The sequence below is a fragment of the Panthera pardus genome, unplaced genomic scaffold (assembly GCF_024362965.1).
Source record: "Panthera pardus isolate Hobbes unplaced genomic scaffold, ASM2436296v1 HiC_scaffold_24, whole genome shotgun sequence".
Classification (NCBI taxonomy): Eukaryota; Metazoa; Chordata; class Mammalia; order Carnivora; family Felidae; genus Panthera; species Panthera pardus.
In genome coordinates this window covers 69,146,981-69,219,069 of record NW_026526810.1, presented here as the reverse complement: position 1 = coordinate 69,219,069, position 72,089 = coordinate 69,146,981, and the positions used below count along the sequence as shown (strand labels likewise).

The window sequence follows — 72,089 nt, the reverse complement described above, 5'->3', positions numbered from 1 at the left end:
TTATTATCATGTGTAGATTAAGCAAGAAATATATTGATTGCAATATAAAAATATTCAATATACTTGGTTCCTTACTATAAAAATAAAAATAAATGCAATTTAAGTATACTTGAAGAAATAAATCAAATATATTTAAAGACAGGCACCAGTTTCTGTAATGAAGGTAGTTATTAGCTTCAAAGCAAAAGTGACTAGCTCAAACAGTAAATGTATGAAGTAGATGCACTGCAGATTTGCTTCTTTTCATTAGCTTGTAACATTAGCCTGAATTCTATACTCATATGTGGTGTGTATTTTTCTATATTACAACAATTATCAGTTGATGATTGCCACATAAAAAGTATTTTTTGGTGTTTTTACCTCTACTTATCACACTTCTTTGTACTTACTGAATTTAAAATCATGACATCGTTTCTTTGGGAAATCTTTAATTGTAATTCATAACTTTGAATAAGTTCTATGCACCCTATGAAAATTTCAGTATGAGAAATTAAGTTGGTGAGAGTTTACTTTGGATGTTATCATTTTTAATAATTTACAGGTAACACTTTTTGATTTTGCTAAACGGTATGAGACAAAAAGCCTAAAATATTTAAAAAGCTTTAACTCTTTTCTTTTGGACCTTATACAAACCGTATAAAATCAGGGGGCAGGAGGGGAAGGATTCTCAGGGAAGCAAAACTAAATTCAAGATTTAAACGTTTCTATGTTGAAATTTAGTCCACAGTGATATACATATACTGACTTCTCATTGAGATGAATATCAATAAATTGACTGACCTGAGAGATATTGATTTTAGCAAACCCAAGGTCTGCATTTATGTCAGACAATTCTTCATATTTCCTAGGATACAAAGTCAATAGACGAATTGTTATATTTATATTCTGAATAATTTTCCAAGTCTGCAGGAAACTTAGGTTTTTCACTCTGTTATGGAGAAGTACTGACCAATTTACATCTATATTTTGTGAAATTCTTACTAGAAATATCCAAATGGAGTATCACTCATATATGTTGCTCTAATATTTCACTCACTTTAATAACATTATCATTCCAATTCAGTGCTATTGTTCCATTTAATAGATTTCTTTTTATATGTCACCATCATAGTCAGACTACTTTGACATGAAGCCAGCACATATGATCATTGAAGTTAGCCCAGAAAAAACTTAAATTTAGCTATAGAGTGAAATATTTTGTTGTGATTCTTTGGCAGTAATACAGATGTTTTTGTGAGTTGCTTATAAATTAAGTGAAAAAATGTTCTGGTATCCTATACATGAGGATAACATTCCTTTCTGATAGGGGATATTGTATTGTCCTTGCTATGACTTCACTTTCATGGCTTTGGTCTAATCTAAAGGGACTTACAGCAGCACTAGGTATATACTCAAGGTTTAAACAGGCATCAGGGCATCTGCTTTAAGACAAATTTGGAGTCCTAGTGACGATAGCCTGAATTTCTGAACCAGGAATTCATTACCACCAATGATAGAGTTAGTACAGATAATTAACCTAACACATATTTTGAACAGTGCCTCAAAGTATTAGAATCCTTTTGTTTCCACACTGAGCCTTGATTCGAAGGAAGTTAGTTAACAGGTATAATTCTTTCTCAGCCTCTTGGGAGAATATAGTGATATAACTGCAGATACACAAAGCTATTATAAATAAAATACAGTAAAACCTTGAATTGCAAGTAACTCATTCTGCAAGTATTCTGCACAAGCAAACATTTCTAATAAATTTTAACTTGATAAATGAGCAATGTCTTGCATTACGACTAGTATATGATGCCAAATGCGTCACATGATCACAACCAAGCCAATGGTTTCTCCCTCTCCCTCTCCCCCTCCCCCTCCCTCTCTCTGCAGGATTGTGGGTGACTGTCAACACATTTTTGCAAAATCTTCAAAAGGATGCAAAAGCAAGTGACATTGGATAGGTTCTTTGTTGAAGTTAGATGAAAAAGACCAAGCAAGATTCCATTGAGCAGGAGATAGCAATGATTCCACTAGTAATAGTGAAAGTTGTCCTACACAATAACGCTCTTCTCTCTCGTCTCCCTCACGACAGTCACGAAGGTTTTCACAGGTAAGGGCAGGTTAATTTGTTTTTCTTTATATTTTGTATTTTCTTTATTATAATATTGTATTATATTACAATATTGTAATCATTTTTATATGAATATTTTTGGGTTGTAGAATCATCTGAGTTTCCATTATTTCTTATGGAGAAATTTGCTTTGATATACAAGTGCTTTGGATTACAAGCATGTTTCCAGAATGAATTATGCTCACAAACCAAAGATTTAATGTATATCTTTCTTGAGTATTTTTACCAGATGGCCTATATTAGTTTTCCAGGGCTGCCCTAACAAATATCGCAGGCTTAAACAACAGAAATCTATTTCCTCATGATTCTGGAGGTAGAAGTCTGAGATCAAGGTATCAGCAGGATTGGTTTCTTCTAAGGTGCCTCTCTCCTTGACTTGAGAGGACCAAGATCTTTTTCCAATATCTTCACATGCTCTTCCCTCTGTGTACCTGTCAGTATCCTAATCTCTTCTTCTTATAAGTATTATGTCATATTGGATTAGGGCCCATCTCAATGACTTCATTTAACCTTAATTACCTCTTTAAAGACTCTATCTCCAAAATACAGTCACATTCTGAAGTACTGAAGATTAGGACCTCAATATATGAATTTTGAAGAGACATAATTCAGCCTGTAACAGGAGTTAAGGGAAATAATTGTATTTTTTAATTAACAGGGAAATATTATGGATATAATACAAAGTTTGCATAATTAGGAGATACACAAGTGATTCTGGAAAACATTTGTTTGTATTGCACTTCCTTAGGCCATTTTTCTGGAACTTGAGGGTATAGTGTTCTGTGCTCTGAGGATGTTTCAATGGAAATATTAAGCACTGGTATGATAAAATAATGAGGTTTAAAATAAAACACACCTTATTCAAACACTGAGTTCACTACTTGCACATATTATATTATGGCAAATTATTTGTGATAACTAAGCCTCATTTTTTCCTCTTATAAATAAGAATATCTAGTTCATAGAAGCAGTATGATTAAAGGAGACAATATATAAGAAATAATGAATACTGCTGAGTACTCATATAAACATTGGATTTCCCTTCAAGAGTACTTCTATGTCTTGGTTCAAAAATAAAATCTTGAAATATGACCTTGACCTAAAGATATTGAAAGTTGTATTTGATAAGATAGTAAAAATTGTAGGCATACAGTAACAATATTTATTAAAGATGCTTTCCTCAAGCCTATTTTACTATAAAAATGTTAAATATTATACAAAGATGTCCAAATATGAAAATGAATACACTGAGACTGATGTATGACAACCTCTATATCATTTTAGGGAACTTCAGATATTCCTTACTTTTTCCTTTAAGTTTTAAATTCCAGTTAGTTTACATACAGTGTAATATTAGTTTCATGCGTACAATATAATGATTCAACATTTCCATAAATCACCTGGTGCTAATCACAGCAAGTGCACACCTTTAATCCGTCCCCCACCACAACTGCCTCCCCTCTGGTAACCATCAGTTTGTTCTCTATACATAACAGTGTCTCTTGGTTTGCCTCCTTCTGTTGTATTTTTTCCCCTTTGCTTGTTTGTTTTGCATCTTAAATTCCACGTGTGAGTGAAATCATGTGGTATTGGTCTTTGTCTGACTTATTTCGCTTAACATATACTCTCTAGCTCTATCCACATAGTTGCAAATGGCACTATTTCATTCTTTTTTATAGCTGAGTAATATCCCATTGCATACATATACCATTCCTTCTGTATCCAGTCGTCTATTCAGGGACACTTGAGATGCTCCCATAGTTTGACTATTGTAAATAATGCAGCAATAAACATAGGGATGCATGTATCCCTTTGAACCAGTGTTTTTCATATTTTGGGGGGGCAGGGGTAATATGCAGTAGTGTGATTCCTGAATCATAGGGTAGTTTTATTTTCAATGTTCTGAGAAACCTCCATGTTGCTGTCTAGTTTTCCCAGCACCATTTGTTGAAGAGACTGGCTTTTTCCCAATAGATATTCTTTCCTGCTTTTTTGAAGATTAACTGACCATACAGTTGTGGGTAGATCTTCTTTACTTTTAATGTTTATTCACATATATACAGATATGTATATACATATATACATTTCATTGATATATGTATACACACACATATACAAATATACATTTAATATCTATATCAAGATGCAAGTTTAGAAGTCCTATAATAAATTATTATATATTTTATTATATGCAGCTATTTCCTAATAATAAATAGAAGCTTTAGAAGGGCTGACATTAATTAATCAATGAGTTAGTATTTGGGAAGCCCTTAGAAGAGTTACTGGCATCTAGTAATCAATGAATGTTTGTTATTAGCAGTACTATTATGTATCAGTCACCTTGCTAAGCAATTTACTATTACCAATTTACTAATAGCACAAAATGCATTATTTCATTTTATTCTGTCAATATCCCTATGAGATAAGTGCTATTATTATCCGCGTTTTATAGGTGAGGATGTTGCAATTCAGATAGGCAAACTCACCAGTAAATGAAAGAGCTATATTCAAAAGAAGATATTTTCAACTTTAGAGTCCAAACTCTTAACAGCCATACTACAATTCCTCTCCCACATTTTATCATAGGTGGGGACAGTGTCAGTAAACATTCCCTTATTTGGTTTCAAGCCATTTCAACTTTTTTTCAGTTTATTTATTTATTTTGAGAGAGATAGAGAGTGCACATGAAAGAGGGAGGAACAGAGAGAGAGGCAGAGAGAATTCCAAGTAGGCTCTGACACTTAACCAACTGAGCCACCAAGGCACCCCAAATAGTATCTTTTTTTTTTAATTTTAGAGAGAGACAGAGTGAGCTAGGAAGAGGGGGAAAGGGTAACAAATACAACCTCAAGCAGGCTCTGTACCCAGTGCAAAGCCGGACATGGGGCTCCATCCCATGACCCTGGGATCATGACCTAAGCCAAAACAGACACTCAACCAACTGAGCCACCCAGGCACCCCACACCATTTCAACTTTCATTCATGCTTTCTCCCTCCCATTTCACTTAGTCAGTGGTCATTTTTATTCCAAAAGGTCCAAGGTTTCCAGAATATATTAAATAGGGCCAGCATAAACCAAGGAGATCCTGTACCTGTTTCTCCTTTCCTTTCTTTCTCTTTTGTTTTAGATTTAAAAAGAATTCTGTATTTCTGGAAGGTATGTCACAATATTTGCAAGTGGAACCAACAAATCTAATTGCCTTCACTTATCAAAATGGTATGACTCTGATTAAAAAGAAAAGACAAGGATCAAACAATGAAAAAGATGGCTATGACAGAACTGCACCACTGAAGACACAATACAGATAAGTAATGACTTGTACTATTTTTCTAGTTCCCAATCCAATATGCTTTCTACAGTAATAAGATGCTTCATATATCTGAATAACTAATTGTATAGATCAAGTATGTTTTTTGATAAGCCCCTTGTTTCTGAAAAATTATTTGCAAAATGTGTAATTATTGTTTGTAAACCAATATGCTGTCTGGAGTTCTGAATTCTGACTACCACTTTTCAGTCTTTGTTCCTCTCTCTTTTTTTCCTGGTTACTTATACTGCCTGCTTTATTTCACTATGCACGAATCTTTTTGAATCTCAAATTTAAAGAGCACAAAATTATTCCCTGAAACTTAATGTTGAGAAGACATTAATGAAAAATAGGATGTACGTTTAATATAAATTATCACTCCTCACCCTACATCCTCCCTGGTAAATTCCCATGAGGAAGCTGTCATGCGACATTTAGACATATTTTTGTTTAATCTACTCACCTAACCTTTAGAGAACTTAATTAAGTACTTCTAAAAATAATAGCATATACTTCATAGAAATTGAATTTTCCATTAAAAGTTACCAAAACAAATGGATAAGAGCTTGCATAGTTGTAAAGAAAGACAAAGTGAAGATGTCAGCTAAAGGGAGATAAAAGATGGAAAGAAAATTACTGTGTCATCAAAAAGATAATGAAGCTTAAAAGAAATAAAGATGAGACATTTTGTAGGACATAAAAAACAGTTTGTCTAGAGCCAATAAAAAAAGAAACTTTGGTGAAGGAAATGTCACTAATTAGATATTGTTAAAGCTGAAATGAACATTTTATATTATGCTTTTATAGACTAACAAATTTTTAAAAAGTTACTTAAACGAGCAATATCTGGTTTTTCCACAGATCAGGGTACAGATTGTATGACATTATCTCTACAGGAATACAACCTAATCATGTGGCGCTATGACACCATGAGGCAATGTGAAAATGCATTTTGGAAAGCACCTTGAACTTGTGTGCTACATACAGAAGGAAGCAAGCATTTTGGAATCCCTGAAAAGGATGAAAAGGCAGAAGCTAGCATATATATATCTTTGAAAGTATTCTTTAAAGAAACAAACAAACCAAAAAGCAATTCTGTCCCAACCACTATAGCCTAAGATTAGTCTCATTATTAGCAGAAGTTAAAATTTATCATTGTCACTTAGAAATAAACCTACAATTTTATGGTCAATTAATCTTCGACAAAGAAAGAATGAATATACTTTGGGAAAAAGCCTCTTCAACAAATGGTGCTGGGAAAACTAGACAGCAACATGCCAAAGAATGAAACTGGACCACTTTCTTCCACCATACACAAAAATAAACTCAAAATGGGTTAAAGACCTAAATGTGAGTCCATAAAAATTCTTGACGAGAGCACAGAAAGCAATCTCTCTGACATCAGCCATAGCAACATTTTTCTAGATATGTCTCCTGAGGCAAGAGAAACAAAAGCAAAAAAAAACTTGGGACTACATCAAAAGAAAGTAAAAAGCTTCTGCCCAGCAAAGGAAATAGTCAACAAAACTAAAAGACATCTTACTGAATGGGAGAAGATATTTGCAAATGACATATCCGATAAAGGGTTAGTATCCAAAACATATAAAGAACTGATACAAGTCAACACCCAAAAAACAAACAATCCAATTAAAAGTGGGCAGAAGACATGAATAGACATTTCTCTAAAGAAGACATCCAGATGGCCAACAGACACATGAAAAGATGCTCAACATCACTCATCCTCAGGGAAATGCAAATCAACGCTACAATGAACTATCACTTCACGCCTATCAGAATGGCTAAAATCAACAACACAAGAAGCAACAAGTGTTGGCAAGGATGTGAAGAAAGGGGAACCCTGTTGCATTGTTGCTGGGAATGCAAATTGGTGCAGTCACTGTGGAAAATAGTATGGAGGTTTCTCAGAACATTGAAAATAAAACTACCCTATGATTCAGGAATCACACTACTGCATATTACCCCTGCCCCCCCAAAATATGAAAAACACTGGTTCAAAGGGATACATGCATCCCTATGTTTATTGCTGCATTATTTACAATAGTCAAACTATGGGAGCATCTCAAGTGTCCCTGAATAGACGACTGGATACAGAAGGAATGGTATATGTATACAATGGGATATTACTCAGCTATAAAAAAGAATGAAATAGTGCCATTTGCAATGACATGCATAGAACTAAAGATTATTAGGCTAAGTGAAATAAGTCAGTCAAAGAAAGACAAATACCATATGATTTCCTTCATATGCGGAATTAAAAAAAAAAAAAAAAAAACATAACAAATGACCAAAGGAAAAAAGAGACAAACCAAGAAACACACTATAGAGAACAAACTGATGGGTTACCAGAAGAAGGTGAGTGGAGGGATAAGGGAAACAGGGGATGGAGATTAAAGAGTGTACTTATCATGATGAAAAATAAAATGATAAAAAAATAATTGTCATAACTATATCACTTTGTATTTTCACAATATAATCTTATATTCTTAAGACAGTGTAATGGTGAGATGTCATTTCTCATAATAAGACTGACAAAGATGAAAATATTACCAATACCTAATGCAGGCAAGGATGTGGGGAAACAGAGCTGCTGGTAATGCAAAACATGATACCTTTGTGGAGAAAAAAATGACAGTAGGAGTGAAATGTTAAATACATATATCCTTTGATCCAACAACCATATTCCTAGGAGTTCATTCTAAAAAGAGAATATAATAAGGCATAAAAATATATTCATAGTAGTGCTGTTTGCAATAGCAAAAACAAAACAAAACAAAATAAAAAAACAAAAATGAACCAAAATGTCTCATTAGTGAAACAGAGTTCATGAAATGGGATGTCAGTATCCTTTAATTGTGGAGATGCCTTACTCATTGACATGTCTCTAGGAGATATTTTTAAGAAAAAAAAATGTATATATTTATCACACGATGGTATTCACATATGTATTTGCAAATGTGTGTGAATTTTTTTCTTTCTTCTTTTATTATACCTTTTTATACTACTTGCATTTTATACCAATGAGCATATATTTACCTTTCTAAACAGATCATGTAAAAATAAAGAGAAATGAGATATTGTATTGTATATGTGGAATCAAGAAGCAGAGACGGAAAGACCTGCTCCAAGTCTCACAGTTAGTTAACAACAGAACTAGTATTAAAGCTCAGGTTACTATGCTACCTCAACCTGTATCCAAGGAATGATAGAAAGGTTTGGGTTTGTTCCCCATTAACGTGGATAATATACAAGATTACACTGAACAATAGCACTCTTGCATTTGAAAACAGCTAAGGAAAAAAGAGGCAAAAAAGAGGGTAAAATAAGCATAACATAAATCCTAGAGATTGTCATTTATCCAACTTCGCATTTTTTTAAGATGATGAGTACACTCTTCATCTCTTTAAGATGATGAGATCACTCTTTGTGCCTATTTTGCTAGCAAAACCTTATATTGCTGACAGCCAGCAAAGGAACCTCAAATAGTGTAGTATATAATTTTTCAATAAAAAGAACAACATAAAACACCAGAAGTTATTTATTTCTGGAAGAGATCTTAGTTTTATCATGTCTTAACTTCTCAATTTAAAGATTAAGAAACTGAGGCTGAAGCCTGATTTGTTCAAGCTCCCAATAAAATAGAGTACCTTGTAAAATTACAATGATAATTGAAATGGCATTCAAAGGAGTATAGAACACGTTACGCCTACCAATTGTGCATCTCATTCAAAGACAAACATTTATTAAGCACCTGAAGCTGGAATTTCAGCCTGCTAATGTTTACTGGTGTTACTTTTTCTTTTGTTAGACAGTCCCTTTTTTTTTTTTTTTTTTTTTTTTTTATTTTTGGGACAGAGAGAGACAGAGCATGAACGAGGGAGGGGCAGAGAGAGAGGGAGACACAGAATCGGAAACAGGCTCCAGGCTCCGAGCCATCAGCCCAGAGCCTGACGCGGGGCTCGAACTCACAGACCGCGAGATCGTGACCTGGCTGAAGTCGGACGCTTAACCGACTGCGCCACCCAGGCGCCCCAGACAGTCCCTTTTTAATCTTTATACCTTCTCTGACTCCATATCAGCATCCCAAAACACAAATGATCTCTCTGCCTGCAGGAAAACCACTCTAAATTCCAAATGCAGATACTTAATTTAAAAAAAAAAAAGTATATTAATGTCATATTCCCTCCAAGACTTTACCTGTGAGAATCTAGATGATTATAGCAAACAAAATGACAATACACACATTAACAAAGTTGAAATTTATAATTAAATAAAACAAAATTGAATTAAACAATATTAAAGTACTAGTAATACTACCAGATATTTAGGCATAATTGGGGCAAGAGGGTGCTAAAAGTAAATTTCAATTTTGCTTTGCTGATGGCTCAGCTACACTAATCTTGCCCAGATGTCACAGGATTTAACTCTGTGATCTAAATGGGCTCAATGAGAGGGACACCTGGGTGGCTCAGTCGGTTAACCTTCTTGGTTTCAGCTCAGCTTCTTGGTTTCAGCTCAGGTCATGACAGTTCGTGAGTTTGAGCCCTGCACCGGCTCTGTACTGATGTGCAGAGCCTGCTTGAGATGCTCTCTCTCCCTCTCTCTTTCCCTCTCTCTGCTCTTCCCCACTCATGCTCGCTCTCTCTCTCGCAAAATAAATATATAAACTTAAAAAAAAATAATAAATGGGCTCAACAAGAGTTGGCTGCCAATACAAGAGGTTTCTCTGACAGGGTTATACCTCACTTAGACATACAGCCCAGGGAATCAGAAAGTCAAGCCAATGTTTACCTAATTAGTCACAGGATGACCTATAGGGGGAGTTGAGAAATAAAATAAATCATTCATGGCTCATCCAGTAGAGTAGAGGAGACTTAAAAGTACTTCACAGCCTACCCAGATCCATACGCCAAGGAACACCTGTGACTTGATCTCCTGATTTCTCTAGAAGGGAGCACTAGGTATTCCTTAACATGGCTAAACGTCTTGGATCATGTCCTAGCTCAGGCTGCTATAAACAAAATGTCATAGACTGAGTGGCTTAAACAACACATACTTATTTCCCACATTTCTGGAAGCTGTTAAGTCCAAGATCAAGGTGCAAGCAGATGCATTTTCTGGTGAGAGACATGTTCCTGGTTTGCAAACAGTTGTCTTTTCGCTGTGTCCTCACATGGCAGAGACACAGCTCTTGTCTCTTCCTCTTCTTCTAAAGACACTAATCCCATCATGAGAGCCCTACACTCATGACTTCATCAGGATCTAATAACCTCCCAAAGACACCCCCCTCTAAATATCATAATACTGGGGACTGGGCTTCAACATGTAAATTTGGGGGCCAAGGGAAGGGCATAAACATTTAGTCTGTAATAGATCACAAGGGCACTCTAAATTGAATATTGCATACTGATCAGAATGGTCTCCTGGGCTACAAAACACTTTTGGCTTGGGGAGAGTTTGGAAAGGAAAGCAGAAGTGTTACCCCCTCAGGCCTGGGAGAACTAACAAAGCCTGGAAGAACTAATAAGGCTATCAGTGCTCGCTTCCAAAGCTAATGTTACCTATGGATGACATAATCACAGTATAATCCAAAGTACAACAAGAAAGCTTCCCAACTATGTTTTACCCACACTAATTCACGAGTAATCATTAGGTTAAAAGTAAACATTCCAGGAAAGGATAAGGGGGTGGTGTGTGGGTGATTATCAAACATTTCAACTTAGGTTAATTATGTTTACTCAGATTTCTTCTTGATAGTTAAACTTCATAGAAAGATTTTTGACGAAAAGGACAGAAGAAAGGAAAGGTAGTTTTGGATCGGCAGCACAGAGGAAGGAAAGCATACAGACAGGGCAATGGGCAGCTGATAACATTAAGAAAGCACGTACGTGAGGAGAGAATTGCAGGTGACCAGAAGGAAACAGAAAAGGAAGAAATAAATATATAAGGAAGAATGTGAACTTTCAGATTCTACTCATAATTAGCCTAGCCCTCTCTTTACATTAAGTGAAGCACAACACTCACTCAACATTTGTGAAGAACCCAGCACCCAGAAACCTTGAGATCCACTATGGTGAAACAAAACCAGGAGTAGAAAAACAAGGGGGAACTGAATTGGAAATCAGAAGACCTTAAGTTAATCTGCTGATTCTGGGAGGTCACATGCCTTCTCTGGGGCCTTGTTTTCAAGATGCACTCTCTCAGGAAGGGTTTCTGAATCTGGGAACTATTTACATTTTTAACCCCATAATTGTTTGTTATGGGGGGCTGTCCTGTGCATTGTAGGATATTTAGAAGCATCCCTGGACTTTTCCCACTAGATACAGTAGTATTCCTCAAGTTAGAACAACCAAAGCTGTTTCCAAATGCTGCCAAATGTCCTGTAAAAAACAAAGCCTCTCCCAGTTGAAAACCACTGCCCTGATACTCATAATTTTCTCATTCTATAATTGTATGTGTTTAATATGCCAAAGTAATATATAGTAAAGCAGTAAAGAGCATAGTGTCTAGAGTCACAGTACCTGGGGTGAAATCTCTCTTTACCACTTGGAAACCACTTCTGGCAACTTATTTAACTCATTTGTAAAATGAGAATGGTAATAGCTACCTCATAGTGTTCATTAGGGGATCAATGTGTATAAAGTACCAAGAACAGCATCCTTCTCATTGCATGCAATTTTATAAGTGCAGCTATTTTAATTATCATAGCCCTAATTCTTCACCTGGAACGCTGGGCTGGTTCTTTGATGACACATAGAGGACTCTTTTGACTTGCTTCCCCAGATAAACGCCACATATCAAATCTGAGCACAAACATGTAATATGTGATGCTATCCTTTGGAGGAAATGATGGATATACTGAAAGCACCATGAGAAGAGGAACAGATTTGTGCATTCAGCTCTGTATCTGTAAGCCCCCAGCATAAGATCTGGTATATAACTGGCACTCAAGAAACAGGCACTAATAGGTAGAGCAACTGATAGAAGAATGATACAGAATACTGATAATTTCAAGCGTATTGCTTGAGATTCCAAAAAGCCAGAAGTGGGCAAAGACTTATTTATATCTGATAGTACCCTTTATGCCAAAAGATAAAGATAAAACATGTCAAAATATCATATCCATGTGCCTGAGAATTTTACAGAATAGCATTACTCATAACAGTAGTTATGAAAACAAGTAACTCTTTAACTGTATTTCTTGCAACACCAAGGAATCAATAAAAAGAATAAAAAATTAGTTTGTCTACATCTGCAGCTTGTGTCCCACTCTCCACTAAAGACACTAGATGCTCAAATTCCAGCGAAGCTGTTCAAATACACCCCCCAAACCTGCCCTCTTCCTCTCTTGCTCTCTGTCCTTGCCAAACAGCTCTACAAAGGAAAATGGAAAAACTGAGAGAAGAAACTTGTGAAATATAATTCTCCAAGCAATAAGGATTTTTATTGTCAATCTAAAAACAGCTGACATTGCCTGAAAGTAGAACCATAAAAATAAAATACAGCACACATTCTCCATTTGCCTACACTTGAAGGAAATGAGAAGTTCTCACAATTGTTGTGGCAGCTAATGTTACCACATTTGGTAGTTTGCAACAAAGGAAAAAAGGGGTGGGAGGGAGAACTCCTGAGCCTTAGGATACCTCCTTGCTTTTCAAACTGAAACAGCTTAATTTAAGAAGCTATATATTGAAAATATATCTTCATGATGAAAATGTAGTTCAGCTTCTTCATAGTTCTTACTTGACAATCATTACCTGCTAGAGGACCAGAGAAGAAACTCTTGCACTAAGACTGAAGTCATTTCCTTTTCTACCTTCAAAATTAAAATTCTTCAGAGCCAAACTTTTTGACTCCCTCTCCTACTGTTTTTTGCAAATATCCCAACCCTTCACCACTCTTACTACTGGAGAAATCCTTCTCAGGGTCTGTGATTCATTAAGTCTTCTCTTTCCTACCCAAACCTATAACCTCTCCTTCTCAATGGACTCTCTGGATTTTGTCCAGTGTTGTGGCTGTTTATAGCAGTAATCTTGCCACTAGTTATTCCACTAGAAGAGGAATCAAGCCTGTTTTTAAAAGGTAAAATTAACTTAAATGTGTGAAAATACAGTCAGATACACTGAATATAAATCCAAAACTGCTCAAATTTTTCTAATCATAGAAAACTTTTTTCCCAATTGTCCCTCCAGCTTCTCTCTGGCTATTGCTCTATTTATGCATCTCTTCAGAGTTAAAATCTTAAAACAGTAGTATGTGCTCTTTGTCAAGCCTCAACTCCAACATGGTTCTACCCATTCTAACATAGCCTCCGATCTCATTCACTAAAGCCAATTCTTGGGAAGGTCAATAACAAATCCCGTATTTCCAAAATCTATATTCCTCATGTGACAAATCCAAAACAATTAACTGATGAGTATTATTAGGCTTTCCTCTCCAACCAAAGGTTTCTAGTTTTGCCTTCTGTTTCTCCTACCTTCCCTCCAAAGAAGGTTCTTTCTGGTCGATGGGTTTCTTTGTGATCTTACAATGGAGGATCAGGAATAAAGAGGCAGGAGTAAAGGAGAAGAGCTAAAGATAGTGGAGGAAATTTGGGAGAACATTTTTTAAAGGGTGCCACAAGAGCAGTTAGAGAAACAGAAAGTGAGAAAGTTAAGAATTAGATTATCAATTTCCTTCATAACATTATACAAAAAAAGAAAACTATGTTGTTTTGAAATTACTTTCCATACTGTTCATGTTCTTTGTATTATGGTATATCTCAGAGAATGGACAATTGTTATACTTACCTTACCTGACTTCTTGTCATTTCACATGGCTAATTAAACTTCTTGAAGGTATCTATCTTCTTCACTCCTACCACTTTTCTTTGACCTCATTTTATATCTCTAGAATCCTTATCAATATTATGCATGAACTTCTCTTCTTTCCTATCCAAAGAAGTCCCTGACTGGAGACTGACTTCAATTCTTTCCCCTTTCCACCAAAGCCATCCCTACCTTGCAATGAGAATATACTTGCTATGGGCTAAACTATGTCCTCACAAAAGTCATATGTTAAGGTCCTAACCCTCAGTACCTGGGGATGTAAATCTATTTGGAGATAAGGCCTTTAAAGAAATGATTAAGTTAAAATGATGTCATCAGTGGGGGGGGGGGGGGCAAGGGGGACGGTCATAATCCAATCTTACTGGTGTCATAAGAAATTTAGACACAGAGAAAGACACCAGTAGAAGGACCATGTTAGGACACAGCAAGAAGCAAACACAGAAGAAAGACCATGTTAGGATACAACAACAAGGGGCCATCTGCAAGCTAAACAGATTGGTCTTAGAATGAAACCAACCCTGCCTACCCCTTGATCTTAAGCTTCTAGACTCCAAAGTGTGAGAAAATAAATTTCTGCTATCTAAGCCACTCAGTTTATGGTATTTTGTTATAGCAATCCTAATGATATAATAAACATTTGTTTTGGTATTAGACCAAATAAAGATTAAGTTCCTACTGAAGTCTGACTCTGAATCTGTATTCCAAAACAGAATCACACAATATTAAAGCTGAAAACTTCTTAGAGATCATTCAGTTGAGTAGTTTTTCATTTTGGGGGTGTAGCAGTTTTTTTGTTTTCTAAGGGTCACTAGTTTCCTTTGTAAAATTTATGCAGCCAGTGTCCCTTCCATGGCATAGTGAACATGAGGACATATACATAACTTTTGCATAAATTTTATTTCATTAGGAACTGATTTTATTCACATAGGCAGAATTTTTTTTAATTATGAATAAATAATTTTCTTTCCCTCTAATTTTCCAGGAAAAAATCAAAAGTCTTTCTAAAGTAAAACACAAATGAATTGCATTATGGAAATAAAAACAGCACTAATCTAATCTGGCTCAACAGCACATTTCAGTAAGAAACCTGAGTTAAAAGATTTAGTTTACTTTAACATAGCAGAATCTTGGACATTAAACAAATTTATAACTTTTCTGTAGTTTGTGAGCAGGAGGTAGTGAAAAAACCTAGCTTGCTATATAAGATGGCACTGCCATTTTATACAGAATTAGAATAACCATTACTCTCTGCCAGTCAAGGATAGGATTATGTGAAGAAACAAAACATTCTCCAAGACCCTTTGAAGAAATTCTAGTCACATCACTTCCTCCAGTCAATAAGGTCACCTTTGGCAAGTACTGCATCACTGATCCTGTCTATTTCAGCAAGAAAATAAAATAAATCCATATTTTGATGTTAAGGTCATCGAAGCAGGGGTAACTTTCAAAGAAGTTTTTCAGTACTTTGATATATTCAAAGATTTCTGCCAATGGACAAAATGATAAGACTGTCAGTCTCAACTCCAGGCTCTAGAAGCACTTTGCCTGGAATTGGAAAGTTTGTATATTTGCCAACTCCTGTCCACCTCTCACAGAATGAAAACTCTGCCAAAAGAGCTTCTTTCTTTTCATTATCATTCACAGGCAATGGAAGCACCTTAAATCAGAAGATTTGCCTTTCTATTGGTCCAAATTATTGCCTGTGAGCCAATCCACAAATACATTTCTCTCTGTCAAGCTTTTCTGTGATTAGGGCTTTCTTATTCTCTCAAATAAATACAACTTTTGTTTAAATTTTAGTCAAGTGGCACCTCGGTGGCTCAATCCAGTCAGTTAAGCATCTAACTCTTGATGTCTGCTCAGGTCATGATCTCATGGTTGGTGCGGTTGAACCCCATGTGGGGCTCTGTGCTGACAGTGCAGAGCCTGCTTGGGATTGATTCTCTTTCTCCCTCTCTCTGTCCCTTCCCTCATGTGAGCACCTGGGCAATTGCGTGCTCCCTCTCTCTCAAAACAAATAAATAAATGTTAAAAAAAGATAATAAAGTTCAAACACTTAAAATGGTGGCAAACTTCTTGGTACTCAAAAACTTTACATTATGCTTGAATTTGTGACAGGATTTCTTGAAAAGACAATGATGTAAAAATCTGACTTTGATATAAATAAATAAGTAAATAAATAATCTGGCTTTGAAGAACCTGGTGTTATTGTTCATAACAGCAAACAAGATTCTTTTCAAGAGTGCTGGCTGGATCTTTTACACCAGTAAATCTTCATGTGAAAAGCAATGAAATGTCAAAATGATGTGCCTTCTCCAAAGGAGGAAATTTAGATGGTAGCCAAGGTTGTTGATGCTTCATTTGGGATACAATAAGCTAAGTTGTTGTTTTCTGCCCCTAGCCAAAGTCTTTCTCATTGAAGAAAACTCTCACCATTTTGAAAGTATCTATGCCATTGGCATTTCTAAAGTGACTCAAAAATTAGAACACTCTTTTTGATAGCTTTAGTATAGACATAAATCAAGAACACCAAGGTTTGGTAGCACAGAATAATAATAGTAGTGTCATCTAGTTTTATACAGAAAGGAAAATGACATAGTTGTGAATTCCTCCTACTTCATGGTATTAGAAGAAATGTCAGCAAGTTTGATGTGTGTGATGTCCTTTGTTAAGGATACTCTTTCAATTTTCTTCTGTGGTTTCAATCAGAAATGAACTCAACAATTTCCAGAGAAGAAGACCATGCCAAGTGTCTCCAATTTTATGTGGCTTCTTGTTCTTAGCAATGTCATAAGTGAAATCTTATCCAAAGAAAACTATGTAAAGCCACAAACCTCACCTCAGTGTCAAAGAATCATCAGGAAAGAGACAGCATTGTGCTCATTAACAATCTCTTCTCAACAACCAAGCAGTATTGGCCATTTTTCTCTCTCTGGCTCCGATTCCTGCAGTGATCAGTATAACAGTGTTGATTATGTCTATCCAATTCATTTTGCTATTGCCCACACTATATATGATGTCTGCCATTATGTGTCAAGGTGTCTCCTAATCTCAAGAAAATAGTATCTGCACCAGTTGGATTTTTCTCATTGCAGAAGCCTTTGGCATGGCCTGCAAGCCCCAAAAGCAATCCAGAGCAGACTTGGGCTTTCTGCTCAGGGGAATAAATCCTTACAGCCTTGCTCTAAATTACACATATGCTCTCAATATGCTCTCAATACTGGCCAGAAACTTATTGTACTCATTATTTATTTTACTCTCATAACTCCTATTGAGGTATAATCCTACATAGAAACACAGGAACCCTATGTTCTTCTGGCTGTGATGTCAGAGCATTACATTTTCACTAAACATGACAAGAGTTCTTCTATCTTGTTCTATATTTTTTATGTTTATTTATCTATTTTGAGAGACACACAGAGAGAGAGAGAGAGAGAGAGAGAGAGAGAGAGAGAATGAATGAATCCCAAGCAGGCACTGCATTGTAAGGGCACAGCCGGACACAGGGCTTGATCCCACAACCGCGGGAGTGGATATCAAGAGACAGACACTCAACCGGCTGAGCCACGCAGGTGCCCCTTGCTCTATACATTAAACTTTGCTTTAGGTTGTGCACTGCTAAATAAAACTTTGAAAACAATGTGTAACAGCAATTTTTTTTTTTTTAGCTAGCTGAACTGTAAATGAGTAGCTAGTTGAATAGCTAGAAGGTAGAAGCTACACTAATAGCTAGAATCTACTACTATAAAAACCATCTATGCTCTTAGTTACTGGTATCCATTTATATGCATTAACAAGCACAGAATATTTTTATTTTGTAGCTAGAAAAGGATGGAGAAACTTTCACTGGAATCAGGGCATTAGAACAGTGGAGGACAGAGAGGAGATGACTGGCCTACTCTCTGGGATTCTTTCAGAACTTCTACAGACAGAGAAAATGAGGCAGAATCTGACAATATCTCAGGTTCTGGCTGGGCACAAGTAGTGCTGCTTTGGACCCGGGTGTCAGGGTGGGGCACAGAGTAGGCAAAGAAACCAGTCCCCATAAGTATTAGTCAGGGTTCTCCAGAAATACAGAAACAATAGGGAATATTAAGAAAAAAATATATATATACACATACACTTGTGTTTACATATAAGTATATATTAAATTATATATAAAATGAAATAAAATCTTACATGCACACATATATACACATACATGTGTGTAAATATATTTTTTTATTCTATATCATTATATATTGAATTATATAGAGAGAATATATAATAATGAAATGTATTATAAGGAATTGATTCACAGGATTATAAAAGGCTGAGAAGTCCCATTCTGCCATCTGGCTGGAGAGCCAGGAAGGCTGGTGGTGTAGTTCAAAGGCCTCAGAGCCAGACAGCCAATGGTGCAGATTCCAGTCTGAGTGTGAAGACCTGAGAACCAGAAGCACCAAGAACAGGAGAAGATCCATGTCTCAGCTCAAGTAGTTAGGCATTCAAGTAGTAAACTCAACCTTTCTCTGCCTTTTTATTCTATCCAGGCCTTCAGTGAATTTCATGATGTCCACTCACATTAGGGAGGGCAATCTGCTTTATTCTAAATCCACCAATTCAAATGCTAATCTCTTCTAGAAACACCCTCACAGATATACGCAGAAATAATGCTTAAGCAGGTATCTGAGCATCTCCTGGTCCAGTCAGGTTGACACATAAAATTAACCATCACACCATACTTCACAGGGAACTGTGAATTAGGTGTCTTGAGAATTAAAAGTTTGGAGTCAACTGAAACAGTAACTTTGACCTTTATACCTGTGCCCTGATGCTCTAATGGTGGGAATTGATGGCAGTGAAACCTCTGTAAGTAGCTTTGTAGAAAGCAGAAAAGCGAGAACTGAGGTAGAAGAAGCAGAGAATAAGGCCACTGTGTCATGATAGATTCATCTTATAGCTAATTTAGGGCCCATGAGATACTGCTCCTAAAGGAGTCTCAGAAATAAATAGAAGACATTTTGAGGACGCTCTTTGCAGGCAGTCAATACAACGGGGTTGCATCCCATTACACTTTGGGTATAAAAAGAAAGCTCTGTCTTTCCTTATAGTCACAAGCTATTTGGCCTAGAATATTTGTATTATGTATATAGTACAATATAAGCTGCATAAAGAATCAGAGAGTCCTGGGCATAAACATAATTGAGGTGATTTAGAGAACAAGTAGGATAGGATAGCCATATTCTTTACTCAAAAACAATTTAAATTTGAACTTTTTTTCGATGAAGGCAAGAATGATAACATAAACATACCATGAATCAGTGATAATGAGTAGCACAATTCATTGCCCCTGAAGATGAAATAAAGAAAAATAATCAAAAGAGGACTCGAAGGCTAGCTACTAGAGTAACTGGGGTGTCATTGTTTCCTTACGTATTATAGAGTTATTCCTTCAAACAAACGTAAGCACTGCCTTCACGACAGACATGAGTTGCAAACAGGTATAACAAATAAAATTTATAATTATTTTAAGAACTCATGGTATAGGGGTGCCTGGGTGGCTCAGTCGGTTAAGCGTCTGACTTCACCTCAGGTCATGATCTTGCGGTCCGTGAGTTCGAGCCCCGCGTCGGGCTCTGGGCTGATGGCTCAGAGCCTGGAGCCTGCTTCCGATTCTGTGTCTCCCTCTCTCTCTGCCCCTCCCCCATTCATGCTCTGTCTCTGTCTCAAAAATAAATAAAAACATTAAAAAAAAATTTTAAAAGAACTCATGGTATAAACTTTGGACTTAAACTGAAAACAGTATACATTTTCCAAAGTATTGAAACTAAAATTTTCAGTACTATTTATTGTTTGATCCTGTTTTCTTCTATCTTTTTCTACATAACATCCTCAAAATGTGTTCTGTTTGCCCAGAAATTTTTCAGTTGCTTTGCCCCTTAAACAGTATTAGTGGCAGTCTGCACATTATTTTTTGAACAGTGTACTAGGTTTCAGCACATAAAGAGAGAAGTCAACAAGGGAAGACTTGAGGTTCCTCAATACACAACTTCTATCTGCTAGGTTCCAGTAAAGGCAAATTATTCCTCAATAATTCTAATCAAATTACGCTGTTCTCCTACATCCTACAAAGTCTTTGCCCATACACATACACACCACCACAGCCGTCATCATTGCCTCCACATTGTAAGTGGCACAAAGTTTTCTGTAAAGGAGAAAGCTGCACAAATGCTCAGAAAAGGCACTATAGGGCTCCATGTAACTCACAGGTCACTTCAGGAGAATATTCTGGATAAGCCCCAGTAACCTAAAATGGCCCTTGGAGCAACAGCAAGTAGTTTTCAAGAGCCTGTACTTCCTGCCAGTGACTTGAGTCAACTTTTGGAACACCTCCCAAGGGCTGAGAAACCTCTAAGAAAAACCTTCACGGCATTTGCCAGCTTTGTTTATAGTGCATCGATAAGCGCCTGGGTATCAATCTGCTGTGCACTTGAATACATGTGCATTTCCCATACTGCTGGTCATTAAATGTGCCTTCCTTTGGTTACAAGTTTATTGGCCTCCAAGTTACAGCCCTGAATAAATTATTAGATCTAGTAACCTATTATTTAGAACCAATATTTATATCTGCATGTCTTTGTCAAGGTTCTCATACCTGTACAACACTGATATATTTCTAAGACCTAAATATTAAAATTCATGCTCATCTATAACAAATGTACACAGCTACTTTATAACATTATAGCATGGGGCAGGAAGAAAACTTGAGAGTTGGAATAACTTGTCCTTGTGTTGCATCAGATCTAGTATTATCAAAAAAGGTATGGTTTCATATTGTTTTAATAAGTTCTTTGTTATTGAAATTTGAAAAAAAATTAAATGTATAGAAAAGTTGTAAGAATCACCATATATCCTTCATCTAGCAGCCCCATTCAATTTTCATCAACTGTCCCAATAATACCCTCTATGAAATTTCCAGTACGGGATCACACACTGCACCTTGCCATCATGTCTCTTAAGTCTCCTTCAGTTCAGGATGGCTGATGTGGCCCACTTCCCAATCACTCACTTTCTTCATGAGGGTTCCAACCCCTGTGTCAGGCCCTTCAGTCACCTTCTTCCTCTAGACTAGTATTTCATACCTGGCCACTTCTTTGTTCAAGCCCTGACCACTCCTCCCACAACTACAAACATTTGCATTACACTACCTTCCTTTAAAGGGTGTTGACTCTGGATCCGGCTGGCAGTTAAACGAGTGGCAGGACTTCATTTTTTTTTTTTTAACGTTTATTTATTTTTGAGACAGAGAAAGACAGAGAGAGAGGGAGACACAGAATCTGAAACAGGCTCCAGGCTCCGAGCGGTCAGCACAGAGCCCGACGCGGGGCTCGAACTCACAGACTGTGAGATCGTGACCTGAGCCGAAGTCGGCCGCCTAACCGACTGAGCCACCCAGGTGCCCCAAGGACTTCTTGATCATAAAGAGTTTGTTTATCACTTTGTTAAAAAGGGTCTATTTTGAGACCTACCCTATGACCCAGCAATAGCACTGCTAGGAATTTACCCAAGGGATACAGGAGTACCGATGCATAGGGGCACTTGTATCCCAATGTTTATAGCAGCACTCTCAACAATAGCCAAATTGTGGAAAGAGCCTAAATGTCCATCAACTGATGAATGGACAAAGAAATTGTGGTTTATATACACAATGGAATACTACGTGGCAATGAGAAAAAATGAAATATGGCCTTTTGTAGCAACGTGGATGGAACTGGAGAGTGTGATGCTAGGTGAAATAAGCCATACAGAGAAAGACAGATACCATATGGTTTCACTCATGTGGATCCTGAGAAACGTAACAGAAACCCATGGGGGAGGGGAAGGAAAAAAAAAAAAAAAAAAGAGGCTAGAGTGGGAGAGAGCCAAAGCATAAGAGACTGTTAAAAACTGAGAACAAACTGAGGGTTGATGGGGGGTGGGAGGGAGGGCAGGGTGGGTGATGGGTATTGAGGAGGGCACCTTTTGGGATGAGCACTGGGTGTTGTATGGAAACCAATTTGAGAGTAAATTTCATATATTAAAAAATAAAAAAAAAGGAAAAAAAAAAGGGGGTCTATTTTGGTTTCCTTCTTAGTTCTGGAATGTTGTCCCTGCTCTATTTTCTAATGGTTATTCCTAAAACTTGGCCTTTCGGGAGTACCAGCTAAATGGCTGAGATTTTTACCAAGATCCATCTCCACTCTGCCTGGCCATGAACACAACCATCCCCAGCACTGCATAACCTCTGGTACTGCCCTTCAGCTATCAGCCCTGCAGAAGATGTTCTTGCCTAGGTAGCACAGTCTTTTCCTGCACAGGGGCAGCAATGTCCTCTTAGAGACCCCCAGGTAAACTTCTGGAGCTCCCCTCCATAAAGCTCTTCCTCGCCTAACAAATTCCAGCTACCTGAGCAGTCTCAACTCTGATCTCTACCTGTTCAGCTCAGTGACACTGTGGCTCTGCTCAGGATCCCTGTCTCTGCTCTTTAATAATGAAAGTACCTCAGACAGAAAGACACAGTAAACCTGGAGTGTACCTCATAGGTTTCCCTGTTTTCAAAGACTGGTACTGCCTGTAGTCCAATCCCAGAAAACGGAGCATCAGGGATCGTGTCCAGTGTTGTAGCTGTTTATAGCAGTAACCTTGCCACTAGTTATTCCACTAGAAGAGGAATCAAGCCTGTTTTTAAAGGTAAAATTAATTTAATGTGTGAAAATACAGTCGGATACACTGAATATAAATTAAATTGAAGTGTACAAATTTAGAATTTTTAAAGGTCTTAGAAAACAAAATGGATGAGAAAATGCTTTTTAAGATATTAAGTGAATTTGAATGACTTTACATTATAGCAATACTTTATTTAGCATAGCTATATAGTTATGATTCTTCATAGCACTGATCACCAAGGATGGCAGAATTTACTCTTATGCAAATACTGCTTAGCCTCTTTACTTCACTTTATTTACACAGCACTTTCTTTTTTAAAATTTTTTATTTTATTATTTTTGAAAGAGAGAGAGGAGAGAGAGAGAGCATGAAAGCAGGGGAGAGGGGCAAAGGAAGAGAGAGAGAAGAAGAGAGAGAATCCTAAGCAGGCTCCACACTCAGCATGGAGCCCAATGCAAGGCTCGATCTCAAGAACCATGAGATCATGACCTGAGCCAAAATCAAGTCACATGGATGCTCAACAGACTGAGTCACCTAGGCTCCCCTATTCTCATAGCACTTTCTAATCTCTTTGTTTACTCCACAAAGGTCTCTTTTAATGTTATTACATCCTATTATCTGAAGACACATTGACTATTTTGAAAAGAATAAGCATTCATAGGTTACAGCATGGGTTGTATTGAAATGCCAGTTTGACCATAAGTCTATCAGGTGAGTTCTCCAATTGATGTACGTAATATACCAGCCCTAGAAAACTCCACCAATAGAACAACTCTAAAAAATATAGAGACATAAGATCATCAACCAACGCATCCCTAATTATACCTTGACTGATTTGAATAAATGATGTTGTGGATGCAATTCCATAGGGACAATGCCAAGTTGACACTGACAGCATAGATTCATTTAGTGCCACCATTTCCTGGAATGCATTCACACTTTTTTTTTTTTCTTTCTTTCTTTTTTTCTTTTTTTTTTTTTTTTTTTTTTTGAGAGAAAGAGAGAAAGAGAGAGAGAGAGAGAGACTATGAGCTGGGGAGGAGCAGACAGAGAGGGAGACATGATCCCAAGATGGCTCCGTGCTTTTAGGGCAGAGCCTTGATGCAGGGCTGAAATCCAAAAAATGTGAGATCATGACCTGAGCTGAAATCAAGAGTCAGATGCTTACCCAACTGAGCCACCCAGGATACCTGCATTCATACTTCTAAGTTTGTTATAACTGGATTATTATTAATGTGTATGTTACTTAAAAAAAATCATCATTAAAGTCTGTTAGATTTTTCAAGTGTACCTAACAAAGGTAGTACAACTCATGGAAATGAATCACAATATTAAATTGTTATATAACCTATATTCATGTATGTAGCTGCTTTTATTTTTTTTTATTATTTTTTAATGTTTATTTTTGAGAGAGACAGCGCAAACAGGGGAGGCACAGAGAGAGAGGGAGACAGAGAATCTGAAGCAGGCTCCAGGCTCCAAGCTGTCAGCACAGAGCCCAATGTGGGACTCGATCCCTCCAACCATGAGATCATAACCTGAGCTAAAGTCAGATGCTTAACCAACTGAGCCACCCCGGGGCCCCTATACCTGGTTTTTAAACATCAATTTAATCATATGCCAAGGTTGAAATGGATGCACTTGAGGCCTACCACTAGAAGAGAATGCCAAGGACTGGATGGGTGAGGACTGAGAGATTACCCTAATTTGGCGAGTGGTGAGACATGTTATGTCTTCTTGCATATGTACCCCCTATGATTTTTTCCCAGTGCAAGAAGAAATCTACATCTACAGCTCTGATTTTTCACACGCTATGACAACAGAAAGCATTATAGCAGAAATCTCACTTTTCTCATGTAGCCATAAAGGATTCCCAAATAATTATAAGTTTTGGTAAGATGCAAGGGACCCAGGCCGTTGTTTTTGTTTTGTTTTGTTTTGTTTCCAAGAGAGACAGATATCAGTGAAAACTGAACAATTTTCACTGAAACCTAGTTTGGCACACAGTCTGTCACTCAGCAGAATAGAATGTAAGCAACATGCAAAGCAGTCTCCTCAGAGACAATGGAGAACATCTCCAGGAATTCCAGTCAGCAGCAGTCAATGAAAATCTGACTAGGGTAAGGTAACAAAATATGGAATGATTTTTCTCACGTAACTAAGGTACATAAAAGGGTAATCCAGGATTGATTTAGCTGCTCAAGAAAGTGTTTGGTAATAATGATGTTTATAAAAGAATTCCTACCTTATACCATGAGAAATTTTTTTTTTTTTTTTTTTTTAAGTTAAGGGATGTGTTTGCAATTCTGTAATGAATTTAGAGTAGTATTTAAAAATAGGGGCACCTGGGTAGTTCAGTCAGTTAAGCATCCAACTCTTGAATTCGGCTCAGGTCATGATCTCACTGTCGTGAGATGGAGCCCCAAGTAGGGCTCTGCACTGAACTTGCTTGAGGTTCTTTCTCTCTCTTCCTCTGCCCTTCGTCCCCACTTGAGCTCTCTCTAAAACAAACGAAAACAAAAGCAAAACAAAACAAAAAACATGTAATAAAGGTGTTTATAAGAGTTGTACACGAAGAATACTTTGAGAAGTGTATTATTTCAGGGATGGATATGATAGGTCTTCTGTAATGTATTTAGAGAAGTGTTTAAAAACATAATAAAAATGTTCTAAAAAGTGGTAACAGCTTACTACAAAGAGAAAAGTGCTTTTTTTAAGTGAAGGGGTGTGTGTGCTGTTCTGTAATACATTTTGAGAGGTGTTTAAAAACACACTGCAAATTTTTCCTTAAGTGTTCATGGTCCTAGGGTCTACTTCTCAAATCAAAGGGTGACTACTCTACCTCCAAGTATATGTATGTTCTAGGCAGGAACAAAGCAAAAGAATAAAGGGCAAAAGACAAAATAGTGTACTTCAGTACAAAAGAAGAATACTGATTATTAATGATTTAATGACTATTAAAAGAATACTATAGGTTTTTAAAATTATAGCTTTTGTAGATTAGCTATAAAGTCATCTAAGCGAGATAGCCTTAAGAGAGTGGTTCAAAATTTATATATACCCATACTGAACAAAGTAAAACCTTAGACATGTGAGCTAAAGTAACAATGGAATGAATACTTTGTCTTCATAGTTCAATGTCACTATCACAGGAATTAAAGATTAATGAGATTGCTCTGAAGAAAGCATGCCCAAGACTCTAACTAGGCAAGAAGCAACCAACCTTGGCTGGATCCTCTGAGGAAGCTCTTCTGTGCTGCAGAAAATTATTTTTGGAAAGGGTTACTGCAGGTGAAATAGATGAAAAATGCTGTTTCCTGAGTTTATGGAAGCCTATAACTATCAATTTAAATTGATCAATATTTGTAGACCCTATACTGTATGTCACAGACACCAGATTATTTGGTTAATCCTTTCTCTTACTCCACTGAGTGAAAAACAACTAATTCTCTTTGGTCTTTTTTCTGGGTAAACTTAAATTTTAAGTAAATAGGCAGTACATCTTAAGTAGTTAAAATGAAAAAATAACAGTTTGTAACCTGATAGCACGTTATGGCAAAAGTCTATTCTCAAAGAGAATCTAGCAACTAAATCTAAGGGATGCTTGAGAATTCTTAAGAAAAACATCTAGAAATTACATAAAAAAATTATTTTTGGCCAATTAAAATAATGTTAAATCTGGACAGTCAGCACTAGTTACTTGTCTAAACCACATTCTGAGAATAAATAAACAAATAAAAGCACATTCTGAGAAATTTAGATGGGACAGGTGACTAAAATTTAATATAATCTATGCTGCCTTATTTTTTTATTTAATTTTCAAGGGAGTCTGTGGTGAGGAGTATGGACCCTTGATTTATTTATTAACGAGTAATAAACGTTATAACACATTTATGGATGGAGGAAAAAAAAAAGGTGAGAACTGTCTACAGAAAGATAAAACCAATGAGAATCAACTTGATTCTGATCTTTACATAAAAATCTCATTTTGATAGTTAAGTCCTTGAGGAGAGCTCATGGTTGTGAAGCACCAGATATCTCTGAAAGCCAGAATGAAGGGTGAGGCTGAAAACAAAAGGTCTGTTGGATAATCTGCTTATAAATTCAAACTAGCTCCCCTCCTTCTTTCTGAAATTGCTTCTCCTTTACCTACGAGGAATAATATATCGAGTTAACCTCTAAAGAATCTGAACAACACAGCTACAGACCTAGGGACATGACACAAAATTACAGGCCAACATATACTCAAAGCAAAGGACATCCTGCATTCTGAACACAGACCCCACCCTGTGGTCCTAATCTGCTGACAGCCAGACAAACCCTCAGAAAGGAGAAGGGAAGCTTTGTTTCTAAAACAATAATCAACCCAAGCAAAAAGACATATAGATACTAACATTTAGATTCCCCAATGACAGAGACTACTTTCACTCAATAACCTTATGCTTCAGCTTACCTAATAAGAAGTCTCAGCCATATACCCAATTTTCAAACAGCTATTTGGTGCCTCACTATTAAAAGTATCAGCTTAGGATCATTGGATATCCAAAGAAAACCTAAAATATGAAAAACAAACAATAAAAAAGGTAAAAGGAATTTTAAGAAAAAAACAAACTTCAAAAATATGTGCAATTAATGAATCATATCATAAAACATTGACTCAAGAAAATAATATTACAGGGATATGAGAAAAAAATATAAGAGGTCAGCAAAGTAAGAGCTGCTAGAAATTACCACTATCGTAGCAGAAATTTTTTAAATCCAGTAGAAGAGCCAGAAGATAAAGTCAAGCTAATCACATGGATAAGGAAACAAAAAGACAAAAAAAATAGAAAATTAAAAAAAATTATAAGAAAATCAGAAGATCAATTCAGGAGATCCAATCTCCCTTTCATGGGAATTCTACAGAGAAAAAACAAGTAAAACAAAATGAAAAAAATTTTTAAAGAAACAGTACAAGAAAAAGATTTAAAACTGAAAACACTAAGTTTGGGAGTTAAAACATAAACAATGAAAAAAGATGCATAAAGCACAATGATGAAAAATTTCAAAATAAAAAAATAGGAAATACTAAAAGTTTGTAGACATAACAAGGTCACATAAAAGGACTCAGCAGCAGTGATATGGATAACTGAAAACATTGAAGCAATGCTTTAAAAATTCTAAGGCAAAATTATTTCCAATCTATAATTCATTACCTAGCCAAAATACTACACCAAATGGAAAATCAAAATCATCATGTTTAGCCATGCAAGATATAAAAATAGCTACTTACGTACCTACCCATTCCTTTTTTTTTTTTTCTTTTTTACCTTTTCTATTCAGCTCAACTACATTTTTCCATACAAAATTTGTCTGTATTTACATGGTCTCAGAAGCAAAAACTCTCCAATACTCAAGGCTTTGGGGAATACAATACTAAGAGAGATGGACTGAAATAGGTAGGGAAAGAGATAAGAGTTAATGTCAAAATTCCTGGCATTATAATTTCCCCAAACAAGAATTCTAAGATTCAGTAAAGAAATAGAAAAAGGTATAGGGTCCAGGAAAAAAGCAATCCAAACCAGAAATTGGACACAGGGAATCCCACGTATGATGGTAAATGAAAATCCCAGGATAACAGCTGTGCAGGAGGCCCAGAAAGCAACAGTTGAAATTGAAGCAAGAGGTCAGAAGGCTCCAAAAAGTATTTCTCAAAAAGGGGTAGTAGGAGGACTGATGTACTTAGCAGAGTTAGAAGTGTTGTTTTCTCTGTTGGTTTGTACGGAGCTAAATGTGTGGTAGGAAAACAATAAAACAAAGAGATCACTATATGGCAGACTTTAAACGGCCCCCACTCCTGTTTTCTGGTATTCATATCTTTGTGTATGTAAATCCCTCCCCTTGAGTTTGAGGAGGACCTGTAACCTGCTTGTCATCAAAAGAATATGACAAAGATGATGAGATGCCATTACATTATGCTTTGTAAGACTGTCTTGCTAGCAGACTTGCTCTGCCTCTTGTTGGCCTTGAAGAAGTGATAGAAAAAACAGCAGGGTGCCTGGGTGCCTCAGTTGGTTGGGCATCGGACGGACTCTTAATTTCAGCTCAGGTCATGATCTTATATGGTTGTGAGATGGAGTCCCATGTAGGGGAGCCTGCTTGGGATTCTCTCTCTCTCTCTCTCTCTCTCTGTCCCACCCCCCCCTCCAGGGGACAAAAAGTTGTGTAAGAAAATGTATAGAACACTATGTGGCTTAGCCATGAATATTTATGGTCATAATGATATAAACTCTGAATGTTGACTCTATAAAATTTCTGAATTGAGAATGAGAGGGAAAGTACATATTTAGCAGAAGAAAAGTTTATAAGAAAACTAATTCCTCATCTCCATGGTAGTAGTAACAACAAAATCAATTTTTGGATTTCCATACGCTATGCAATTTTCAAGCACCAAGATACATGATTTCATATGCCAATCAGGAGCTTTATCCACCCTTCTCAACTTTCTGGGCATTCTTTCCTCTTGCCCACTTCCCTGACTTTGCATCCACCATCCCTGACACTGTCAGCCACTCCAGTTCGGTTCCTGCAACCTCTGACACCTTCCTTTACTAAAAGGCTGTGCATGAACATGCTCAGTGAAGCCCTCTGAAGAGAACTAATCTAACCTTCCCAGTGAGAATGGAAGGATTTAGACCAAGAACACCAACCCTCCTGGGCTATATGAAAGAGAAATCAAAACTGCTGCTATTTAGAGCTATAGGATAAAGCAGTGGGTTTTCCTTGAGGTGGAGACCTGCAGCATTTCACTCAGGACAGCTCAACATTGTTGAAGCTCCTGAGATTCTCCCCCAAATTTCAGCACATCCCAATTAACTCTGAGGACACCATTGAAGGGGGAGGAGAAGAGAGACCTAAAATCAAAGAAAGTCATAGAAACATAGTGAACAGAGACGCATCCTATAAATATTCATAAATTTCTGTGAAGTGTCTTATCTTCACTGAAAAATTTTATTTCATAAAATAACTTTTTACCAGTTTGATATTTTCAGAACTATATTCATAACTCATGGAATAAAATACTAAGCAACATAAATATTGAAATGCCAAGATTATCGTTGTATTTAAGTAGTGCAATCAATTTATAGCAAGATACCAATAGATGCTACATAAAATTTTATAATAAATAAATAGCCATAAAAACACACTATTTTGTATGGAGGCAAATACCAGGAGGATTTGAATATCACCTCTTTATTCTACAGGATACTGATGTCACATTTCTATATAATATGGACTCTTACCATTTTTAATATGCATTTTGAAGTTATAATAATTAGAATGATCTGATAATGGCCTCAAAGTCAATAAACAGATTGATGTGCCACTATAGAAAATTAAAGATTTTCGCAAATAAAGTTTGTGATCAAGCAGACTTTTCAAAAGAACTAAGAAAGAACTGGTTACATGACTGGCATACCTGGGTAGATAATATTGGACACAATCACAGGCCTCATGTGTAAAACTAAGAAAAGCTACCCTTGGTGTGGAAAACAAAATCACATGTTTTTAGTAAACAGTGAGTAGTGTTTTGTTGATCTTCAAATTTGCTATTACATAATTAGTGAAGAAAGCCTACTCACAGCACTAACATAAACTCACATATCCCTCACAAAGTAGTCTCTCTCTCCTTGGGGGGAAAAAAAAAAAACTTCTCTAAACTTCTAGAAGTGAGGCTTTGACTCAGAGGTCTGAGTTGAAGTCCCATCTCTGCAAACCAATTTTGGAATTTAGGGTAAACAATATAACCCTAAACCTCTGCTTCTTTTAAAAAATGGGGTGAATAACTGCTGATAAAAACAAGTTATCTCATTTAATTTCACGGCAACCCTATGTAGACCTGCCTTGAAGACAATAAAGCACCTAAATGAGTAATTGGTGTTACAGTGATTACTGCTTAAAGGGACAAATTCACATAGAACTCTTAGTAGAAAAAAGTATATTCCCAAGATTTGGGGGGAAATATATATGTAAGTTCCTACTAAGAGTCAGTGTTCCTGATGAGAATAGATTGCATTTTTATAGTTCTATTTTGGAAATAACACATTACAAGAATAAATTATTTTACTTCTAAGAAACACTTGAATTCAATAATAAGAAAATGAGCAACCCAATTAAAAATAGGCAAAAGATCTGAACAGACACTTCACCAAAAAAGATACACAGATGGTAAATAAGCAAATGAAAAGATGTTCAACATCATATGTCATTAGAAAACTGCAAATCAAAACAAGAATGAGAAATTACAATTTAAAAATAGGCAATTAAAAAATAGGCAAAAGATCTGAACAGACATTTCACCAAAAAAGATACACAGATGGAAAATAAGCATATGAAAAGATGCTCAACATCATATGCCATTAGTAAATTACAAATTAAAACAACAATGAGATATTACACACCTGTTAGAATGGGAAAAATACATAAAACACAATACCAAGCGCTGGCAAGGTGTGGAGTATCAGGAACCCTCACTGCTAGTAGCAATGCAAAATGGCATAGCTACTTTGAAAGACAAATAGTTTCTTACAAAACTAAACATGCTCTTACCATATGATCAGCAATCATGTTCTTTGCTGTGTCCTAAAAAAAGTTGAAAATTTGTGTCCAAAAAAAAAATGTGCACACAAATGTTTTATAGCAGCTTTATTCTTAATTGTGAAAACCTAGAAACAAATCATTCACCTTCAGGAGATGAATGAATAAATAAGCGGTGATATATCCTGACAATGGAATTTTATTCAGTTCTAAAAAAGAAGTGAGCTATCAAGGCATGAAAAGATATAGAGGAAATTTAAATGTGTATTATTAAATTAAAGAAGCCAACTGAAAAGGCTACATACGATCCAACTATATAGCATTCTGGAAAAAGGCAAAACTATGAAGCCAGTAAAAGAGATCAGCAGTTGCCAAGGACTGGGGGTAAGGAGGGATAAACGGATGGAGCACAAAGGATTTTTAGAGCAATGAAACTACATGAATCGTACTATACTGAAGAATACATTTGTCCAAACCCATAGAACATGCAACACCAAGAGTGAACTCTAATGGACTTTGGAGAATAGTGATATGTCAATGTAGGTTCTTCAATTGTAACGAATATACCATGCTGGAGCAGGATTTTGACCGTAAGGGAAGCTGGGCTTATATGGGGGCACAGAATACATGGGAAATCTCTGTACCTTCTGCTCAATTTTGCTGTGAACCCAACACTGCTTTAAAAATAAAATCCATTTGTTAAAAAGCACTTATTTCCAAATAATATATTTAACTGCTAGAAGCACAGAAGCACATTTAAGTAACTAAAATTGAGGTGCAACATAGGGTAGACAGTTTAGGGTTTTCTAGGGTAGTTAAATAACATGATGTTTAGAATCCTAAATATATTTGGTTTTTAATTTACTCCTTGCAAAGTTCAATGTTATAATAAACAAACCCTTAAATAAATTCAAGAGACCACAGAAAGCATTTGAATGAAAATCATTGGTTTAAGGTATTTAGATTAGTTCAATTCCAAAAATTCTATACGGATTACCATAAAGGAGGTAAATCTGGGATACTATCAACACCATCATTTGTTTAAATTCATTTCTGAAAAGCACAGATCTTAAAGTTAGGCCAACCAATTCACTTAGGAGTTTTTAAATTAAATGCCAAAAACTTGGAAAGTTGGTCAAACAGGAATATTTCATACCAGGAATTTTCCACACCAGGAAAAAAAGTCTTGAACAGCGTATTAGCTGGGACACTTTCAATTTTAAATGACAGAGTCCCAACTCAAACTAGTCTGGATTCAGAGTCCAGAGTGCTCACCATTATACCAGAGAACTACCATAACTCAAACTAGTCTAAGGAAAATAAAAGGAGTTGGGAAATTTACTGTTTCCCCTAGGAAACAGAGTAAACCAGATTAGGTTAGGAGTAGGTCTCCCTCTTCCTTCCTCCAGTGTCCCCAATCCTAATGCCTTCTTTCTCCCACTGTTTCCTTCACTCTCCCCATCTTTGTCTTTTCCCTCATTTTTTCTTTTTGAAGATTTGATTCTTCCCAGTAGTGGGAGATGGACATGGCCTGTAGTTGGCACTATGCTTACAAAACCTGTAGTAGCCACTTCAGAGGAAGGAGAGAATATTTATTTCCCAGAGCCACCACATAAAATTCCAATAATATAATCTGACTGACCCAGGCTGCATCATGTGCCCATCTCTAGGTCAAAACTCAATAACTTCACTTGGCATGGAAAGGAAAATGCCCCCCAAATGAGAAAGGCAGAAATGGAAGGAAAAAAAAGTGGGGAGGGAAATTAAGACAACAGATGGATCAATATATTTAATTTGGTTAACTTCTATTAAAATATCTGGGAGAAAAATGTGTTTTAAAATCAAAAGTCCTAGGACAAAAATTATATCTTCATTGGGAAATCCAGAAATAAGTTATTTCTGAAGATACTCTAAAATTGGATAATGAAGATGTAGAGTACATTAGCCAATCAGATGACAATGAGTACTTCAGAAAGCATTTTCTTGCAAACAAAATGTGGCTGACATTCTCCTTTAACTATACCCTCTTGTCAAGATGAATGCCTTTCTTCATTGCCTGTTCAGATTTTTTTTAAACAATTTTTTTTTTCACCATGAAGCTATAATCAGTTTGTGGAACTCTGAATGACTGACTGGTTTACATGACAAATGACTATGGATTAGATTTCAAAGTATTAATAGTATATTTGCATGAAAAATGTTCACAGGAGATACTGGGTGGTTTGGTTGGTTAAGCACCCTGCTCTTCATTTCTGCTCATGTCATGATCTCATGGTTTCATGAGCTCGCGCCCCACATCAAGCTCTGTCCACTGACCTCAAGTAGGCTTCCTGGGATTCTCCCTCTCTCCCTCTCCCCCGTTCACGCTGTCTCTCTCAAATAAACTTAAAAAAAAAAATGTTCTCCACATAAATAAAAAGGTTTTACCTTACTTCTGAGATGAAACCGAAATTAAATTAAATAATTACATCCATTCCATGGATAATTAAGTTTTTTTAAGTTCCGTTTTCCTTGGGGCGCCTGGGTGGCTCAGTCGGTTAAGCGTCCAACTTCGGTTCAGGTCATGATCTCGGGGTTCGTGAGTTCGAGCCACACATTGGGCTCTGTGCTGACAGCTCTGGGCCTGGAGCCTAGTTCAGATTCTATGTCTCCCTCTCTCTCTGCCCCTCCCCCACTCGTGCTCTGTCTCTGTCTCAAAAACAAATATAAACATTAAAAAAAATTTTCAAATTTTGTTTTTCACAAGTGGATATCTTGGAGGTACGGAAGTTTGCCCAAATTAACGTTCCTTGCCTTGTGTGACAATTCAAAACTCAACATTATGGTAAATATATATTAACAAAACCCTCATCTTCTTTAGAATAGCCATTTTCATACCAAGTTCCCTGGAGTTTTTCTTTCACAGAAATGTTGATTCTAACAGGCTTATGATAGTGGCTGCTCTGTTCAATTAGATCTCACTGAATAGGACAAGATAAGTTGTAAAGTAAAATTAACCTTAAAGTCAATGATTTCCCCAAGATTTGAAGAATTCTGCTCCTCATAAATATCTCCAAAATCCTAAATGACAACTCAAGGAAAGCAAGCTTACAGACTTTGTTCCCAGTTCTGTTTCCAACCTCAAATGAAGTGTAAACTCAGATAGCTCAGTGGCATCTCAAGTTCCAACTACATCACCACTACCATAGCTAACAAATACCTTCCAATCTCTTTCCGTCCTGACTTTCCTGCAGTGCATTATCTATTCATGTATTTACACTGTAATGAGATTTGGTAAACAGCTGGCAGTGAGAGAAGATAGATTTTATAAGGCTAATTCTTCCTGTGGTGCCTAAATGGGGTGTTTCTCAATTAGAAGGGGGCTTCCAAATGTGGGGCAAAGACCCTGTGGAAGCCAGTAGCACAGAAGATGAAAGAACTCACCTGATGCAGAACAAAGGAAATAGTTTACTGAATACACCAAAAGAGTGGTGGGCAGGACAGCAGAGAGGCTGTCTGCAACAAGGCAGTGGTGGGGGGAGAGGGGGGTGGCTGCTTTTAAGGAGGAAAACTGAGGAGGTATGGCAATGTATGGAATTTTCCCTTTTTTGGTAACTGTGCCTAGTTTTAAGTCGCCCATTAGTTAGTTAGGGCCTATGGACATTTTGAGGTGGGTCATTCTGATGGGCCTGTTCGTATTCAGCCAGGTGGTTGGTCACTGTGGGCCCTTTCCATATTCCATTGTTCAAGTCTGTGTGCCTGAAAGTAGCCTCTGTATTCCCCTTTGACAGATCAACAATGACAAATCTTTGGCATTTGGGTGGAGGTTTCATCTTCAGAAGCTTCTTCCTCAATGAAAGGCATAGAAATGTCCCTACCTAAATTTGTTGCTCCATCAGGGGTTCTGGGCATTTATAGACCAGAGCATGGTATTATATTAACCTGCTAATAAGTGATTTGAGTGAAATCCCTTGGCAGCCAGGACCATGGGATTTGGGGGAGGGGACCCACTGATGGTATGGATTAGAATCCCTATTTAACCATCATTCATATACAGAATTGTCGGATTCTAGAAGAGACAAATTTAACAAAGAGATTAAAGAGAGGGGGATCAATAATTAAGAGTAGAAGTATCGAGGCCAGGGGTCCTAAGAAGTGAAGCCAAGATATCCATGAACAGATTTCTTTCCAGGAAATCCATCCTTGTGTTGCACAGTCCCAGAAGGAGGAAGCCAAAAGGAGGATAACATGGAAAAGAAAACTTAGCCCCAAAAGTGGGGAGGACTGAATTGTGAGAGTAGGACATCAAGGAGGGAACAGCTCCAGCTAAGTTATGATTTCTGACCAAGTGAATTCAGAGAGGTCATCCTGAACAAAAAGGTGGAGAATGAAGTCTTGGAATTGGGAAGGAGAGCTCTTGAGAGTCTCAGGAGGAACGTATTGAGAGTGTTTTTCTAAGATAATATCATAGAATGATTGAAATGTGAGAGTTGGGAATGACAATGGACTGGATTTCTAGGCCTCTAAGGCCTCTGGGTGTGTATTACCCAGAGTCTAACAGGCATAGATCTCCAACCAGCTCACAGATGTACATGATGTAGGGTTCCTCATCTGGGGTCAGAGTAGTCTTGATTCTGGAAAGATGAATCCACTGGAAGAGGCTGTTAGAATGGTCAAAACAACTTAATAGGGCCAGATCCAGACAGATTCGAAGTTGTCCTGCTCAAGAGTCCTTTTTTTTAATTTTTTTTAATGTTTATTTTTGAGACAGAGAGAGACAGAGCATGAGCAGAGGAGGGGCTGAGAGAAAGGGAGACACAGAATCCTAAGCAGGCTCCAGGCTCTGAGCTGTCAGCACAGAGCTTGACGCAGGGCTTGAACTCAGGAACTGTGAGATCAAGACCTGAGCCAAAGTCGGACGCTTAACAGACTGAGCCACCCAGGCGCCCCTAAAGAGTCTTAAGGTATACCAAATCTTTGAATATAAGTCTTGAAAATGTTACCTGAGAAAGAGGGGTCAGGTTTTGGTCTGTACTGGTTTGGGTGGTCATTAATGGTGAAGACAGTTTTCCCTAGGGATATAACATACTGTGTAACTAGAATGACAAAAAGAAAAAGAAGCCCAACTAGAGTCCTTCTGATAGTTGACAAAATTTTCCTCCAGTCCAATTTAACCAATCATTAAAAGAAAGAGAGGGATAACTTAAGGGTGAATTTGAGGATTCATGTCAGTTAGTAGCCCTGTCACATTTTTGTGGTAATCTAGAGTATACACATAATGCTGTTTTTGTTTTTGAGAGAGAGAGAGTACATGAGAGTGGGGGAGAGGCTGAGGAGGAACGAAGAGAATCTTAAGCAGGCTCTTTTGGATTCTGTCTTCAGCTCTCTCTTCCCCTTCCCCCAACACGTGCGGGTGTGTGCTCACTCACACTCTCTCTCTCTCTCTCTCTCAAAAATAAATAAGCATTAAAAAAAAAAAAAGTTTAAAAAGTAAAAAAAGAATGTAAAGCAGACTCCATGCCCAACTGACAGGCTCAATCTCAAGACTGTTGAGATCAGGACTTGAGCCAAAATCAAGAGTCAGAGATTTAACTGACTGAGCCACCCAGGTGCCCTCATAACAATGGTTTTAATAAAGCATAAGTTCTTCCTTGAGCTGCAGTCAGGATATGAAGGGCCATTTGGTTTTGGAGGACCACCTTTAGAATTTGTGGGTGACTACAAGTTGGGTTTGGTTAAATGTGGCTATTGTCTGCTTTGCTAAAGCCTCTATTTGCAATTTTATATCAACAGAGGTGGTTCCTAGGACAAATATGGCTAAGGGACAAAACCATAAAGAAGCCCTCTTTGTTGTTTAGCCATAACAATATTCTAATTACAAGGAAACACTGGCAAATGGGAGAAGAGTTGTCTGAGGAGATACCAATGGATATTCCCATGTGCTTCACCTAATCCAATCATAGGAAAAATGGGGCCATCCATTATCTCCACAAGTCAATAGTTAGCCCACAATTTTGTCATCCCAGCCATGCAGAATTGGTCAAGGTGCTAGTTGTGATATACAATTGTTGGGGATTCAATCCCATTTTCCAGCTATTCAAATAATCATATGCCCAGGGGGTCCTGTTATTATCCCCATAGAACAACAAGCACAAAGATTGGCTATTGTGGGAATTTCTCTAAAGTTTACCTCAAGTTGTCTAGCTTAGGCAAACAACATTCAAAGAAAATCAGAACTGTAAAGACGTGTTATTGAGTCATAACTTTTCTCTCTAAAATCACCCTTATTTCCAGAGATAGCCAAATCAAGACTAATTCATTTGCAAAACAGGTCCAATTTTAACAAACTTGGCCTAATTATTTACATAAGCTCAGCAAGAATAGTGATTGACCGTACAGATCTTTTAAAATTTGCTTTGCTGGAACTTTTATAAGGAATCTCTGACCTTTTTTAGTAGCCTCAAGGCCAAAAGCCAAGCCACATACTTGCCATCAGACATGCCTGCAATACCAGTAGATTTGGGTGAATTTCTCTTCTTGAGGTACCCAAAATATTCTGAGGTTCCTGCACCTGCCAGGAAGTGACATTCTTTACTCACCTGGTAAAGCTGCTGGGAACTCTGTAAGCAAGGAACCAGGCCAACATTTTCAAGCAGCTTTATGGCTCCATGATTCATAAAGACAACCTCAATTCCTTAAAGCTGTCTAGTCATATCTGAGTCTATGCATGCCTTTCCCAAATACGACATTTCAATCAAAGACTTGGTAACATAAATCAATGTTTACAATGGTGACCTGTTACAAGGAGAACAGATTCTTACTGAACTTATGCAATGACTGAGATTCCCAAGGAAGAAAGAATGCTCACTGCGACTTTTTGAATTTCAGAGGGTTCAGGCAGACAGAAAAGTTAAACGCTTCAATTTGTTTACAAATGAATACGTTATCACATTTAAGTCTTAAATATCTTAAGAGAAAGTTTCCTTAATCTGAAAAAGGAAACTTTAGAGAACCAGCAATGTTTCAAACAAGAGTCACAAAAACTATAATCATTTTTCCCAATTCATTTAGTCCCATGTTACTAATTCTTGTTCAGGTTGAATACAGCTTTTAGTTAGTTCTAGAAATTCTTACCCATTTCAGTTTTATTATCTTCAAGATATCAAATGCCTGTATTTCTCAAAAGCTTTTTTTATCAATCTCCTTGAAGACAAAACTCATTTTGCAAAAGCATCAGAACAATACTATAAATGAACTATAAATGACAAAGAATTCAGAAATGGACATTGTTAACAAACTAATGAGAGTTCATTATGATGCAATTGACATGGAAATTCGGTTATTTCTGCGACACAAAACACTCTAATATTCAGAACAGAGTCAGGACATTATACCAGAAGGTAACATACCAAATAAGCCCAATTAGTCAGAGGTTTTGTTTACCATTTTAAATCTTGGGGAAGTTTGGTAATACCTTAGAAAGTTTAAATGCAATGCCTAGCAGCACCTGGGTGGCTCAGTCGGTTAAGCCTCCAACTTCAGCTCAAGTCATGATCTCGTGGTTCGGTTCGTGGATTCGAGCCCCGTGTCGGGCTCTGTGCTGACAGCTTGGAGCCTGGAGCCTGCTTTGGATTCTGTGTCTCCCTCTCTCTCTACCCCTTGCCCACTCTCTCTCTCTCTCTCTCAAAAATAAACATTAAAAAAAATTTTAATGCACATGCCTAAATAGAATTATGGGTCATCAAACACTTGATAAAGACAAAACATAGAAACTGGTTTTTCTAGGCAAAGAAAAACCAATATCGTTTACATTTTCTTACCAAGAGCAGACCAACCATCTAAAAACTTTGTGTTTATAAAGGAGAAGAGCAGAATTTTGAGCTCTGAGAAACCTTAATCTCCGGTGAAAACTAATAGTAACTAATTGTGAACTGTTACACCAGTATTCTTTAAATGGCAAATGTGTGAAATCTATTAAGCACAAAGTATGTTTTCCAACAGACCCAAATATCCTTAGTTTCTTTGCAGTAAGTCAAAAGCAGATAAACCATATATTAGTAATCAATGCTGTAGTATTTTATCTTATTTGGAAAATGATATCCAATGAATTCAATCCCATTTATCATCTAAGCAAAACTTTAAAGTTTCAGGTTACCAAAGGCTTTGAAAACTATCTTAACAATTACCTATAAGAACTTTGAGACAGACAAAATTAACCATCATTTTAACTCATCATTTTGGGGACAAATTGCAACAGAGATAACACAAGCTTATTTGACCTTTAGCAACCCTTGGTAGAATGAAAGTCTCAATTAGTTAAAAGACCACATGACGTTCCACCTGGGTCCACTTAAAGTCAATTTGTTTCCCACCTCAGGTTTTACCTGGGGCACAGGTGAGGAAATCTAAAGTGAGCAGTGTAAGTCCAAGAGGGTGGTCTTCACTCCTGGACAGAGAGGGGAGGAGGTGGCCCCACGATGATATAGAACCAGTTATGCCGGCTGCACACAAAGTGGTGTAGAAATGGGAGGAAGGGAAGGCAGAAGAGGCAGAGTACTGAGTACTCAGAGTACTGCCAGAAGGCAGAGAAAAAGGATTCCTGGTTCTTAAACTTGGCTTTGGCTTATCAGCTCCCACACGGGAGCAGAAACCACGTTTCCCCCACCCTCCCACCTACCTAGCAAGTAAAAGTATAGGCAGTTCATGTCAAGCCTTGGAGAAGACAAGGACCTTCCCCAAAGAGAGTTTCAGCAACTGCTTGCGAATATATTCCTTAAAGACCCCATCCCAAGGTAGACTAACCAGAGACAGCTGGCTCCAATTATCATAGTCATTAACCGGGTAAATGAGTGAGGGAGAGGCCCCCACATCTATTAGGAGTTGGAACAGTGAGAGAGTCAGCGTCCAATATGTCGGAAGGCAGCTGGTTATCAGCCAAACACATTCGGCAAGAGGCTCTTATGTCAGCGTCCTGATTTAGGGCCATGAAACGAAGCAAGGCACGTAGGGGACTTCTGACCATTGGCAGGGGTTCCAGCAAAGGAGGTCAAGCTGGAAAATAGTATTAGAAGAGAGAGTTCCGTGGGAGGGCCATACCTCTGGATCTGGGCGTTTGTCCTAAGGCCAGGAAACATCAGGCTTTGGGAGCCAAATTTGTCAAAGAAGACAGCCCAAGAGCGAGGAGGTGGGAAGGACGGGCCGCCGACTCCCAAAGGGACCTCCCGCCGAAGGTAATGCAGCTCTGACGCAGGTCTCGATTTCAGTCAGGGTGGCCTGCTGACCTGATAAAGGACTGCACCTAATAAGAGGTGACGGACTCTTCTGGTGGCGTCCCACCCCAGACAGGAGTCGCGGCAGTTTCGGGACTACAGACCTTTTTGGGGTGTCCGACCGAGAGGGTCCTGGCAAAAGGCATGGAACTTCCTGTTGGGGCGTCCCTTGGCAGCAGGGATAGCCGGAGACCACCGTGGCCAGACCGAATCGGAACAAGGAGAGGGAAGACTCACCCCCTCAGACGCGCGGGAACGCATTGTCCGCAGGTCAAGATGGCAGCTGGATTCCCCGGGGAACAGAGGCAGAGGGGCGGAAGGAGAAAGAAGTGAGGCGGCTTAGAGCCTGTGTCTGGAAAGGGTCCCAACAGAGTCCACATCCTGTGCGGATTCGCCCCGGGCGAACTCTTAATTGCCGCAGACTTTGGGAACAGACTGCGGAGGACAGAACGAGAGAGCAAAGGGAAGGGGTTCTTTACCCACACAGGTGCGAGCAATCTGACCTGTTTGCTCTCAGACCTTCAGACCCCACCAGGGGGCTATCCTGGCCAGTGGCCTTCCATTATTAGAGGAGTACTATAAAAGATAAGATTCTGTAGGCAGAGAGGGAAAGGTAAGGAAATGAGGTCCCCGGGAGGGGGAAAGCGCTTATTTTGAAACGATGCTGGGAGTGTCTGACCACCGCAAACCCCTCAGGCTTAAGGTTCCTCTTAAGAATGTGACAGACAACACCTACCCACCCCTCAGGTTTCCCTCAGGAATTTGACAAAAGACCTGACTAAACATAAGTACACCTTCAAGGATCACCCACAAGCAACTGGTATGGCCATAGACCACCCCTCATACAATAGGAGCCAACCAATCCAGTTGGTCAACCTAGGCAATAAGGGTAGAACCAGAGAAGAAAAGGGGCCACTCAAAAATTTATAAAACAAAGTCCCTTGCCTATAGTGTGTGTGGGGGGCGGGGGGGGGTATTCACTTTCTAATGCCCCCACTCTGAAAAGAGAGCTTTGAGGCTATTCTTACTTTCTGATCTTATACTCTAATAAACTTTTGCCTGCTGCTCATTTTAGCCTGTGTCCACCTCTTCATTCTTCCAAGCTGTGAGACAAATCCTGAGGTAAAAAATCCTGCAACAGACTGCTGGTAGGAATGCAAACTGGTGCAGCCACTCTAGCAAACAGTATGGAGTTTCCTCAAAAAATTAAAAATAGAACTACCCCACGATCCAGTAATTCTACTACTAGGTATCTATCCAAGGGATACAAGTGTGCTGTTTCAAAGGGGCACGTGCACCCAAATGTTTATAGCAGCGCTATCAACAATAGCCAAAATATGGAAAGAGTCCAAATGTCCATGAACAGATGAGTGGGTAAAGATGTATGTATATACAATGGAGTTTTACTCAACAATCAAAAAGAATGAAATCTTGCCATTTGCAACAAATGTGGATGGAACTAGAGTGTATTATGCTAAGCAAAATTAGAGAAAGACAAATATCATATGACTTCACTCATATGTGGAACTTAAGATACAAAACAGATGAACATAGGGAAGGGAAGCAAAAATAATATAAAAACAGGGAGGGGGACAAAACAAACTCTTAAATACAGAGAACAAACAGGGTTGCTGGAGGGGTTGTGGGTGGGGGGATGGGCTAAATGGGCAAAGGGCATTAAGGAGGACACTTGTTGGGATGAGCATTGGGTATGTAAAAGGTGAATCACTGGATTCTACTCCTGAAATCATTATTGCACCATATGCTAACTAACTCAGATGTAAATTTAAAAATAAATAATTATATATATTAACAACAACAATAAAATCCTGCAACATTACTAGGGTTAGACTACTAAAGAGCCAAAAAGAGAAAGGAGGGAGTGGAGGGTCCCTCCAGAAGGCAAAAGGTGAAATCCTTCACACTTTCAGGCAAGGGTGATCTGGCTCGTTCCCCCTTGGGACTTAGGATCCTCACCTAGGAGTATCCTCTGCTGATGCACATCATCAGTTCCCCAAGGAGTACTAGAGTTGGTCCACCAAGGAAAGTCCCAAGAGATTCCTGGAGAATCTGGGGAGAGCAAAGGCTCCTTGTGCAGGGTTCCCCCAAGTGTGGGGTGGGCCACAAAGTCCCCCCATATGGGACACCAAATGTGGTGCCTAAATGGGGTGTCTCTGGATCGGACGGGGTCCTCCAAATGTGGGGGCAAAGATCGGGTGGAAGTTGGTGGCACTGAAGGTAAAAGAATTCACCTGAGGCAGAACAAAGCAGGAAGAAATTTATTGAATACACCACTAGGGAGTGGTGGGCAGGACAGCAGAGGAGAGACTGTCCACCGGGAGGCAGTGGGTGAGGGCTGCTTTAAAGGGGGAAGATGAGGAAGCATGGCAATGTATGGAATCTTCCCCTTTTCAGTAACAGTGCCTAGTTCTAAGTAACCCATTGGTCAGTTAGTGCCATATGGATATATGCCAAATATATGGATATTTCCAGGTGGGTCACCTGATGGGCCTGTTTAAAGTCAGCCAGGTGTTGCCTGTGGGCCCTTTCTACATTACATTGTTCAAGCCTGTTTGCCTGAAAGCGGCCCCTACATTCCTCATGGTATACAGTCTTTCACAAGTGCTTTTAGTCACAATGAAATAAGAAAGAATACCAACTGCAATCAACTAGGAATGCACAGAGAGAGTGTGATTTTATACATCCTAGTTATTCATAAACTGAATTGAATTCAACATGTCTTGGGCCTGGGATTATAAATAACATCTGAAGCAAGATTTTTCCAATATGGAAGAATATTTTTTTTCTGTAAGCCCTTGACCTTGAGCTTGCTATCCTAAGCCCCCAGACACTTGATTCATTTCTGGACACCTGATTGCCACTGCTAAATGCATTCTGTTCTCATCTATTGCCTGTTCAACTTCTTTGGTTACCTGGATGCAACTCCTAGATTCTAGCCTGTGCCTGTATTTCTATACTTACTCTCCTTTTTAACCTGATTTTAACCTAAAGATTTTCCTTGTATCTATGTTTATGTACTTTCATTCAGTATATTTGGGCTTCTGGCTTCTATTCCCAGACATATCCCTCCTCTGGTGGCCTCTTGACTGAAATATAATTAATATTAAAATGTGTTTGACTTTCCTGAGTATACAACAACCAGTGGCAGTAGGAAGAATATAGAGAGAAGGGCATCCTTCAGTTAAACATTCTTTGTGGAGAGTCTACAAATGATACAAACATTGCTAGACAATCAAAAGCTCGTTGTATTGAAGGCTGATTAATTTTACCTAATTATTCAATTCTTTTATTATCTGAAACATTTCCATTTCTCTTTATTATCTACCTTTTTACCATTTCACTAAATTGAAATATTAACATTTCTTAAACCAATATCTAAAGTGAGATTTAGAGGAGCGCCTGGGTGGCTCAGTCGGTTAAGCATCTAACTTTGGCTCAAGTCATGATCTCATGGTTTGTGGGTTTGAGCCCCACGACAGGCTGTGTGCTGATGGCTCAGAGCCTGAAGCCTGCTTCAGATTCTGTGTCTCCTCTCTCTCTCTGTCCCTCCCCCACTCATGTTCTGTCTCTCTCTTCTTCAAAAAAAATAAACATTAAAAAAAATTTTAAGTGAGATTTAGAATTTGTGAATTTCAGTGATTTGTGCACCATTGTCAAATCAAGAGTCAACACTTTTCAGAAGAAATACTTAAAATCTAGATAGTTCCAAAGGATTTAAATATTTCGTCATTCTAAAACTGAGGTTTTCAGGGGTGTAGCAAGAAGAAAACATATGCCAACTTTTTCTGAAAAGTAGTGGGGAGTCAACTTATTGATGCCAGTAGCTAAAAAAATTGCTTTAAACTAATTTCCTTTTGGATAATTTGTACATTACATTTTCCACTCACCTACTTTATCCTTATATGTGTTGTTTTGTCTGGCTGTTATTATATAAAATATATGTTTCAGTCACTACTTAAAATTCAGGGGCATAATAAAAACAATTTAATCCTTTGCCATTTTAGCATTTTGCTACACTGACAAGAATACACAGCATTGAAAAAAATGAGGATATCATTCTTTATCATGTTTTAATCTTACATCTTAAATCTATTCTTGTATCTTCAATCAGTTGTTTCTTATAGTTTTAGCTATTTGAGTATGGCTGCTTTGTTAGGCAGGATTTTTTCCAAGCTTCTTTTTTCAGTTGCTTTCCAAAGGTGCAAAAATAATCCTGTCACAACAGAGAAGAAGAGCTTATAAAGATGCTTTAAAAACCTTATCACCAGGAAACAGTGCACAGTGCATTGTATAATATAGTGTCTTAAAATACTTCTGCTTACCTCCTCATTGATGCTGCTACAATATTTACATAACACTGCTAACTAATTCTTCATTATGTAGATTATTTATCCTTTCTCTTGGAGACTGTCTTCCCAGAACATTTAATATTATCGAAGAGAGGCATTGTTTTTATTTCTACCTGTTTAGCAGCAATGTATCTCTTCTCAGTTCTGGGGCTCCATTAGTGGGTCAGGATTCATGTTTACTGCTCCTTGGGGCAAGAAATGAAAGTAGGAGGAGGTCTGTGGCAGGACAGAGTCTTGGCTAGCCATCAAGGCAAGTTGTTTATGGATGCAGGATGGGTTATTTCAAAACCAGAAAAAAATAAAATAAAGGAGCAATTGTGGTTCAGAGGAACAGTTGTCCTGGGAACAAAAAAGTGAAAGTGGAAACTAATATTTTTAAAAATATTTCAACAAAAAGACACTTTTAGTACAAGATACCTAAGAGGCTGGGGAAAATTATTTGAAGCATTGAATATTTTCAAGACTTTCTGCATTGAATACGTTTTTAAACCCTAGGCAAGATGTTTTTTTGTTAACATTTCATGTTGAAGAGTTGATTCACATCAGAAACAAACAAACAAAAAATCCTATTTCCATGTGACAGAGGAGCACTCCAAGGCAAATAGCATATAGGCATTTGGCTCTACCTAGTTTCAACCTGAAGGTCAATCCAGATGGACAAGGCCTTTGAGTTCCCTCTTTAACACTTCAACACTCTGTTAAGCCTCCTTTCCCATTAATCTTGTTGTACATGTGTCTACCATTACAGCACAGTGCCTCAGGCCGAGATCACCTAGCTTCCAACACCGTTGTTGGTCCCACTCCACAAATAAGTCACCTCATCAAGCAGCAACCAACAATGTCTTGGCTCATACCCACACCCTAATCTCCTGACGCTTAAATACACTGCTTCTCAAATACATCCCTCCTCCAGAAGCTAGGGAAATGAAGCCTAGAGGTCACTTCCAAGCTAGGTTTTTCCATGATTCCTACCAATTCCCCAAGCAACACCAAAGGCAGATATTTACAGTAATAGAGTTGCTGAACTGCCTTAGATTTGCTGAGGGAAAAAAACAAAAAAACAAAAAACATCCAGGTTAATGTTTTTTTTTTTCTTAGCTGAAACGATCAACATCTAAATTTTAGAGGTTCTATAAACCTGTATATTTTGATGTACTAAACCTGGCTGTGTTTATATATAGAGTGGCCATCCACCCTTTTTCTCACCAAGTCAAACAATAAAATCAGGATCATTCTGTCAAATAAATGCAGTAGTCCTTCCAAACCAAATGACCAAATTCATAGGGTCATTTAATGAGCAAATTACACCTTTTAATATGTCTAGCTAAACATTAAAGTCATTTAGTGTTAAGGCTAAATAATTAAGGCTTTGAATACATACATACATATATATATATATGTATAGGGAAGTATGAAACCTTCCCTATTTCTTATAAAATTAAAGAAATAAATATTTATTGACTAGTAGAAAAGTGACACTGAACTGCAGACTTTCACAAAGTTGCTCCTCAGTGATGCTATGAGTTGGATTTTATCATCCATTCAAACTGAGGAGAAAAACAGCCTCACAGAGAACAAGTGACTTCTCAAGGTTACTCAAGCCATTAAATGAGCTCTGATTCAGTTCTCCCAACTCCAGCCCCAGTGTTATTTCCACTACTTGATGCTGCAACTCTTCATTTGAAAATTTAATCATAAAGAATACTATATCATTAATCTACCAACATGTTTTCATTCCACCTTGTAAAATTTGCTGAGTAAAAATGCTGTCCTCTGTTAAACTGCATAACCTTGGACAGGGCTAGGGTAGTTCTGATGTAGTGAAACAGATCTGATTACAAACCTACATCAAACTATAGGATTAAGAATTTGAAAAGCAAAAGTAAACTTTAGAGCTCACAGTTCTGTTTCCAGCAAGAATGTTTTTAGATGATTTATAATGGGAATTTTTCAAATTACTTATTATAATAAAAATACTTGATTGTACTTAGTAACTGTACATAAGCATATTTTAAACCATTTTAAGAGGATGAACATGATTTAAAACTCCTTATACTAATTTCTGCCTGATGTAGAGGACTTATAACAGATGCATTAAGGAGATTTAATGAACTTCACAAGGATAAAACTTACAACAGAGCACTTTCTTTAATGCTGAATTTTAACTCTTATACAATACTAGTTTAAGAGTACATTAATGAGCTTTAAAAAATCTAAGTAGATTTAATGTGTTTGGGGTTTTAGTTTTTGTCTATCCATAATGCAGAAGGGTGTGTTGTCTCATATGAAATTTTGTTGAACTGTAGATAAGTCATTTTTATGACCCTGTAAATAGCACTACATATTATATTAAGTGTGTTCAGTAGGTATTAAATAATCATTTTGACTTATGTCCACAATTTACATGCAATATGCTACTTTAGCTTCTGGACCAAAGAATGGTATGCTAAAAGTGCTATTTGACAACTGGACATAACTGAATGACTACTATTTTGTTAAAATGAAATTAATAACAGGTGCAGCCATTTCATGTGCAGTGTATTCATCTCTGGTGCTTTAGATTCTTATGCGATTTGGGTCGTAATGTAAATAAAATACCTTTTGTCCTTTCTGTATGATCCCCAGTGGGCATTTGTTGGCATTTTCTCTACACTAAGCAACCTACTACTGTTTACAAATATCAAGGTAGGAGAAAGAAAGAAAGAAAGAAAGAAAGAAAGAAAGAAAGAAAGAAAGAAAGAAAGAAAGAAAGAAAGAAAGAAAGAAAATTAAAAAAGAAAACTACCTTTTATAGTTTTTTAAATATAGGATTAATCATTTTCTATAGCTATCAATTATTCTAATTAGCAGGTCTATTGTTTAATCATCCCCACCTTGTTATTCTTTTCATTCTCATACTTGATTCTTGGCTACCTGAGAAAATAGAAGTTTCAGGCCTTGTGAATATACATGTGAATTCCACCTATTTTTAGTTGAAAAATCCTCTTCAATATTTTTGTATGCTAGCAACTTGGTTCAGATAGAGCTTATATTCCCTGCATAATCCAATAAAAACAGCTTATATGTGTTTAAAGTGCTTTATACATATTAATATTCTTACCAATACATTTGATCCTCCAAGTCCAGAAACATATTTGGAAAGTTTATGTGACTTACATAAGTGGCATCCACTTACCCACAGTTCTGACTCTAGAGCTCTGTACCTTCTAATGAGAAGAACCCTAGTAGAAACATATGTAGTAATATCTAGAGAAACATAAATAAGTAAACTAAAACCTTGGGAACTATAGAAAGACAAAAATACACATCTGTACAAATAGCTTAGAATTAAGAAATGCTCCCAAGGCTGCTTCTGACTTCTAGGAAACAAATTCCTGAAGAGTTTAAAGGTTGCCCTACTCTCGTGGACAAATTAGTCTCTAAAGTTTCTGAGCCTTGACTTCTTACCTATATAAGGGAATTAATAACTGATATATCTAAATCTTCTTCAGTGGGCCTCCATTTTATTAAATCCAGATCTTCCTGAGCAACATGGAATTCTATGTAGTCTTCCATTTAATTACCAGCATAAAGTATTGTCCTTATGCCATTTGGTATCATAATTCCATTTCACTGGAAAATGAACAAAATCGAATTCAATTTTAGAACTATAATCAAAACGTGCATCATTGAAAAACTTACATATAATATGAAAAAAAACACACAAAAACTCCGTGTTTGTTTTTAAGATGCCAAAAGAAAACTGAGGTTATTTTTATAAAGAATATGATTTTTTTAATGAAGAAAAATTAGGATGAAGAGACATACACAGAAATAGATTCACACTACGGATTTTGATGACAAATCTCTCTCTCTCTCTCTTTCTCTATCTTTCTTTCTCTCCTAATTTTCCATAAGAACCAGGAGCACAGAATTGATGATAATTCACAGCTCATGGCCACACTAATCACTGGATTGTGAAAAGGACAAAAGGTAGTTGAATTCATTTATAAAAGAGAACATGTACAAAAGAGAGAAGAAAGGGGCGTGACCAACAACAAATATGTAAGAATGACTAAAAAGTATAAGAATGATTTTTAAAAGGCCAATAACCATAATGCAGTGAGGCTTGCCAAAAATTCTAAAGACACACAAAATAGGGTTTTGAAGTTATGTTCAGAGAAAATGAGCATGTTGCTTCAGAGTAACATTTTTATAACACATGACAAAGAAAAGGCCATACCACTCAACTTTTATTTTATTTCCATCTTCTCTGTCAAGGATAGCAAAAATAATGTTGGTGAGAGGAAATTGAAACCCAAGAAATGTAAGATTGTAAGAAAGCAATTCTTTTTCTAAATGACTTCATATCTTTTGTCCCAGACGAATTATAACCCAGGTTAAAAAAGGAACTTTCAAATAAAATGTCGCATACCATTGAACTATTTCTTGAGGCATTGTTAATAATCAGAGATAACCAAAATACTAGAGCAGGGGAAAAATGTTATAATTTCTTTTTAAATTAAAAATCAAGGACTGAGCCATAAAAAAAGAATGAAATCTTGCCATTTGCAACATGGATGTATCTAGAGGATATAATGCTAAATGAAATCAGAGAAAGAAAAATATCATATGATTTCACTCATGTGTGGAATCTAAAAACAAAACAAAACAAAACACTTAAAATAGTGAACTGGTGGTTGCCTGGGGGAGGTGAGCGGTGGGATGGGTGAAGCAATGAAAGGGATTATGAGTACTCTTATCAGGGGCACCTGGGTGGCCCAGTCAGTTAAGCATTGGACTATTGATTTCTGCTCAGGTCATGATCTCAGGATTTGTGAGATTAAGCCATGTGTCAGGCTCTGTGCTAACAGTGCTGAGCCTGCTTGGGATTCTCTCTCTCTCTCTCTCTCTCTCTCTCTCTGTCTCTCTCTCTGCCTCCCCCCCATCTCCCTCTCTCTTTAACAAAAAATAAATAAACATTTTTAAAAAGGTACAGTTATCATGGTAAACATTGAGTGATGTATAGAATTGTTAAACCATTTTATTGTGCACCTGACACTAATATAATGCTCTATGTTAATTATACCTAAATAAAAATATAAGAAGTTAAAAAAATAAAGAACACTTGAAAAAAAAATCCAAGAAGTCTACACTATACTGGAGAATGAAATTAATTCCATAGAAAATCTTAGAAATTATTATTAAAATATGGTTTATTAACAATTGGAAACAAATGTTCAGTAGGAAGTAACATGAGTTCACTAAACGTAAATCATGCATGTCTTATCTCGTTTTTTTGTTGACAGATTTAGCCCATTTAGGTAGCAGGTGATTTCTAGACACATTCCAATTTGGGCAAATTATCAATTAGATACAATCTTGGATCATATATTCATCAACAAGAGAAAAAAATCACTCAATTCCATTATAATTTGCTAATGGTTTCAATGGGTTGTATTAAAAATACATTATACAGCTCTTTCCGTTTCTAGCTGCTGTAGGAAAAGGGGCTGCCGCCATGTCGGCCCACCTGCAATGGATGGTCATGCAGAACCGCTCCAGCTTCCTGATCAAGGGCAACAAGCAGATGTACAACCCTTTGCCCAATAACCTGAAGGCACGCAACTCGTTCTTCTATGATGGGATGATTAACCACAAGACTGTGGGCATGGAGCCCGAAGCCGGCCAACTGCAAAGGGGTGGTTGTGGTCATTAGGCAGAGATCTGGCCAGCGAAAACCTGCCACCTCCTACGTGCAGACCAACAAGAATGCCCAGGCCACTCTCAGCAGCATCTGTCACAAGAACAAGAACATTGCTGCCATTCACAGAACCAGCGCCATCCTGCGCAGCCAGAAGCCTGTGATGGTGAAAAGGAGGCACGCCGGCACCACCAAAAGCTGCCTCCACTTCCAGAGCAATAAAGACGTCAACCACCTCTGCGGGGGGGGGGGGGGGGTGTTATAATATATATAGATTTTATATATATATATATATATATATATATATATATATATACATGTATATATGTATATAATCTGAAATGACATTTTTAGTGGAACAGGGTTCTGTTCTAGGTTCCATTCTCATCAAATTCATCTAAGAAAAATATTGCATAAGTCTGGATTGAGCAGAGAGAAGCAGTGGTGGCTAGAGGCCATGATAATATACCTCAATGATCAACTACAAGTCTAATTGACCAGGGTCTGAAATCCAAATGTGTGTTTGTGCTGAAGGTGCGTCTCCCAAGGGCTGCTCATAATTAACCATGGAACCTGGTAGGGATCCTGAAGCAAGTATGTTACTGGAAAATGTGGGACTCCCTGACAGGTGATTTTGGCTTAAGGGCTCCCCCATGGCCTTGCTGAACCTTCCTCATAATCCAGGATTGGATCTCCAATCAGATTGAGGGAAAACTTACTCAGTTAGGCACCTAGAGCATACTCATGGATCACTGGATTTCAGGTCTCAGCTACAAAAAAAAAAAAAAAAAAAATAATAATAATAATAATAATAATGATTGGAACTCTAGATTCTAAGTTTGATGTAATTCCAAGATCTATTCAATGGGAAGTGATAATAATACCATAAATGTAACTTCCTCAGAATCGTAGGGCATCAGTAGATTCAAATAGGAAAAACAAAAGCTAACAAATGAGGAAGATTTCAACATCTTTGAGATTGTATTAGTCTAAGAGTAGTTTATATTTCTTTAAAAGAAATCAACTTGTAAGTAAAATAGGGTCACAGGAAATACATAAAAATAGTTTGGTAGTGCTTTTTAAAAGAAAATTTTTTAATGTTTATTTATTTTTGAGAGAGATAGAGAGAGACCGACTGCAAGCAAAGGAGGGGAAGAGAGAGAGGGAGACATAGAATCCGAAGCAGGCTCCAGGCTCCGAGCTGTCAGCACAGAGTCCAACACGGGGCTAGAACTCACAAACTGAGATCATGACCTGAGCTGAAGCTCAGCTGGTTGAAGATCAACCAACTGAGCCACCTGGGTGCATCAGTTTGTAGTGCTTTTGAGACAACACATGACCACATACATATACACTCCACTGATTTAAAGAATCTAGCCTTTCATTCTTCTATCAGGAAACCTCAAGTTTCCCTTCCACTTCCTCTCCTGTGCTGGATATACTGGATGGCTCCTTCTGTTGCAGGCCACCCTTCTTGATGTGTGTTAGTGTGGCTCACCACCTGGTCTGTAGAGGTCTTTATCTTAATTTTTTAACCATCCTGGTAGAATGTGGCTTTCCATTATTTAAGTTTTTAGGAAAGACCAAAAGATATGCTTTATTTTCTCATTCACAGATATCCCTAGTGGACTTGACCTGCCAGCTCTACAGATGTATATGGATAGCCATGAATGTAGTTTAAGCTCTCAGGCTAGGAGCCAGAAAAGGTAATACAAGAGATATTCAAAGACGAACTGCTCAGCAGGCATTTGAAAATACTAGATTGGAATTCAGGAGAAACTATACCAATGGATATAGATTTAAGGATTGTCTGCATTAAAACAACAACTGAAGAATCAGAAGAGATCCATTTAATGAGGGAAGAAGTGTAGAGAGAACAAAGGGCCAAGACTGAATCTTAGAAAATGCCAATGTGACCTGGGTTTGGGGACCTATTTGAGCCTCTCTACAGGTCAGCCCTTAGACCTTTCCATGGTCTCTACTATCTCTCTGTGTACTTTATTTCTTTCTGTCTGTCTTTGCAGAAGCTCCCACAAACTCAGCCTTCTCCATTTGACAGTTTCTAGCACCATTCCAACTTGGGATTCTGTTCATGTCAGCTACACGGTAGCATAGTCTCCCCAACTTCCCTGACTTCCTTTGAAAATTATCTAGACTCTCCTTTCCTCAGGGTCTTTCTCAGTAGCCTCTATAATAAAGCACAAAAATACACACAACAGAACACGTGCAAATATGCACACATGAGGGAAATCAAAAATAAAAAGAACAAGAAATACAAACCGTTAAATGTAGTTTTTAATCTCTAATTGAACAAGTAGGGGTAAATGGATACCTGATTGTCTCCATTTAGCCCTAGGTTTTCGTTTCCCCACAGATAAGAGCCCATTACAGTTTCCTTCTTGCCTCATTCATTGTCTTAACTCCTCTTTAGGAGACACCATTTCAGAAGTTCTCTTAGGCTTAGCACAGTAATTTTCAAACTCTCTTATCCATGACCCATAGTAAGAAATACACTTTATATCATCGCTCAGCAAACACTTAGCTGAGTGTGTGTACATGTGTTTGAAACAATAATTCCTATCCTTACTGCAACAAATGATATTATTTTTCTTCTACTTTTTTCCCCCCTGTTGTTGGTTATTACCTACTAAACTAATCCAATGACCATCTATTGAACCTAGAGTAGAACCATGTTTTGAAAAATCCTGGTTCAGAGACAACAATCATGCACGCAGATAAAACACATGGAGAAGTAAAAATGTTCCCTTTCTCTCAAAGGGGTCATTTGCATTTCCCTAGACCCAGCAGCCCTCATCCACAAGTCTTCTGCTCAGTTTGGCATTTTCCTGTTTTTGCTCATATTTTCAGCATTTTCCCACATTTACTCATAGGAGTCTATGGGGAAAGGGTTGAAACTCTGGCAAGAGGTATTCCTAATTACAAGGGCACAGGAGGAGGCCAGAGAGTAATAGCACTTACCTCATATCTTTTCTCAAATGTCACTTCCTCTGTGAGGTCTTATGTGGTCATTGCACCTAAAATCCAGACCTCTACTAATGCATATATCCCTATTCTCCTTCAATATTTGCTTTTCCTTAGCAGTTGACAATATCTAATATTTTATATATTTAAAATACCTATTTAATTTATTATCTGTTTCCCCACTGTCATAGTAACTCTAAAGGAACAGATGCAAAGAACCAGAGTGTTTTTTTGGAGGAAAACTTAGAAGCAGAGAAAGAAAAAATAAACATTTTTCCTGAGCTCTCATTATCCAGGAGGAATGTGCCTAGGCCAAGTGAGGCTAGACTGCATACCCTATAGCAAGCATGCAACAGAGAGGAACCCTTATCCACATAGCACTCTACACATTTATAGGTACAGGGAGAGAAAACAGCTTTGAATGTAACAAAGGAAAGTTCTGTTCAAGAAAACAGCCTTCTAACTTTCTCTTAAAACCTACTAAAGATTTTAAGGGAAAATTTTAAGGGAAAAGACACGATCAGACTTGCTTTTAGAAAGTATACTTTATTATAGTGTGAAGTTGGTTAGACTGGCTATTAGCAGTTCCTCTTGTCACTCTCTCTACCTTCTGAAATTGGCTAAGTTTTCTCCAGGTTAAGGAATTTGGCTGGTCGAGACCTCAATAAATCTTAGGTAGTTCAGGGAGACACTTGGCTCCATTAGCTGTAAAGAATATGTACTTGAGGGTTGCCGATGCAGTCATTATGTGCAAGGCAGAGAGAAGAGGGATTACAATATAATTTTGTGTACTTTATTCCAATTTTTAAAATGATAGAAGATAAATCAGGAAAAACTTCTTTTCACCTTGTAACTCTAAGGAGCCTAATCAAAAATGTTTGCTATCTGGTATAATTTGCTTTTTACAAGATTTTAATAAAATATGATTCCTTTCTACAAGGACTCTGAAGTATTAAAACACAGTAAAACATTTCTTTTTTCTTTTATACTGATTAGGAATTTTATTAGAACCTTGGATTTCTTAAATTTCGCCTCTAGAGCAGCACTATTTAGGAGGGACAGAATGTGAGGCACAAGTATGTATGCAATTTAAAACTTTTGTATACTACATTAAAAAAAGAAAATAGGTGAAATTAATTTAATATTTTATTCACATTAATGTATCTAAAATATATCTATTTCAACATGTGACAATGTAAATAATTAAATGAGACATTTCACATTCTTTTTTCTTATAATAGACTTCAAAATCTGGCATGTATGTACTTAACACATATAGCATGTCTTAAGTCAGAATAGCCACATTTTAAGTGTTCACTTTGCCTAGTGGCCTAGTGGTTACCGTATTGGACAGGCATATTTCTAGATCTTTTTTTGAGAGAAAACATTGGTAAAATGAGATCAGGAAAGGAATGTTTACTGAGTACCTACTGCCGGCCTGACTGTACAGGCAATTTTACATTGATTTAAAATTTAATACTCACAAACGCATGTGAGGTAGTTCTTACTATACTCACATACTGCCACTCAGAGGTTTAATGAACTTATCAAAGGTCATCCAGCTAATAATTCTAGTTGGCCCCAAGATATCCTCTGTCCACCCCTCTTTTCTCCCTCAAAGGAGATATCCTTACTAAACCTTTTATTATCAATAAATGCTTAAGCTATAGTAAGTATTACCCGAATCCTAAATTGTTATTTATTAAGGCAAGGAATGAGGAAACTGTATTCATTTTCTTTATTACTTCTTTATTATTATTATGCATACACTACCATGATATCACAAAAAAATGTAAATTTGGATTCATTGATTTGTATATTTCAAGACATGTTTTTCACAGAGCTCATAAATTTGGAATCTCTAAAATGATACCTAAAGCTGGTGCTTGTCAGCTTCTGTCATTATCAGATCAGTCTTTTTATAAACTGAATTTCTTGGTCTTGGTTGTGAAGGGCATGTGAATATGACAGTGTCAAGGTCTGACATGGCTGAAGAAAATATGTTTGTTCTGATTTGCTGTGCATGAAAAATATTAATCCCACAACATGTAGGCCTATATTTACAAGCCATTGCAAATTGATGCTCTGCATATTTTGGTCACAGATAATTCTAACATAGTTGAATGTGAAATTGGCCATGCAGTATTAAGAAGATAAAAAAGTAATTGTTGTACATATTTTGTTGTTTGAATTTGACATATTCTACTACTTGAGAATTGCTTTATTTTGATAACCTGCCACTGATAAAAAAAAATAAAAACAATTTTCAAGAGTTTATAAAATGTTCTATGCTCTATCTGATTGAAAGACAAGAAAACAATTTCTTTCAAAAGTATAAAATTCCAGATACTACTATTGTAAAAGAATAGATTACGGAAAAGAAGCTATTTTTGAAATAGAGATTGATTTAGTCCTATAGAAAAATAATGACACATGCATCAGAACAGATATGCAAAGATAATTTTATAAACTCATACTCTCAAATAAGAAAAAATGTTAAAGTTTTATCTATGATTTAAGCAAAACTGAAATACAGTATACATATATATTAGATAGAAAATTAAAAGAAATAAAAACCAAAAAGAAAGAGCTCTACTTTTGATAACTTAATCACTGACTAATGTATAATTCATATACTTTTATTGGTGAACAGGAATTCACTTTTTCTTGAAAACACTACTCATTTTCTTTGGTTTCTTTTTTTAAAATTTTGAATATTCAAATATTTTTGATGTATTGAAATAATTTTATCTGTAAATAACATGAATGTTGGCAAGGATGTGGAGAAACAGGAACGCTCTGCATTGTTGGTGGGAATGCAAACTGGTGCAGCCACTCTGGAAAACAGAATGGAGGTTCCTCAAAAAATTAAAAATACAACTACCCTACCACCCAGCAATAGCGCTATTAGGAACTTATCCAAAGGATAAAGGAGTGCTGATTCATAGGGCATGTGTACCCCAATGTTTATAGCAGCTCTTTCAACAATAGCCAAATTATGGAAAGAGCCCAAATATCCATGAAATATTTATTTAATTTTGAGAGGGAATGAGAGAGAGAGAAAGAGGCACAGAGAGGGAGATGCAGGCTCCAGGCTCTGAGCTATCAGCACAGGGCCCAACACAGGGCTTGAACCCACTAACCGTTATCGCGGTGAGAGCATGACCTGAGCCTAAATTGGCTGCTTAACCGACTGAGCCACCCAGGTGCCCGGGTTGATTACCAGTTTTTGACATGAAAATTAGATATTACAGAATTCGACATAACTATAAATGTTTGTTTTATATGAAGTATGTGATTTTTTAAATCAAATCATAATGCAGATGAAAGTATTTAAACTTTATTTTGAAATTTTATTTGTTTTGATTTGCATTTAAAAGAAAATCATGATTCACATAGAAAATTCGGTTCTAAAAGCAACAGTTTTGAATGGCATGCCTTGCAATTTCATGACCCACTTGATCATGATTGATCCACAAATATGGAAGAGGATTCAGAGGTAATTATAGCCAAGTTGAATTATGACAAGTTATAACAATGGGTAAGAACATAATTTTTGAAGTCTGAAAGACCTGAGACTAGAGTTCTGCCTCTCCCATGTAATTACTATTTGACCTTGACATCTTTAAACCTTTTTATTGAGATGAAAATTAGAAATACTAATCATATCTACCCCATAGGATATTAAGTCAGATGATATTTACCAATGGATTAAAGTATGGCACATAATTAGAGCCATGTTAATTTTGAAAGACTATGGGTAAATGGACTCAAACAAATTTAAAGTTTTGTAATGAAATATTCACTTGTGTCATTTTTAAAATTTGGATAACATGCTAATTTTTGTTAAATTTTCCCTCAAAATTTCAAAACAAATTTCTTCTTTCTATGGCAAGTGATTTAGAAAGTAATAAGTACCCTTCTATTCACACCACAGTAAAAAAAACAAGTAAATGGGGAGCTCTGGAATATTTGTTCTCTTGTCCAATTGAATTGTAAAAATTTCATGTATGTCAGCCTATGAACTAATTAGTCAAGTAACTTGTGTGCACATTCTTGTTGTCTCTTAGCTTTATTTTCAGACAATGTGCTAATTGTATTTTCCTAGCTGCCTGCTAATCTAATTGTTGCGATATAATAGAATGTCATTTAATAAGTGCATTTTCAGCATCAGATTCAAATTATGTTTGCATACATTTTTGATAACATTAAGCTGTTTCATTTATTCTTAAAGAATTTGAAAGCTTTATTTTTATACTCACTTTGTTTTGTTTCAAATAATGTTGTAACTTGGCAGAGATTGTAGAACTCTTTTCAAAATTTCACTGCATAAACACACTAAGGATTTGAGTAATTTTTATTCCCATGAAAATTATCCCCAACAAAAATAACTTTAACTTTCTTGTCATATTTTTTTCTTTAAATTTCTAGTGATTTTGTAGAAGAATTTCTGGCATAATATATAATGGCTTAACATTTAATATAATATATGTTACTTCATCTTAAACCAGATGAATCTCATTGCTAGATTCTTTCCTTTTTTTAAATTTTTACCAACAATTTTAGCTTTAATAGTAATTATATTTCATTTGAAAAAAGTAATAAAAAAGTTATGAAAAACTATAAAGGTTATAATAACACTATTATAAACAATCATAGAAGAATCTAAAATTTAAAGTAACTGCTAAAACCATTTCAATACCATGTGTATTAGAGTTCTCCAAAAAATGCAATCAATAGGGTGATTTATAGACACACGAGAGAGAGAGAGAGGGAGAGAGAGAGAGATAATAAGGAATTGACTCAAGTGATTATGGAGACTGACAAGTTCCAATATCTACAGGGTAAGCTGGCAAGGTTGAGACCCAGGAGAGCGGATAGTGTAGTTCCAGTGTGAAGGCAGGCAGGCTAGGGTCCCAGGAAGAGCCTACCTTCACTTTGAGTCAGGCTTTCAACTAACTGAATGAGATCTGCTCAGATTACAGAGGGTGATCTGCTTTCCTCACTCTGCCTATTTAAATATATTCACATCCATAAACAACCTCACAGAAACACCCAAAATAATGTTTGAGCAAATATCTGGGCACCCTGTGGCCCAGTCAGGTTGACACATAAAATTAATCATCACACCATATTATACACAGAGTTTACTATATCATTATTCCCCAGTCCACAACAAAATATGACCCTATGAGTTGAGCCTGCACTCATAGATAATGCCTGATCCTCACCTGGCATTAAATTCAGTGCAAAAATATACACACACGCTATAATAGTTTTCTGCTTTCCGCAGTTTACAATTCTTGGCATGCAGGGGTCTGAATCTTTTTGGTACCAGTGTAGCATTAAATTATATTCAATGATTCGATGAAAAGTTGCAAATATATGCACAGAGATGACAGAACAAGCTTTTTCTGATACATGTAAAAAATGAGTTAACCTGGCAAAGCAAGTTAACTAATGGTCTCTGACGTTTTGAACTCAGCATACAACATTCTTGATATATTGTACTGCTTTATTTTATAGTTGAAGTTATTTTCTATTAAATTTTTTACTAACTTTCACAGGATCTGAATCCTCTTTGTACTAATTCCTAGCAGCCACTTTTTGTTCTTACTTATGGGTCACAGATCATTACTTGTAGAAGTAGCACATTGAACATCAACTCTCTAAAATTCTATAAAATCTCTAGGAGACCATCTGGAAAGGAAGAATTTTCCACTTGATAATAAGGAACAAGCATATTCTAAATTCTGGTATAGGAATTTAAATAATCCTCCATTGATAATTTGGTATTAAAAATAAGAACCTGTCTGGAATTCTCTCCTTTTCCTTACCTATTTCCTGTTTTTCCTCCAGTAGGTGGGGTTCTGGGCATATTTGGTCAAATTGTTGTGCCAAATCAGCTGTCATACAGGAGCCCTCTCTGCCCGTTAACTTTCTGGCTTCATACCCTATATTGGCAAGCAGAGTGCTTCTGGACATGTGTGCGTTTTGCCATTTTAATGTCCTTCAAAAGCACATTGATAGAAGCACTCTTTGTGTCTCCCTTTAGAACACAAATTATATTCTTATTTGTCCACCATATTTTTGGCCTTTGATTCTTACCTATGTCCTGAGTGAAATTCAATGAGACCTCCCACCTAGAAGGTCTCATTGCATTTTACTTAGAAGCAAATCAGTTTGACATTTAAACCCAGAACAAGGGTTCTTATCCCTGGGCACCTTGTATATTTATGCAAAATTTTGTATGTATGTGCATGTATACACATTTTCCTGGGTAGAGAGCATACTGTTCACTGAGTCTTAACTGTGTTCTTCATCCCAAATAGGTAAAGCCACTGAACCAGTAGGAAGAACTGAGATTCACTAATTTCTTTTTGTATTATGGTTCTTCAGGGTTCTCCAGAAAAACAGAACCTGTCTCTCTCTCTCTCTATATATATATATATGAAAGAGTGAGTTGAAAGAGGAATTTTAAGCAATTGGCACACGTAATACAGAGGCTAGCAAGTCTGAAATTCACAGGGCAGGCTATCATGATGGAAATTCTGGCAAGAGTTGATGATGCAATCTTGAGTTCAAAGGCAGTTTGGAAGAAGAATTCCTTTTCTTTGGGGAACCTCAGTCTTTTCTCTTAAGACCTTCAACTGATTGGATAAGGCCCACCCACATTTTGAGAGTGATCTGCTTTACTCAAAGTCGACTGATTTAAATGTCAATCACATCTAAAACATGCCTTCATAGCAACATCTAAAAAGGTATTTGATCAAAAATTGGGAACCATGGCCTAACCAAGTTGACACACAAAATTAACCATCAAGCCTTTTATGCCCAAGGGCATCTTTCTGAGTACTTGCTTTTAATAGTAGTATTCTGATTCCCAATAAACATTCAATAAATGTTAGCTTTGTATTTGCACATTTCAGCCTGCCTTTGGCTTCAGATCCAAGAGGGGCCACCTACCACACCTTGCTAAGAATAGAATGGACTGCAATTCTTTATCCTAACTGTTCTCCAATAGCTTGTCTGAACCCCCTTACCTCTGTGCATGCTATAAAACCTGTTTCCTAATGGGTAAAGTCAATAAGATGAACTAGTCAAGTTGAAAGATAAGTAGACAGGAGAAAAATAAACAAGTAAACAAACAAACAAAAGACAGTGCCCATAATGAAAAAACAGCAGTATAAAGAGAAAACAGAGAAACAAATTTAGAGGTAAATCTTTGCTCTTGCCCTCTAAGTTACTAATTGATTTGCTTCTTGAAATAGGACAAAGTCATGGAATCATGAAGACCCAGTTTCCTAAAAATGTATACTGACTAAATTTAAACTAGCTAATCACTGCTATTTAGCAATTGTGTCTTTAGTTGACTATTTATTCCCTATGAAAATAATTCTTAAGGTCAGGAGGGAGGTTAAGAGTAGATGTTTTATTTGAAACAATTTTTCTTAAGATGAATATATACTATCTTTGGAGGACCAGCCCTCACTGGGGAAAAAACCTAGAGCAATCACTGTTACAGATAAGGGTACATCATATTTCTCAGGGATGATATGCTGACAAATATTTGAGACTACTGCTGTAGAATCATAGAAGTGTTTATAACTGGAAAAGGCCTCAAAGTCCATAATGCCCAATCTCATCATTTAATAATGAAATTATGATGTCTCAAAGGGATTCAGAGCCTTGCCATAATCACTCAGCTGTAAGAACTGTTTCAAACCTTTTCCATTTTTTCAAGCTTTTCCTGGCTGCTCTCCTTTCCCTGTCCTTATCTCCTGAAAGTTCACCTCAAAGTCTTAACACCTTTAGCCTTACAGTCTAAATTAAAACTATTATCTTCATTCTACCTTAGCTAAGCTCTCTCTTGATATTCATTTTTTATCTTCCCCTATGCCTCAGAAAAAACTTGCCCTTCCTTTTCGAAGCTAACCCCAGTGAATGATCTTGGTCTTTCTCATCTCCATCTCAAGACCTGAGAACTTCAACATGTGATCTGAGGATACCAACACCTGAAATATATTTTTTCTTATTTAAAGTTCTATTTTCTGGTCTCTACTTTGATATTACTGAATCAGAATTTCTGAATGGAGGCCAATTTCAGAAGAAACATCATCTTTTAATTTTTTTAATGTTTATTTTTTTTATTTTTGAGAGAGGGAGAAAGAGGCAGAGAGACAGAGAAACAGTGTGAGCAAGGGAGGGGCAGAGAGAGAGAGAAACACAAAATCCAAAGCAGGCTCCAGGCTCTGAGCTGTCAGCACAGAGCCAGATGCGGGGTTCAAACCCACAAACTGTGAGATCATGACCTGAGCTGAAGTTGGATACTCAACTGACTGAGCCATCCAGGCACCCCGAAGAATCATCATCTTTACCCTAACTGTCTAGATACTTATCCATACTAAATACTTGAGAAACATTGCTATCAATAATGTCCACCAATATTTACCTCTTTCTCTAACACATCCAGAAGTTTCCTCTTAGCTGTCTCTGATATTTGACTTCCTTTCCTCAATATGGTCTACAAATTACACTCAGGGATTATTTATAACACCCTAAAATGGCATTAAAATGACCTTTCCCCAGTCTCTATTCTTCCTGACCTCTTAATGGCATAAAAGAATACTCACATCACAAAGCACTGAACTTCTGAAATTTCAAAGTTGGCGAAAGACAAGGGAAAGAAAATGGTAACATAAGCAGGTGACTTTTGTGTTATTCCAGACAATGAGGCCCTGCTCCAAAATAGGCATCAGATGGGATACTTCAACTCACCATCATCTCAGTAGGTCTCACATAGTGTGAACTACTTGCTCACCAAGTGTAAGTCCAGTGTTAAAAATTGTCTTGTACATGCAACATGGTCCCTACATGAAATTCAACTATGTCTTATGGAGCTGAGAGGGAAGGAAGGAAGGAAGGAAGGAAGGAAGGAAGGAAGGAAGGAAGGAAGGAGGAAAGGACCTATTCCAATTTGTGGGAAAAAAAAAATTACTTCTGTTGAATTTTTATAGAAAAACTATGTGTCAATATACAATATGGCACTTCTGTAAAGTAGTTTTGACTTTGTCATTTTCAACTGATGTCATGAGGAATCATAGATAGATATCATAGATAAGATGAAAATTCACTCCTTAACTAACTATACTGTTTATTAAACCATTTCCTTCCTTAGTCTCAACAAGGTATTCTTCTCTGGGTTTTCTTTTATCTTACTGTTCATTCTTGGATCTTCCAGATTCCTTTCCCTAAAAATGAAGGCATTTTTAATCCCTTCTTTCTTCCTTCTTCCTTTACTTTCTCTAGCTTCTTCTACCACAGGCCCAACTGTAGAACAAGACCATCATTTAGTTTCTGAATTCACTCCCACCAAGGATAGAAGTCTTCTAAGAGCACCAACTCTACCAATTTAAGTAGATTTGAAATAAAGTCCTGGTTCCTAGGTAATGAAACTTAGTGATCCAGTCACAAATGTCAAAATGCTGTATTGCTACCCCAGATTTCCTTATTAATTTTCAGATCAATTACTTTATTACTTGGGAATATACTGCTAATACCTAGGTCACCTGGAAGTGATAGGAAGTCTCTGTTTCCTCCTATGTTGACCTTGTCCACAGGTTTAGTTTCTGTCTTGAATCTTATTGGGTAGGCTGATTGTTGGCCTATGCTTTCTGTGAGACATTATCAGCTTCTCTAATTTTAAGTTCTATCAAATAGTGAAGCAAAGAAACAGATGAATTGGCCAGTGAGATAGACCAAAACCTAGAGACAGAGTTCCAGTGGACCCAGGTATAGACACTATGGGAGCTGAAAGTAAAAGAAATGGAGGGATGGGGAAACTTATGGAAAGCTCTTATTTTGCAAGAGGTTAGCCTTTAAGGCACTTTTCATTTCATAACTACTATCCAATATTAGACTGAACTTTAATAGTAACTTTTACAATTTATGATATGTTCTCACTTTTATTCAGAAAAGCACACATTTCTATGTTTGAAAATGTCAAAGAATCACTATGAAATTAGTTCTAATCGGATCCTTGCCATTAGCGAAGTGTGAATTCAGCAGCATTCAGAGGAAATGGCTTTCTGAACATAAAAGTTAATCTATCATGCTAAAAGATCATTGAAAACACTATTTTATAAGCCAAATTGATGGCAGCTATATTAACCAAAATATATTTGCAAAGGAAATTTTTAAGAAGTATATCTTTACTTCTGTTAGATGAAAGTATATGCATGTCTCCACTCATACATAAGCAGTTAAAATTATAGAATATTTTATAGTTGTGAAGAACTTAATTATGAAGTCCAGCACTTTCATCTTACAGATAAAAGTACTAAGGCCTAGAAAAGGCAGACTAAATAACATTTCTAATATCTAACTACTGGCATTACTAACTCTAGAGCTCTTCTCCAATGCTATTTCATTTATGCAACAGTTATGTATTGAATACCTTCTTTGTATATCAGGACAATGATAAATGGAAGAATCCTGTTCCCCCAAAGCCCACAGTACAAAGGAAAAATCATTTAACCCAAATGTCAACTCCTTCAGCCGCAGTTACCACCTTCCCCTTAATATTTAAATAAATTCACTCAAGCTCCTGTCATGTGTATGTTGGAAATCATAGCCTTCTTTCCCATCTATTAGCTTCTCTGAAGGTTCATGTTTCTCCTCCCAAACTGACAATTTCCTCCTTTTGATGAATTATCACATTTATGTTTCATCTTTTCCAAAGCACCCATAAATGCAAGACCTTAATATTCATCTTAGTTTCCTAAAAAGTTGGGTACAGTGAAAAGATATTAAATAAGAACTGTACTCTTAGGATCTGTTGGTTGTAATCAATTAAAAAAAAACTCAAATAGTACTAAACTATTTATTCATTCAATAAACAGTGCTTTATTGGTCCAGGCATTGGGAATTAGTAGTGAAAAAATAGTAAAAAAAATCCCTGTTCTTGGGGAGATGAATTTTTCTTGGGGGAAACAGATAAGCAAGCAAATAAATAAATATGTATGTACAGTGATCATACTAGAGATAAGACTAGGGGAGAGAAGGGCATAAGGTATAGCTCACCTTTTATTTATTTATTTTAGTTCATCTGTTAGGGGAGTCAAGGAAGAACTTGTTGAAAAGGTGGCATTTGAAAAGAAACTTGAAGGAATTGAGGAAGTGAGCAATGAGAACATCTGAAAGACAGGAGTTCTAGGCAGAGAAAACAGCAACAGAGCGACACTGAATTTGAAGAAAAGTAAGGAAGTCAGTGTGAGAGACCAGGAAAGTAGTGTATGAGGTCTGGAAGATAACTGAGGTCCATATCAGAGAGCTTTTTAGGCCAAATGAATGTACGTGGGCTTTTACTGATAGTGGAAATTTATGACTAAAGACTGGCTTGGTTTAACTTACATTTTAGGGAATCACTATGTTTACTGAATAGAGAATAGGATGGCAAGAGTAAAAGCAGAGAGGCATTTTGGAGGCTATGGTTATAATCCATGAGAGAGATAATGTGGGTTTAGATTAGGGTAATGATAACAGAAATAATAAAATGGTAAGATTCTGTATACATTTTGATTGAAAAGCTGACAAAATTTGCTAATGGAATACATATGGGTTGTAAGAGAAAAAAGGGAACAACTGGGAGGAAAGAAGTGCCATTTAATAGAATTAGTAAAAAAAAAAAAAAAGTAAAATCAATAGACAAATTAGTAACGAAATATGTTGTGTTTCTATCCACAAATAGTAAACTAACACAAATTAAATTAAGAAAACAATCCCATTTACAAATGCATCAAAAAGAATAAAATATCTAGGAGTATATTTAACCAAAGAGATGAAAAGTTGTGCTCTAATAACTATAAGACACTGATGAAAAAAATGAAGACAGTACAAATAATGGAAAGATATACCACACTCATGGATTGGGAGAATTAATATTATTAAAATATCAATACTACCTAACATCTATTGATTCAATAAAATCCCTATCAAGATACCAATGATATTTTTCACAGAACTAGAACAAACAACCCCCAAATTTGTAGGACACCACAAAGAGCCTGAATAGTCAAGGCAATCTTGAGGAATATTAAAGCTACAGGTATCATGCTCCCAGATTTCAAACTGTACTACAGTGCAATAGTAATCAAATCAGTATAATAATGGCACAAAAACAGACACATAAATCAATGGAACAGAATGGAGAGCCCAGGAATAAATCCACACATATATGGTCAATACAATAAAGGAGGCAAGAATATACACTGGAGAAAAGATAGTCTCTTCAATAAATGCTGTTGGGAAAACTGGACAGCTATATGCAAAATAATGAAAGTGAACCACTTTCTTAAACCATAAACAAACAAAACCTCAAAATGATTTAAAAACTTAAATCTAAAACCCAAAGTCATGAAACTCCTAAAAGAAAATATAGGCAGTAAGCCCTCTGACATTGGTTTTACCGATATTTTTTGGATTTACCTCCTCAGGCAAAAACAACAAAAGCAAAAATAAGTAAAAGGGACTACATCAAACCAAAAAAACTTTTGCACAGTGAAGGAAACCATTACCAAAATGAAAAGGCAACCAAATAAATGGATGAATATATTCACAAATGGTATAGCCAAAAAGGGGTTAACAACAGAAATATATAAAGAACTCATACAATATCAAAAAACAAACAATCCAACTAAAAATATGGGCAGAGAACCCGAATAAACATTTTTGCAAAGAGGAAATGCAGGTGGCCAACAGGCACATGAAGAGATGTTCAACATCACTAACCATCAGGTTAGTGCAAATCAGGTAGATGCAAATCAAAACCACAATGAGATGTCACTTTACATCTGTCAAATGGCTATTATCAAAAAGGCAAGAAATAACAAGTGTTGTCAAGGCTGTGAACCAAAGGCGATCCTCAGATACTGTTGATAGGGATGTAAATTGGCACAGCCACTATGGAAAACAATATGGAGGTTCCTTAAAAAAATTAAAAATAGAACTACCATTATCTGAAGAAAATGAAAACACTAATTCGAAAAGACATATGCACTCTATGTTCATTGCAACTTTATTTACAATAGCCAAGACATGGAAGCAACCTAAATGTCCACTATATAATGAAATATTATTCATTCATAAAAGAATGAAATCTTGCCATTTGTGACAACATGGATGGACCTAGAGGCTATTATATAAAGTGAAATAAGTCAGACAGAGGAGGACAAATACCATATTTTTTCATTTGTGGAATCTAAGGAAACCAAACAAATGAATATACAAAGGAAAACAGAAACAGACTGATACAGAAAACAAACTGATGGTTGCCAGAAAGGAGGTTAGGTAGGGGGTTGGAATAATTAGGAGAAGGGTTTTAAGAGGTACAATCTTCAGGTGTGCCTGGGTGGCTCAGTCTGGTAAGCATCAGACTCTTGATTTCAGCTCATGTAATGATCTCAGGTCAAGGTTTGTGAGTTCAAGCCCAGAGTCAGGGTCTGTGCTGAGAGCATGGAACCTGCTCTTTCTGTGCCTCTCCCTCTGCCCCATGTGCACATGCTATTTCTCTTTTTCTCTCTCTTTCTCTCTCAAACTAAATAAACTTAAAAAAAAAAAAAGGAGCTACAATCTTCCAGTTATAAAATAAATAAGACACAAGGGTGTAGTGTACAACATAGGGAATATAGTCAATAATATTGTAACAACTTTGCATGAAAACAGTTGGTAAATAGACTTACTGTGGTGACCATTTCATAATGTATATAAATGTTGAATTACTATGTTGTACACTTGAAACCAATATAATACTGTATATCAATTATCCAATTAAATAAAACAATAAATAAAATTTATAGCAAATGCTGTAGGAGAAGTTTTTGGAAGTGGGGGGAATTAAGAGTTTGGTTTTATTCAGTAAATGAGATTCACTGGGTCATCTAAGTTGAAATCTAGACAAGAGATTTGGAAGCCTTCAAGATCAGTTTATATAGGCCATTTGATCTTAATGACTACATCAAGTCATCAAAGACTCATCTTTTTCTTTCCATTATTCCATCTCTGTTATTCACAATTACAGTCTTCCTAAGGATGGGTCCCCATGTGATCAAAGGATAACTGCTGTCAGAAATTGAAACTATGTCACCACATGCAGTTGGACAGGCAAGACAATTCTCACAACCATTAGACACAAAGTCTTGAGGCTCTTCTGAATAGATCTTCCCTAAACCAACTCCTGTGCCTCAGAAAATGTCAGGAAACGTGTTGACTGGATTAAGCCTACGTTGTTTTCAAACTAATCACCATTTAAATGGTATTATGGGATTACCTGATTATTTAGACCAATTTGCTGTCACTACTGGAGGAAGAAGAAAGGTTCATCCAAATGGTTGCTACATAGTCAGGGAAGAGTGGAAGGGATGTTTTAAAGACAGACAATGACCACTATAAATGCACAGAAGAGCAAATGACTTAATATTAAATGCTGGATGCAACCATTCTTACAAGTCCTTTGGCAATTCCCATTCTGGGGAAATCTCACTGGATGTTTTATTTTTATTTATTTACTTACTTAATCATTTGTTTGTTTGTTTGATTGATTGAGGTTCCCCAACTCAAAAAGAGTTCCATGTTGCATAACCTTTCCTTCAAAATCTTTCTCATATTTCCTCCTCATATTACTTCTCTGGCTCCCTAAACCCCTCTCCCTCATGTTACCACAAGAATATGCAAAATCCCCATCACCTGTCACTTTAGTATGCAGAGAAATTAGCTTCATGCCAGTTTTGCACATATACAAATTCATGAAGGTGGCCTGTTAAATGAAAGACCGTTCACTCTAGTTACGAACTCCTTAGCAGACGAACCTACAGAAATTTGTAGTTTGGGTCTTTTCCCTTTAAACACATGTAAGTTTTTATTCTTCCCCATCAAGCTCTGTGGGTGAAAGGTAACTATATGGATCTTTTTTAACAGACATGAATTGCCTTTAGAAAACAAAAATAGCAAGATAGGATTATGTGTGTTTATCTGAGAATTTATTGTATTTACTGTTTTAAATAGCTTACCCCTTTTTCACAATAATTATTCAGTGAGTCAAAAACTCTAAATGAAGTATGTACAGAGTGTTATAATAGCTAAACAGAATGGGCATCTAATTCTGCCCAGATGGTGATAAAAACAGGTATTAGGTATCGTTTAGACATTACTGAAACTACTATGGTTTCCAAGAGACACAAGTGTATTCTAGAAAGATACCTCTAACAGTTACAGAGGAGCAGTTAGGAGGATGCTAAATAAAACTAAATGCCATGCAGGCAGGAAGCTGCAACAATAGTCTAAGAAGCACAGAATAAGGGACTGGCCCACAAGAGTGACAGGTTGGAAAGAGGCCCCAGTTCAAAGATAATTATGAAATTGAATTATTATTATGCTGTCTCTCTAATATTTCATATAAAACTCACTATAGCAATATGGGGTGATATTTTTGGAAGCCTTAGAATTTAATAAACTATTTGTTATTTTGCCACATTCTTTTGGATTTTGTTATGTTGTCAACATCTTTTTTTCTTCCTCCATTAACAACACCTGAATTTTGCTTCAAGGGCAATGCTCTTCTCCCATTAGATACAATCTGGTTACAGCAATCAAGAGAATCTGTCTTCTTCCATATTCTTCTCTTTTTTTTGGTGCAAAAAAAAAGTGATTTTATTAAAGCATGGGGACAGGACCCGTGGGCAGAAAGAGCTGCCTTCTATATTCTCCAATTGAGACCAATAAGATAGATCTTCTCTGAAATTTGCCAGAGTGGGAGTGGGAAGGAAGAAATAAGGATGATCACAAGCAGCACCTGATGAGACAGTCTATTTGTTGTTACTCCTACAATTCCAAAAGCTGCTCTGATTCTTATATTTTAGATTTTCCAGACTATATTTTAAGTAATATATCCTTATATCTCCCTATAACCTCCCAAGAAATTATTTTCTGCCTATATAAGCTAGGATGGGTTTCTATTCCTTACAACAAAAGCAACCTAAATAACACAAAAGTATGCTAAAAACAAATGAGCCAAAATGTAACAGGGATAAGAACACCAGTCTCCTAATACTTGGTCCAGTAGCTTTCACACCATGTTATGCTACCTGTAAATGCCAAACAAGAGAAAATGTTCTTCAGACATAAAAAATATAGCATCTAATGGAAATGTCTTCTTTAACATTAGAATAAATAATAAGGAAGGATATAATAACCGGTTTAGATCCCACAAGGCAATGGCAAAGAACAACTTGGATATTACACATGTTTTGACTTTATGATAGCACATCCTACCTTAGCCATTTCTGGGGATTATATAAAAATGCTCAGCAAATCTAACACAGTTCTAAGGGTTTGGAAGTAACAGACCACATGCTAACTACTCAGATCTTGTCATCAAAACAATCTGGGAATTTCTGAGCTCTCATTGTTGCTACTGCTACTGCAAAATTCCATGTTGTGGTTTGTGGGTGAATTAAAGAAACTTCAATCAAGACTTTACATTGGAGGTTTTGAAAATAATAAAAAGCCTACTTGAATAAAATTTAAAATAATATTTTTGGTTCATTGAGCACAAGAATAGAATTTAATGGAACCAGGAAGCTCCTTTCTGCTCAGTTTGCCCTCAAGTTTAGGTGATGATCAAACTCCTATGATGGTACCTTGATCTTTCTGGCTTCTTGGGCATGAAGGAATTCTCTAATTTATCTGCTAAGTGGGGAATATGGCTTCCACAATAAAAATCAAACTGAAATTTATAATACAGGAACCATTAGAAGGGGGAGGAAAGATGAATTCAAAGAGAAACAAACCAACAGGCTGAACAATCCTGAAAGCTGACACATATCAGTGCTGAAAACATTGGCAGATCGCCAGAAAGTATTTCTGCAGAAGATATTTAAGTTTAGAAGAGCTAACTTTGGAATGAGAAAAGGCAGTTAAGTGGAGAAAAATCAAAACAAAATGGATAGAGGGGAAAAATAGTTAAAATAATCAGAGTTATGTTCAAGAAGAGACACTGACAGTTCCTTTGTTTTAATAAGAAAAATACCAAGAGCAAAAAGTGAGTTTCCCTACTTCTTGAAGAATCTCTAAAAATGAAAATTCATTATAAGTAACCAACAACACTGATGCTTTCTCTGATTTAATAGACTGTGGTCTAATTAACAAGACAAATTACGAATACTGGTAAATAAAGTGTAATTTCCTTGACCCTTGCCAAATAGATTTGAAACTATAGGCCATGACCTCCCATTGATCTATTCTCCAAAATCCCTTTGGTAAAGGTGACCTTTTTGTTTTTCCTCATGAAGCCATTTTATTTAGATTCCAAACAAACCAGAGAAGAGGTGACCACAAATTAATCTGGTCACTTGGGAGTTGGGAACCTAAAGTTTCTGGCTCCTGCCAGCAGGAGCTGCAGACAAGGCCAGGTTCTGGGTCTTTCAGGCCACCACAGTTCACCCACCGACGTGCCCCGCCCACCTGGGCAGGCCCTGACCTAGTACCCAGCACAAGTAGGAGCCATCTATGGTGCTAATGAGAAGGTGCTGGGTTCCATGAGAAGGGAAGTGATGCTCAGGAGGATAGTCCCGACGTTCTGGGTGGGGTTCCACCGCTCTGAAGGGGGATCCCTGCTCCAGGGGCCAAGGACCGGGGGTGGAGGACCAAGGATGGAGACGCAACATCTGGCAGATGCTGGAGTGTCACATGTTGGTCGGCAGGTAGTAAAAGCAGTCGATAGTGAACTTGAGGCATGTCCTGAATTGCCCCCCCTTGCAGTAGATATTGGGGGACCCAAAGATGGCCACCTCTCAACTGTACACTTTCATCCTGAAGGTCACCTGGAAACCCTCAATGTCCTGCGGCCCCTTGAACTTGAGCAGCTGTGCCTTCTGTGAGCCGGCCACTAGCAGTCTTAGCAAAAAATTACTTGTCTACCCAATGCAAGATGGCAGGACAGCAGTTCAGTATTTCTAGATTTTTTTCTTTAATTATATTATTTGGAAATTTTTATTAATTGAATTACAGAATAAATAATTTTTTAAGGAGATTTTGAATTAATTGTGAAAAGAACTTAACAAAAGATAGTATTTATATACAATCAAGTAACAATAGTATAAAAAGCAGATGAAGGAAACTTCCTTGATGACCAAGTGGAAAACATTTTGATTTCCTATACATTGTTTCCCTTCTATAAAAGATAATTTTGTTTGCATGTTGCTTAACTGGATGGCAA

General features: G+C 36.9%; 1 protein-coding gene and 1 long non-coding RNA gene across 2 annotated transcripts; one reads left to right on the top strand and one right to left on the bottom strand.

Moving 5' to 3' along the window:
* Nucleotides 1–44,857: 44,857 nt before the first annotated feature.
* LOC109254949 (uncharacterized) lies at nucleotides 44,858–45,764 on the bottom strand. The gene is made up of 2 exons (XR_002075034.2): nucleotides 45,127–45,764; nucleotides 44,858–45,017 (listed from the first exon to the last, which is right to left on the bottom strand). It is a non-coding gene; the product is annotated as an uncharacterized LOC109254949 (long non-coding RNA).
* A 4,853-nt stretch (nucleotides 45,765–50,617) lies between these two features.
* LOC109254934 (60S ribosomal protein L28-like) lies at nucleotides 50,618–65,017 on the top strand. The gene is given in 4 exon segments (XM_053888728.1): nucleotides 50,618–50,815; nucleotides 50,817–51,051; nucleotides 52,452–52,542; nucleotides 64,921–65,017. Coding segments are annotated over 4 exon segments (585 nt in total). The 5' UTR covers nucleotides 50,618–50,653.
* Nucleotides 65,018–72,089: the final 7,072 nt, after the last annotated feature.